The 72,089-nt window shown below is 47.0% G+C and overlaps 1 protein-coding gene and 3 pseudogenes across 2 annotated transcripts; 2 read left to right on the plus strand and 2 right to left on the minus strand.

Moving 5' to 3' along the window:
* Positions 1-11,054: 11,054 nt before the first annotated feature.
* On the plus strand, positions 11,055-30,636 carry LOC147958057 (3-ketoacyl-CoA synthase 6-like; annotated as a pseudogene).
* On the minus strand, positions 26,401-27,373 carry LOC147958058 (uncharacterized; annotated as a pseudogene).
* Positions 30,637-31,650: 1,014 nt separating the features above from the next.
* LOC125531220 (3-ketoacyl-CoA synthase 5 pseudogene) lies at positions 31,651-33,144 on the minus strand (annotated as a pseudogene).
* Positions 33,145-41,831: 8,687 nt separating this feature from the next.
* LOC147958059 (noroxomaritidine synthase 3-like) lies at positions 41,832-44,082 on the plus strand. 2 transcript variants are annotated; one of them, XM_087536447.1, is made up of 2 exons: positions 41,832-42,342; positions 42,481-44,082. In XM_087536447.1, exons 1-2 carry the CDS (start codon positions 41,893-41,895, stop codon positions 43,417-43,419), a joined length of 1,389 nt encoding a protein of 462 aa, XP_087392573.1. In that variant the 5' UTR covers positions 41,832-41,892; the 3' UTR covers positions 43,420-44,082. The 2 variants fall into 2 exon arrangements, with proteins under 2 accessions (XP_087392573.1, XP_087392572.1); XM_087536446.1 differs by having other exon boundaries at positions 41,833-44,076.
* The last annotated feature ends 28,007 nt before the right edge of the window (positions 44,083-72,089 follow it).

The raw sequence follows: 72,089 nt of genomic DNA on the forward strand, positions 1-72,089 counted from the left end.
AATGCCGCCAATTCCTCTTGAATTGCTCGCATGCGAGCTGGTGCTAGGAGTTCATCCCGCTTCCGAAACATCTAATTTGAAGAAGGGGGTCAATACATATATATATGAATGAATGAAACTCAACACAAATGATGGTAATAAAATAAAATTGTGAATGTTGTTATTTACGTACTTCATATTGTTCGTCAGTGTAGCCCCGCTCACAGGTCTGTGGCGGATGGACTCGCAAACGTAGTATCCACAGAAATCATTCCCTTGTTCCTGCCACAACCACTTTACAAAAAATAGAGGTCAATCAAACTGATAAGCAAGAATGCCAAATCAATAGGAGATGCGCAGAACATGCTACTATAGTACTTACTTTCGGGTGTCTAAATTGCAGCTTCTTCGGGAGTCCTGGAGCTTTTTTGGAGAATTTTTTCCAAACCCTGCCAGACAAAGAAAACAATTACTTGATATATCAGGAAATGAACAAAGATGCTGATACGGTGGATAATGATTGATTTAACTTACTTCTCGAGCATTTGAGTCATGTCCGCATAGTCCTGGGGATCTTTTCGTCTTGAGTCTAAGACGGTTACTAGTCCCTGCTCAAGCTTAATCTCTAGGAGAATATAGTGGTAACTGCACATGCATGCATAACTCATCAATTACATTATTATAACCTTGACTAATATATAAGGGAAACCGAATACGCACAAGACAGTAACACTCACTTGAAGTTGTAAGGAAAGAGTATTATATCTTTGTTTTCATTTATTACCAACGATCGTAGCAAGTTGGCCTCGGTAGTTGCGGCATGAAATTTAACCTGAGTTGCATCTATGAGATATGTGTTAATGAACCCAATATCACCGACTTGTCTTTTCTTCAATTCGGCGATCTTCAATCTGCATAATATAGTGAGGATGATTATAAATACATGCAATGAAAGAGCTGAGCTATATAGAGAGACTTAATGACAGAAGTAGTACTACTTACAGACAGTAGCAGGTGACCGTTGTTTTATCGAGGGCCAATTGATTGAAAAACTGAAAGAACTCCTCAAATGGAACAGGCAATATTTCAATTCCAACGAGGTCATGCCCCTTTTTAACTTTCACATACAAAGTACTCCTCCCCCCAGAGTCTCTGCAGATTTTCAAGTACCAATCATGCAATCTTCGCATCATCGTTGATAGAGATCTTTCATCTTTGACGAGAGGCTTCCCGTACTCGTATCTTTGTATCTGCACCTCCATGAAATCATAATGTACATCGTCGGGCAGGTAATTGCCAAGATTGCTATAACCGGGCACCATCCTCGGATCATTAGCTACGTTGTCGCTTGGCACCTTGAGCGGGGGGCACGATTGCTTCGCTTGTTTGCCGAGCTGGGCAATTTGTTTCCCAGCTCATCGTTCTTTCAGCCTTTGATCACTGACAGTACTTCCCGACCGCTCCGCTTCGGCAAATTCCTTTCCAATAATGCGCTCATAGTTTCCTTTCGGCGGAGACTTGGGTGGTTTTGTCAGGGCAGCCAGAGTGCGCTTTGCTTTCACCGGATCTACCTTCTCCTCCGGAGGTGGTTGTTTCTTTGCTTTCACCCCTTCAAAGTAGTTCCTCACTTCTTCTCGTGCGATCTCGGCGTTCGCCTCCGGGGTCCTCTCGTATGGTAACTTCTCTGGAGTCTTCAGAGAAGGACCGAATCTGTATTTCCTCCCGCCTCTGGCTGTACTGCTAGACGCCGGCAGAGCAGACGGAGCGGTTGTCTTCTTTACTTGCTTACGAGGCGGAGGAGGACTACGATGCGCCAGAGCAACCGGAGCGGCGGCAGGTCTCTTCCGCCCTTGCTGGCGAGGCGAAGAAGGAGGAGGCTGGCTGCTTAGGCGTGTCCGCGCAGGCGGAGAAGGAGGCGGAGTGCCGCCACGCGCCGGAGAAGGAGCCGGTCGAGTGCCCTGATCGTCACTCGCTGGAGGAGGAGGCGGTGGAGGAGGCGGGGTGCCCTAACTCACCGGAGGAGGAGGCGGTGGAGGAGGCGGAGTGCCCTGACTTACCGGAGGAGGAGGAGGAGGCGGAGGCGTCCAGTTCGGAAGGTTGATGAGCTCCTTCGGCCATAGGCATGGAGTCTTCAGAGCAGACCCCAGCCTAGTCTCCCCTTCACCGGTAGGGTGGTCAAGCTGGAGGTCCTCAAATCCCTCCGTTATTTCATCCACCATCACCCTAGCATATCCTTCTGGAATCGGCCGTCAGTGAAAAGTTGCGCCGGGTTCAGTAGGATAAACAGAGCCAACAACCGCCTTGACCTTCAAATTCATCCATTGCGTTATAAGGTGGCAATTTTGAGACTCCATGATAGCATCCACGGGATAGCTGGCAAGAGCCGTCAAGGCATGCTCCGGCTGAAGCAGCTCGGTGGAAGCCACGCTGCTTCTCCGCTGAGATGGCGGGGGAAGCTTCGGCTATACGTTTGCTGCGATTTGCTTCTCGTTCCTCTATCGCTTGTACCCTTGCTTGCAGCGCCTGCATTTGGGTCTGCTGCAATTTTTTCCTCCTCTCCTGGGATTTGTAACGGCCTGCGTCCGGAAACCCAACCTTCCACGGAATGGAGCCTGGCGTGCCTCGTGTCCGTCCAGGGTGCTCAGGATTCCCGAGGGCCATTGTGAGCTCGTCGTTCTCTCTATCTGGAAAGAACGTCCCTTGCTGCGCTGCTTCGATATACTGCTTAAGCTTCCTGACTGGTATGTCCATTTGATCGTTCATCCAAATGCACTTCCCTGTTACAGGGTCCAAGTTTCCACCAGCCCCGAAGAACCAAGTCCGGCAACGGTCTGGCCAGTTAATTGTATCTGGTTCGATCCCTTTATCAACCAGATCATTCTCAGTCTTGGCCCACTTAGGCCGGGCTACGAGGTAGCCACCTGACCCCATGCGATGGTGATGCTTCTTCGTCGCAGCATTTTGCTTGTTTGTCACCAACATCTTCTTACTCTTTTCCGATGTCTTGTGGGCCACAAATGCAGGCCAGTGATCTCTGATCTTCTCATATCTGCCCTTGAATTCTGGTGTCTCTTTATTTTCGACAAACTTATTCAGCTCTTTCTTCCACCTCCTGAATAGTTCTGCCATCCTCTTAAGAGCAAAAGACTTGATTAATTGCTCTTTAACTGGCTTCTCTGGATCATCCTCTGGCGTCACCGGAGACGTCATCACGGTCTCCTTCTTGCACCGGCATTGGGTCACCGGAGCCGTCCTCACGGTCTCCTTCTTGCACCGGCATTAGGTCACCGGAGCCATCATAATCATAGCCAGCTGCTTCCAGACCATCGGTGTCGTTGAGAAACAACGAGACGACGACATCACTTCCTCGTGTGATTATGTCCCCCAACAACTCTTCTTGTACTTCGTCTCGGGCGGTGTCCATAGTTTCTACAAATATTGACAACATGGCAATTATTATTCAAACATGACAGATGGATATATTAGTGGCAAACGTAGAACTAATATTAATTAGTGGCCTCGACGCTGCTTCTCTAGGGTTTGGGGTGGCCTCGACGCTGCTTCTCTAGGGTTTGGGGTGGCCTCGACAACGCTTCAAGTATAAAAAAAGAAGAGGAAGAAGAAAAAAAAGAGGAGAAGAAAGAATAGAGGAGTTCTTCTTCTTTCTTCTCCTCTTTTTTTCTTCTTCTTCCTCTTTTTTTTATCGGGAACGAGGGTCGTCGAGGGTCACCGAGCGGTAGAGGAAACCCTAAATAGCAAATATCATGGGTGTGAGATACATGTGGCCGTCGGTGTCGGACACTACATCCACGTCCCACAAGTGGCGTGGGCTTCGACGCCCACGTCACTTGTGGGACGTGGATGTAGTGTCCGACACCGACGGCCACATGTATCTCACACCCACGATACTTGCTATTTAGGGTTTCCTCTACCGTTCGGTGACCCTGACCCTCGACGACCCTCGATGACCCTCTTCTCCTCTCTTTTTTCTTCTTCTTCTTCTTCTTCTCTTCTTCTCTTTTTTTCTTCTTCTTCCTCTTTATTTTATCGGAAACGAGGGTCGTCGAGGGTCAGGGTCGCCGAACGCTAGAGGAAACCCTAAATAGCAAGTGTCGTGGGTGTGAGATACATGTGGCCCTCGGTGTCGGACACTACATCCACGTCCCACAAGTGACGTGGGCGTCGAAGCCCGCGCCACTTGTGGGACGTGGATGTAGTGTCCAACACCGACGGTACATGTATCTCACACCGATGATACTTTCTATTTAGGGTTTCCTCTACCGCTCGGCGACCCTCGACGACCCTCGTTTCCGATAAAATAAAGAGGAAGAAGAAGAAGAAAAAAAGAGGAGAAGAAAGAATAGAGGAGAAACTCCTCTATTCTTTCTTCTCCTCTTTTTTTTCTTCTTCTCCTCTATTCTTTCTTCTCCTTTTTTTTTCTTCTTCCTCTTCTTTTTTATCCTCTTCTTCCTCTCATGTTCGACGAAAGTTTAGTCCCACATCGCTAGTTGAGAGGGGTGCGCAGTGGTTTATAAGCCCCACTGCCGCACCCCTCTCGAGCTTCTCTCCATTGCAGGCTTACGGGCCTAATTGTCACTGCTATGCCTGTGTGCCTACTGGGCCTCATGCGGGCCTGAATCCTAGCCCTTGGATGGGTTTCTAGTCGTATTCAGGCCGTGGGGGCCCAGTAGGTGGCATTTTTTTTGTTTTTTTGTTGCTTTATTTTATTTTCTTTTGTTTTTTGCTTTATTTTTTATTCTTTTTGGTTTTAGTTTTAGAAAAATTATAAACTTTCTGTTAGTGCCATTAGTTTTCAAACTTGAAAACACTTTTTTTGTTTTTTTGTTTTCTTTGTTGCTTTATTTATTTTATTTTGTTTCTAATTACAACAAAATACTTATTGTTGTTATTTTTTTCCAGTTTTTTTGTTTTGTTTTTTGCATTATTTATTTTCTTTTGTTTTTTGCTTTAATTTTTAATTCTATTTGCTTTTAGGTTAGCAAAATTATAAACTTTCTGTTAGTGCCATTAGTTTACAAATTTGAATAGTTAAAATTTGAATTCTTTGAAATTTGTGTGAATCAGAAGTTTGTGATTAACTTACTAAAAAAATGAGAATAGATGCGCTTATAGAGAAAATTCAACATAAATTCATACTAAATTTCTATGAATTTCAGAGAAATTCACTATGAATTTAGGTTAAACTTTTCTCTATTAGGGCATCTATTTTCACTTTGAGAGAAACTCAACAAGGCAGAGAGGGAAGGGCTTATAAACCGGCGTGAGCCCCCTTCGGTTGGCGAGGTGGGACTAAACTCTGTCCGCAACGAGGACCAACCCTTTAGTCCCGGTTTATGGCACAAACCGGGACTAATGGTCATGGGCCAGCAGCGAGGAGCAAAATTATAAACTTTCTGTTAGTACCATTAGTTTTAGAAAAATTATAAACTTTCTGTTAGTGCCATTAATTTTCAAATTTGAATAGTTAAAATTTGAATTCTTTGATATTTGTTTGAATCACAAGTTTGTGATTAACTTTACTTTTTCCAGTTTTTTTTGTTTTTTGCATTATTTATTTTCTTTTGTTTTTTGCATTTTTTAATTCTTTTTGCTTTTAGGTCAGAAAAATTATAAACTTTATGTTAGTGCCATCAGTTTTAGAAAAAATTATAAACTTTCTGTTAGTGCCATTAGTTTTCAAATTTGAATAGTTAAAATTTGAATAATGGTATTACGAGGGCCGAACCATAAGACATGAAAGCATTTCAAATAAACTCTGAAAAAGTTGAAAGTTGGCATGGTATCATAATTTCACCCACATAGCATGTGCATGTACAAAACGGACAATGGTAGCATGTTCGTGTGTTATAAAGTTGGCATGGTATCATCATAATAGTTGCGGGAGAAAGTCTTCACTTTTTCTTCTCTTGTGTCATTTGCTTATTGCGCCGTAACCATGAATAATCTTCATTGTTTATCAGGATGCTTGGGTCAGCCTTGACATTGAAGGGACGAATTTCATTAAACTTTTCATAATCTTCAGACATGTCTGTCTTGCCGTCCACTCCCAGGATGTCCCTTTTTCCTAAAAGAACTATGTGGCGCTTCGGCTCATCGTATGATGTATTCGCTTCCTTATCTTTTCTTTTTCTCGGTTTGGTAGACATGTCCTTCACATAGATAACCTATGCCACATCATTGGCTAGGACGAACGGTTCGTCAGTGTACCCAAGATTTTTTAGATCCACTGTTGTCATTCCGTACTGTGGGTCTACCTGTACCCCGCCGCCTGACAGATTGACCCATTTGCACTTAAACAAAGGGACCTTAAAATCAGGTCCGTAGTCAAGTTCCCATATGTCCACTATGTAACCATAATATGTGTCCTTTCCGCTCTCGGTTGCTGCATCAAAGCGGACACCGCTGTTTTGGTTGGTGCTCTTTTGATCTTGGGCGATCGTGTAAAATGTATTCCCATTTATCTCGTATCCTTTGTAAGTCAATACAGTCAAAGATGGTTCCCTGGACAAAAAGTACAACTCATCACAAACTGTGTTGTTCCCTCTGAGACGTGTTTCCAACCAACTGCTGAAAGTCCTGATGTGTTCACATGTAATCCAGTCGTCGCACTGCTCCGGGTGTTTGGAGCACAGACTATTCTTGTGTTCATCGACATACGGGGTCACCAAGGTAGAGTTCTGTAGAACTGTGTAGTGTGCTTGAGACCAAGAATATCCGTCCCTGCATATTATTGAGTCTCTTCCAAGAGTGCCTTTTCTAGTCAGTCTCCCCTCATACCGCAATTTAGGGAGACCTATCTTCTTAAGGCCAGGAATGAAGTCAACACAAAACCCGATAACATCCTCTGTTTGATGGCCCATGGAGATGCTTCCTTCTAGCCTAGCGCGGTTACGGACATATTTCTTTAGGACTCCCATGAACCTCTCACAGGGGAACATATTGTGTAGAAATACGGGCCCCAGGATGACAATCTCGTCGACTAGATAAACTAGGACGTGCATCATGATATTGAAGAAGGATGGTGGGAACACCAGCTCGAAACTGACAAGACATTGCGCCACATCACTCCTTAGCCTTGGTACGATTTCTGGATCGATCACCTTCTGAGAGATTGCATTGAGGAATGCACATAGCTTCACAATGGCTAATTGGACGTTTTCCGGTAGAAGCCCCCTCAATGCAACCAAAAGCAGTTGCGTCATAATCACGTGGCAGTCATGAGACTTTAGGTTCTGAAACTTTTTCTCTGGCATATTTATTATTCCTTTTATATTCGACGAGAAGCCAGTCGTGACCTTCATACAGAGCAGGCATTCAAAGAAGATTTCTTTCTCTTTTTTCGTAAGAGCGTGGCTGGCAGGACCTTTATACTGCTTCGGAGGCATGCTGTCTTTTTCGTGCAAACGTTGCAGGTCCTCCCGTGCCTCAGGTGTATCTTTTGTCTTCCCATACACGCCCAAGAAGCCTAGCAGGTTCACGCAAAGGTTCTTCGTCACGTGAATCACGTCGATTGAAGAGCGGACCTCTAGGTCTTTCCAGTAGGTTAGGTCCCAAAATATAGATTTCTTCTTCCACATGGGTGCGTGTCCCTCAGCGTCATTCGGAACAGCTAGTCCACCGGGGCCCTTTTCAAAGATTACGTAGTGTAAATCATTGACCATAGCAAGTACGTGATCACCGGTACGCATGGCGGGCTTCTTCCGGTGATCTGCCTCGCCTTTGAAATGCTTGCCTTTCTTTCGACATTGATGGTTGGTCGGAAGAAATCGACGATGGCACAGGTACACATTCTTCCTGCATTTGTCCAGGTATATATTTTCAGTGTCATCTAAACAGTGCGTGCATGCGTGGTATCCTTTGTTTGTCTGTCCTGAAAGGTTACTGAGAGCGGGCCAATCGTTGATGGTCACGAACAGCAACGCCTTAAGGTTAAATTCCTCCTATCTATGCCCATCCCATGTACGTACGTCGTTTCCATTCCACAGCTGTAAAAGTTCTTCAACTAATGGCCTTAGGTACACATCAATGTCGTTGCCGGGTTGCTTAGGGCCTTGGATGAGAACTGGCATCATAATGAACTTCCGCTTCATGCACATCCAAGGAGGAAGGTTATACATACATAGAGTCACGGGCCAGGTGTTGTGATTGCTGCTCTGCTTCCCGGAAGGATTAATTCCATCCGCACTTAAAGCAAACCATACATTTCATGGATCCTTTGCAAACTCATCCCATTACTTTCTCTCGATTTTTCTCCACTGCGACCCGTCAGCGGGTGCTCTCAACTTCCCATCTTTCTTTCGGTTCTCACTGTGCCATCGCATCAACTTGGCATGCTCTTCGTTTCTGAACAGACGTTTCAACCGTGGTATTATAGGAGCATACCACATCACCTTCGCAGGAACCCTCTTCCTGGGGGGCTCACCGTCAACATCACCAGGGTCATCTCGTCTGATCTTATACCGCAATGCACCGCATACTGGGCATGCGTTCAGATCCTTGTATGCACCGCGGTAGAGGATGCAATCATTAGGGCATGCATGTATCTTCCCCACCTCCAATCCTAGAGGGCATACGACCTTCTTTGCTGCGTATGTACTGTCGGGCAATTCGTTATCCTTTGGAAGCTTCTTCTTCAATATTTTCAGTAGCTTCTCAAATCCTTTGTCAGCCACAGCATTCTCTGCCTTCCACTGCAGCCATTCCAGTACGGTACCGAGCTTTGTGTTGCCATCTTCGCAATTGGGGTATAACCCTTCTTGTGATCCTCTAACATGCGATCGAACTTCAGCTTCTCCTTTTGACTTTTGCATTGCGTCCTTGCATGGACAATGACCCGGCGGAGATCATCATCATCGGGCACATCGTCTGGTTCCTCTTGATCTTCAGCAGCTTCACCCGTTGCAGCATCATTGGGCACATCGTCTGGTTCCTCTTGATCTTCACCAGCTCCCCCCGTTGCAGCATCATCGTATTCAGGGGGCACATAGTTGTCATCGTACTCTTCTTCTTCGTCGTCTTCCATCATAACCCCTATTTCTCCGTGCCTCGTCCAAACATTATAGTGTGGCATGAAACCCTTGTAAAGCAGGTGGGAGTGAAGGATTTTCCGGTTAGAGTAAGACCTCGTATTCCCACATTCAGTGCATGGACAACACATAAAACCATTCTGCTTGTTTGCCTCAGCCGCATCGAGAAACTCATGCACGCCCTTAATGTACTCGCTGGTGTGTCTGTCACCGTACATCCATTGCCGGTTCATCTGCGTGCATTATATATAATTAAGTGTCCAAATTAATACAAGTTCATCATCACATTAAAACCAAAGTGCATACATAGTTCTCATCTAACAACATATAGCTCTCCAGAGCATCTAATTAATTAAACCATACATTGAAACTATGTAAAACATTTCAATGCGAAAACAAATGTGATCATAATCGCAACCAAGATAATAATTGATCCAACGGCATAATGATACCATGTCTCGGTATGAATGGCATATTTTCTAATCTTTCTAATCTTCAAGCGCATTGCATCCATCTTGATCTTGTGATCATCGACGACATCCGCAACATGCAAATCCAATATCATCATCTCCTCCTCAATTTTTTTTTATTTTTTCCTTCAACAAATTGTTTTCTTCTTCAACTAAATTTAACCTCTCGACAATAGGGTCGGTTGGCATTTCCGATTCACATACATCCTACATAAATAAAATCTATGCCACGTTGGTCGGCATAATTTTCATAAACAATAAATGAACCAGTAGTTATAAAGATAATATATATACCACATCCGAATCATAGACAGGACGAGGGCCGACGGGGGCGGATACCAAAACCATCGCACTATATAAGATGCAATAATAAAAGTAAGAAAATAATACAAGTATCTATGTAAACATACAAGTAAGAATATTTTTCCTTTCAGAAAGAAGATAAGAACAAGAGGCTCACCACGGTGGTGCCGGCGATGAGCTCGGCGCGGGTGATCGACGGCGGTGAAGACGGGGACGGGGCGTGACGGACCGCTAAACCTAGACAAATATTATGGAAAATGGAGTTTGGAGGTTGAGCTTGGAGAGGAGAAAGTTTAAGTAGTGTGGCTCGGGCATTCCATCGAACACCTTGTGTGCATAGGAGGTGAGCTAGAGCACCACCAAGCCCTCTCCCCCTCGGCCAGAGAAAAACAGAGCACTGGGGTGCTCTGCTCGCGAGCGAGGGGTATATATAGGCACCTCATTGGTCCCGGTTGGTGACATGAACCGGGACTAAAGGGGAGCCTTTGGTCCCGGTTCAAGCCACCAACCGGGACCAATGATGGTGGGCCAGGAGCGAGGCCCATTGGTACCGGTTTATCTCACCAACCAGGACCAAAAGGTCCAGATGAACCGGGACCAATGGCCCACGTGGCCCGGCCGGTCCCCTGGGCTCACGAACCGGGACCAATGCCCCCATTGGTCCCGGTTCTGGACTGAATCGGGACTAATGGGCTGACCCGGCCTGGACCAAAGCCCTGTTTTCTACTAGTGTATGTTACCACATGCTTCTCTTTCTTCATTAATTACATGCCACATCATCTATATTACTTTCACTATGGGTAGTCTTAGGTGCCGAACACACTTGGACAGAGGAAGTGGCTAGTTACTAAAAATAACGGATTTACTAATACCGATCGGTTTGTTGTGGAAAATGCGAAGTCAGTTTAGTACAAACAATGCAACTTGCACGTTTTTCAGAAAACTATAGCTGCATGATAAATTTATATTTTTCATATGGAGGAAAAATCTCAATCAACGGGTGGACCTAACAATAAGTGCATATTGCTGGTATGCCCTTTGTGGTTAAACAGTGCAAGCATTGATGCTAGCCGCTCTGTGTCCACACCCACTTCTCACACAATCCTTTGCTTCTTCGTTATAAATATGTGCTCAGTAATCTAAACACGAAATATAAGCTCTCCACTTTCTCTTTTTGATTCAACTATCGAGTATCACAAGCAGGTCGCAGTGAAGACGTTCACACTCCTTTCATACCCTCCCCGCCACCACCGCCATGGTACTCCTATTTTTCATTTGGCATGATGCTTCCGGAGACATGCGCCTCCTCTTACTTTTTCTGTGCGTAGCTACTGTGACCACCCTCCTATACCTCATTAGCCGTTCGCGCACAGTATACATTGTTGATTATGCGTGTTTCCGGCCTAACTCGAACTACCGCATCAGCAAGGCCGCGTGGATTGAGAACATACACCATTCCCGGTCCTACGACGACAGCGGCCACCTTCGCTTCTTGTCCCGTATTTCTGAACGGTCTGGCCTTGGTGATGAGACCTACCTCCCGCCTTACCATCATCATATCCGGCCGTATTATTGTTTAAGTGAAGCCCGTGCTGAGGCGGAGTTATCCATCTTCACGACCATAGATGATCTGCTCCTGAAGACGTCTATCGAGCTTCATGCAATCGGCATACTCGTCGTGAATTGCAGCCTCTTCAACCCAACTGCATCCCTCACTGACATGATCATGAGAAGATATAATTATGCATCCTCTAACGCCGGGCTGATTGCGGTGGGCCTTGCGAAGGATCTCCTGCAGAACGCTCCCTCTAACGCGCATGAGCTGGTCGTGTCCACGGAGTGTTGGATTAATTATGTATCTATGGGATGCCATTAGTAGGAATTGATTGCAATTAGAACACCCAATTGACATGAACAGAGAAGGATTTAGGGATCCTTTACATGTCATGGGAGTGGACATGATCGCCTGCTCGGTATAGGCGTGATGCAGGGGTGATGTAGTCGAAGCAAAGGTTCTCCATGATGTCCTGTTTCCTTCAGGACACCACCGGCACTGGCCGGGACAGCAGCAGCGGCCGGCTTAGGTCTTCCACGTCGCTGCAGCGCTCCCCCTGATCGGGTGGGGTGAGAATATCGGGAGAAGAGTAAACCTTACGTGAATTGTGATCTCGCAGGTGGCCAGCTCTCTCCCGTATCCTTTTAATATGGCGCAGGCGACACGGGACCCAAAACCTGAGTGGGTTTTTGGGCGCCCCCGATCAGGGCGCGTTAGTTCTGATCGAGGCTCACGTATGTTGGTACGTGGACCCCTTCACTTATCGTTATCCCCTTAATTTTTTTTAGACTAATAGATCTAACTGGCATGTTTAAGCCGTCAGATCAAAACCAATATTCTCCCCCTTGATCGTTAGGCTTAACTTCATTGACCCATTCTACATAGGAATGATGTACCAAAGTGAGGTGTTATAACAGCTTGAAACGCCATAGAACCTCAACACTTATAGCACACCCGCCTATTTCGAAATAAAAAAACATTTTCTAATTGGGGAGTGGTTTATTTTAATGGTCATTTTATTCCAGTATCATAAGGCTTTCAGTAGTCCCATGCCGACAACATGCTCACGAAAAATACTGGGTGGCAAGCCTTTTGTTAGCGGATCCGCAAGCATATGCTTCATTCTTATATGTTTAACATCAATTGTTTGATCCTGGACTCTATCTTTCACAACACGGTACTTTATGTCAATGTGTCTGGCAGCATCACTTGACCTGTTGTTACTCGTATAGAAAACTGTGGGTTCATTACCACAGTACAATAAAATTGGTTTAGATATGCTGTCAACCACTTTAAGTTCGGGAATAAAATTCTTTAGCCATACAGCCTGTCCGGTGGCCTCATAACATGCTACAAATTCTGCTTGCATCGTAGATCCAGCAGTTAACGTTTGTTTGGAGCTTTTCCACGATATAGCTTCTCCCGTGAGTGTGAATATATGACCTGACGTGGATCTCTTACTATCCACACATCCGGCAAAATCAGAGTCTGAATAACCAACAATTTCTAGTTTATCAGTTCTTTTATATGTAAGCATGAAGTCCTTAGTTCCTTGCATATAACGCAAGACTTTATTTATGGCCTTCCAGTAGTCCGGTCCTGAATTTCATTGGTATCTGCCGAGCATCCCGGTTATAAAACATAAATCTGGGTGTGTACACACTTGAGCATACATGATGCTTCCGGCAGTTGAAGCATAAGGAACCGACTTCATCTGATTAGTTTCATATTGGTTCCTCGGACATTGAAATGTCCAAACTTATCGCCCTTAACTATAAGAGCAGGTGAGGGTGAGCACTTATGCATATTGAATTTTTTCAGTACTCTCTCAAAGTATGCCTTTGGAGATAGCCCTAACGTTCCTCTGGACCTATCTCGATGAATCTCGATGCCGAGGACATACGAGGCTTCACCAAGATCTTTCATATCAAAACTGGATGACAGAAAATTCTTGGTCTTATGCAGCGTATCCTTACCTCTACATGCCAACAATATGTCATCAACGTATAGGACTAAAATTGTGAACCTACTGCCTTTAAACTTAACGTATATGCAGTTGTCCACAACATTTTCGTGAAACCAAAAGTTTTGATAATTTTATCAAACTTGAGGTACCATTCTCTTGAAGCTTTCTTCAAGCCATAAATTGATTTCTTTAGACGACATGCCAAATGTTCCTTCCCTTCCACAACAAAGCCTTCTGGCTGTGCCATGTAAACATTTTCTTTTAAGTCACCATTCAGAAATGTCATTTTAACATCCATTTGGTGTAGTTCTAGGTCATAATGAGCTACTAATGCAATAATGATTCTTAAAGAATCCTTGGTTGACACACGAGAGAAGGTTTGCTTATAATCAATGCCTTCTCTCTGTGTATACCCTTTTGCCACTAGCCTTGCCTTGAACCGTTCGACATTCCCTTTGGAATCATACTAGGTTTTGTAGACCCACTTGCAGCCTACTTTCTTAGCTCCATCGGGAACTTCTACTAAGTCCCAAACGTTGTTTGAGCCCATAGATTTCAACTCGTCATCCATGGCAACCAACCACTTGGACGAATTTTTGCTTTTAATGGCTTCCTTATAAGAGGTTGGATCCTCCACCTTTCCCTGATCATTCATATCCTTGTCGGTGTACAAAAAGAGGGGTACACTTTTTGTACCCCTATAACTGTGCACGGGCAGTCTAAGCCACGGGCGCCACCACACTGAGGAAGGAAAGTGAGGTGAGCCAAGGTAAGGCCGAAGCTCAGGAGAAGCAGGACGACGCCAAGACCAAGACCACAAAGAGCAAAGGGGACGAAGCGGACCCCCCGGCAAGATCCTTGTCGGGAAGCGGTTTTAGCAGACCCGGCAAGACCCTTGCCGTGGCAGCTCGCCCCATGCCTACGGAGTGAGTCACCCTTGAGTCCACTGCCCCCTTGGGGCAAAGGATTCGGGAGACATCCCCGCGGTGGAATGAAGATCTTTGTGAAGGCATTCAAGATCAGATACACCCTTTAGAAGATGATGATCCTTGGCGGGATCCCAGCCAAGGAAGACCACAAGGCCCCCGGCAAGAGCCTTGACGGGGATGACAACAGGCGCCACGGAAAGGGCCTTGCCGGGGACGGCCACCATCAGGCCCACGCCAGTCAAACCTCCACCACCGTTCGCATGCAGCTGCCGACCCAACCAGCTGGGAAGGCACCTGCGTGGCGGCATGCAAATCTTCGTGGAGACCTACCACTGCGCCACCTCAGCTGCCTGCCTGCCTACATGGCACCGCGGGCGCCGCTGGCCAGCGCGCATGTCAACACGAGAGGGAGCGGCGACGGACGAGACAGGGCTCTCCCCCGTCCCCGATAAAGCAAGGACACCTGGGCAAGACGCATTAAATGCGCCTTGTCATGTAACACGAGGGATAACCTCACGTCACTGTTCCCTTTCCACCTCCTGTGTGCCACTGTGGCTACCCCTTTCCCTATAAAAGGAGGCCCGAGGCGACCAGGAGAAGGATTGGGCTTTTTGGAGCTCCTCATGCCCCATAGCTAGCTCAAGAACACAGATATACAATCCACCAAAGTAGGAGTAGGGTTTTACGCATCCTCGCGGCCCGAACCTGGATAAACGAACCGTGTGCTATCTGTTGGATCCACTCTTCTCATGACCCCGCGCCCCGCAACCGTAGTAGGGATTCTTGTGATCCCATAGGTGTCGTTCCCACCGACATCTTTGGCGCGCCAGGTAGGGGGCGCAGTTGTGAGAATCGGCTTTAGCAGTTAGTTCGACGCTTCTTCATCATCATGGTGCCCAAGAAGAAGACGACGGTGGCGGTTGGCCCGTCGGAAGCCGGACATCCCGTCCCGACGCGGGCGAGCAGTGGACCGGTCGCAGAAAGGACCCGGGGCACCGTTCGCGAACACCAACACCGTCCCAGCAGCCGGAGTTTGGGAGACGGCGATGTTCGTGCGCCAGGTAACGGGCCGCACGCCGCCAAATCCAAAGACGGAGCCAGGCCCTCCGCGGGTGGCGCGGAGCCTTCCAAGATCGCTACCGCCCCGCCCGAAGGCGATGCGAGGGCCTCCAAGACTCCCACGCCGGCGCCGACGGCACGCTCCTCTCAAATGGCGCGCGGCGAACGGCGCAATCACGCCGAAGACCCCGGGCGTCGCCGCGGGAAGAGCCCCGAGCGCCACTCCCGGGAGGTAAAAGACCTGCCCGCTCGCCGAGGCGCTGGTGAAGATAGCATGTGACCGCGGGGTCGTGATAGAGCTCCTTCTGACATTGTCAGAAGTCGAAGCACGTCGCGATCCATGCAGGTTTCGCTGCCACCAACGCCAGCAGAAGCCCTGGCGCGCGCAGTTGCTCCTCGATTTTCCTCCCACTACGGGGAAACTCGACGAATGGAGAGCCACTATCCGAAGCCTTGTTGCGGTGGCCAACAAAGACGAACCAAGTCCGGTGGAGCCCCCGGGTCGACGCTCCGACGGAGTCCCACGCACCAGTGGCAGGAAAGCCGACGGCACCGCGGCCACGGTGCACTCGCCTCCTCCTTGCCCGGTACCGCGGATGCCAGCCCGTCGCGATGTTGCGGGCGACGAAATCTCCATAGCGTCGTCCGACCCGCGGACCCACCGTGACCAGCGCCAAGTCCTTCGGGAACGAGAACATGAAGACGCTCGAACCACTATCGAGCGCCGGCACGGAGCGCACCACCAGTCAAACAGGCGAGCAGGGCCCACTGTGAACCACCCGGCACCGGAGAGCCCTGGAGGCCTACCTTACGAGGTAGGCTGTCCGGCTTTTACCCGTGAGCTGCGGCAGTTCCAGTGGCCCACTCACCGCACTTTCAAACCTGACGTGGGCGAAAAGTACAGCGGCAAGACCCACCCGTCCGAGTTCCTCGGCATCTACACCATTGCGATGCAAGCTACCGGAGCTCGCGACGATAAGGTGCTTGCGAATTACTTTCCGTTGGCTCTTAAACCCAACGCCATGTCATGGTTGATGCACTTGCCGGTAGACTCTATTTCCTCCTGGTCGGATTTGTGCCATGAGTTTGTGGGCACCTTTACTGGAGGCCACCAAGCCCATGGCCAAGCGAGCGACCTGCACGTCATTCCCCAGAAGGGAGGGGAGAGTCTCCGCAAGTATATACAGAGGTTCAGCCGGATACAGTACAATATCCCTGACGTTCACCCTGCTGCCATCATCAGCGCGTTCCATCAGAACGTGCATAACCGCAAGATGCGCGAAGAGCTGGCAATGAACAAGGTGAAAGATGTAGCGGAACTCTATGTTCTTGCTGACAGATGTGCCCGGGCTGAAGAGGGAAGGAAGTACCCCAGCGAAGACGCCGGCGTGGAAACCGAATCCTCAGATGAAGATACTGCCGCCCCAGCGAAGAAGGGTCGGCGCCGCAACAGGAAGCGCAAAGGTAAAGCTGTGCTTGCCGTCGAGGGATCTGATGACACTGGCTCCACCAAGAAAACCAAGGCAGATGACCCCGGCAAGGAAATTGCCAGATGTGTCGCCTGCCGGGCCTTGGCGGTTGCCGAGAAGCCAGGAAACTCCGACAAGCGATACTGCAAGATCCATCGCACCGAAGGCCACGCTCTCCAAGACTGCCGACAGGTTGAGCTCCTCACTGAGAAGCAGAGGGCTGAATATGAGAGGCGGTACAAGGAGAAGGGCCAAGACGGTGTTGAGGGGTCCGGCAAGAAGTGTGACGGCCAGGCGGGCTGTCACGGCAAGGATAAACAACAGGAGAGGCCCACCCGGGGCCGTGAAAAAAATCCAGAAGACGACGATCATGAAGAGGACGACGAATCCGGCGACCAAGAGTTTCAGAAAGCTACAGAGGCCATGTGCGTCGACGGCGGTGCCTCGCTGCATACTTCTCACCGCCATCTTAAACAGTGGGCGCCAGATATTACAGCGGCAGAGCCGTCGCTTGACGCCCAAAGGCCGCTGAAGTGGTCCAGCACACCTATCATTTTTGACACTGAGGATCACCCTGATCGCACTACTGCGGTCGGGTGCTTGCCATTGTTGGTTTCACCAACAATACGCAACCTCAAGGTGACAAAGATGCTAGTCGATGGCGAGGTCGGTCTGAACTTGATCTCGCCTGCCATGATCGAGAAACTGCAGATTCCTGATGGAGACCTCGAAGAGACGGGCACGTTTCAGGGGGTCAACCCGGGAAGAAGCCAACCTAAGGGAAAGGTCACGCTGCCCGTGACTTTTGGAAGCGACCTGAACTACAGGACGGAGAGGGCCGTGTTTGATGTTGCCAAGATCCCCTTGCCCTACAACGGGATCCTTGGCCGCCCAGCGCTGGCCAAGTTCATGGCGGCGTCACACTACGCCTACAACATCCTGAAGATGCCAGGACCTGTGACGATCATCACCATCCACTTCGATAAGAAAGATGCGCTGATTTGCGCTGACCAATTATACCAGCAAGCAGTTGCAGCAGCTGCCGCCACTAGGGCACTTGCTCCTGCCGCTGGGACCCCGGGAGGGAAGAAGAAGAAGAAGACCGGTGAGACCTCGGACACCCACTCCGGCAAGCGCACCTCTTCGGAGTGTAGCGCTCCCGTCGAGGACATGCCGGAGAGCTCCACCGGCGGAAACAAGAAGCCCATGGCCATACCGCCGGGAACCAAGAAGGTTTCTGTCAATGAGGACGGCACGGGAGGAGCTTTCACCATAAGCTCCACCCTTGACGACAAATAGGAAGACGCGCTCGTCACCTTCCTGCGGGCGAATGTCGATGTGTTTGCATGGCAAGCTTTCGACATCCCCGGCGTTCCCAGGGAGGTGATTGAGCACCACCTTGCTGTCTGTCCTCATGTGCGGCCCGTCAAGCAGAAGGTCAGAAAGCAAGCTTTGGAACGACAAGAGTTCATCACAGAGGAGATCCGGAAACTGGAAGCAGTGGGTTTGGTAAGAGGAGTGCTCCATCCAACGTGGTTGGCCAATCCGGTCGTAGTGCGCAAGGCTAATGGGAAGTGGAGGCTGTGTATTGATTACATAGATATCAATTCCCCTTCCCGTTGCCGCGCATCGACCAGATTGTTGACTCCACAGCTGGGTGTGATCTGTTGTCATTCCTTGATGCCTACTCCGGCTACCACCAGATCTTCATGACAAGAGAAGACGAAGAGAAGACAACATTCATCACCCCATGTGGTACGTATTGTTTCATACGGATGCCTTTCGGGCTGAAGAGTGCTAGTTCGACGTTTGCGAGGGCGGTCCAGATTGGTTTTGAACCCCAGCTCCATAGAAATATGGAAGCTTATATGGATGACATAGTGGTCAAAACCAAGGACAGGGCAACCCTCATACCGGACTTGCAAGAAACATTTGCAAACCTGCGCAAGATCAATCTCAAGCTAAACCCTGAGAAGTGCGTCTTTGGCGTCCCGTCCGGCAAGCTTCTCGGATTCTTTGTGTCACAGCGTGTGATAGAGGCCAATCCGGACAAGATCAAAGCTATAGAGCAGATTGAAGCACCCAAGCGAATCAAGGATGTGCGTCGGCTTGCTGGTTGCATCGCCGCCATGGGCAGATTCATTTCCAAGTCTGCCGAGCGCGCCCTTCCCTTTTTCAAGATCCTGAAAAAGGCGGGCCCGATGGAGTGGACGCCAGAAGCCGAAGCAGCATTGCAAGATTTGAAGAAGTACCTCTCCTCCGCGCCGATACTGGTTGCGCCTAGGCCACAGGAGCCGTTGCTGCTATACCTGGCGGCAACGAACCAGGTGGTCAGCGCCGCACTAGTGGCGCAGAGAGAGGTTGGCGACGAGGTAATGGCAGCGACAGAGCCGGACACCACCAATGCAGAGACGACACAACCAGTTGAAGTGCCGCCGAAGAAGAAAATGATGCAGCACCCGGTGTACTTTGTCAGTTCCCTCCTGCAGGGAGCTAGATCAAGGTACTCCGGCATGCAGAAACTGCTCTTCGGCCTTCTTATGGCCTCGAGGAAGCCGCGTCACTACTTCCAGGCACACGAGATCACTGTCGTCACTCGCCTCCCTCTGCAACGGATATTGCACAATCCAGATGCAACGGGAAGAGTTGTGGAATGGGCACTGGAGCTGTCCAGCTTTGGCCTCAAGTTTGAAAGTACTTCGACGATTCAGAGCCGAGTCCTGGCGGAGTTCATTGCGGAATGGACCGCAACACCTGATGAAGAAGCCCAAGAGACTGCTCTCCCCGGCAAGGAGGCAAGTTGCAGTTGGATCATGTACTTCGATGGAGCTTTCTCCTTACACGGCGTCGGGGCTGGCGTACTGCTTGTCGCGCCCACCGGAGAGCACCTCAAGTACGTGATCCGGATGCACTTCCCCAGGGAGGTGTCAACAAACAATACGGCAGAGTACGAGGGGCTGCTTGCCGGTCTTAGGATCGCGGCGGACCTCGGAATCAAGAGCTCATCGTCAGGGGCGACTCGCAGCTCGTCGTCAAGCAAGTCAACAAGGACTACCAGAGCCCGTTGATGAAGGCCTACGTCGATGAAGTGAGAAAGCTGGAAGAGTGTTTCGACGGTATACAGGCTGAATACGTTCCCCGAGCGGAGAAGAACGATATCGCCGATTACCTGTCAAAATGCGCTGCCCTCAAGCTACCTGTGGAACCAGGTACCTTTATGCTCCAGCTAACTCAGCCATCCGTTGATCCATCAAAAGAGCAGAACAAGAGGAGGAAATCAAGACCCGGCAAGTACTTTCCCGCCGAGCTCCCCAGAGCCGCCGGCAAGGATGTTGCCAGGGACACTGAGCCCTCCACGGGACGGCTAGCTCCGGCGGAGCGTCAAGCTCTTGCCGTCGAGACAGCCGTTCCTATAGCGGAGGAAATGCCTTTAGTCCTCGCCGTTGAGCCCCAGGCTCCAGCGTGGGCACAACATACCGTCCGATTCCTCCAAACAGGGGAACTTCCTGAAGAGCAGGAAGAAGCGGAAAAGGTAGCCCGTCGCTCTACCATGTACCAGTTCATCGATGACGTCCTGTACAGAAAGAGGCCGAACGTTGTGAAATTGAAGTGTATCCCTCGGGAGGAAGGACTGGAGCTGTTGGCGGAGATACACGGAGGCATATGTGGATCCCACATCAGATCAAGGGCCCTTGCCGGCAAGGCTTCTTCTGGCCCACCGCCCTCCAGGATGCGATGACACTAGTCACCAGGTGTGAAGCGTGTCAGTTCCATTCAAAGAAGCTTCATCGGCCAGCTCAAGCCCTTCAAACCATTCCTCTCTCCTGGCCCTTTTCGGTCTGGGGGCTCGACATACTGGGCCCTTTCCCCCGCGCTGTCGGGGGCTTTGAGTACTTGTACGTTGCAATCGACAAGTTCACAAAGTGGCCGGAGGTGGAGGCAGTGAGGAAGGTCACAGCTCAGTCAGCCGTCAAGTTCTTCAAGGGACTAGTGTGCCGTTTTGGTGTACCCAATAGGGTCATCACCGACAAGGTACACAGTTCACAAGCCGCACCTTCATGAAATATATCCAAGACCTCGGCAGCAAAGTCTGTTTCGCTTCCGTTGCTCACCCACGGAGAAATGGTCAAGCTGAGAAGGCAAACGCTGAAGTACTGCGAGGATTAAGGACCAAGACCTTTGACAGGCTGCACAAGAGTGGAAGGCGCTGGATTGATGAGTTGCCGACGGTTCTTTGGTCGATCAGGACGATGCCAAATCGAGCCATCGGCCAGACACCCTTTGCCCTGGTATACGGGGCAGAAGCAGTTCTCCCCACTGAACTCATATACGGGTCACCTCGAGTGCTCGCTTATGATGAGCTTGAGCAAGAGCAACTGCGGCAAGATGACGCAATGCTCCTTGAGGAAGATCGTCTTCGGGCGGCTGTGAGAGCAGCACGCTACCAGCAAGCCTTGTGCCGCTACCATAGCCGCAAGGTTCATGCCTGAAGCCTTGAGAAAGGCGACCTTGTTCTTCGGCGCGTTCAATCGGCCAAGAATTCCAACAAGTTGACGCCAAAGTGGGAAGGCCCTTATCGGGTAATACGAGTCACCAGGCCTGGCGCAGTCCGCCTGGAGACCGAAGATGCCGTTCCGGTGAGTAACTCCTGAAACATTGAGCATCTTCGCAAGTTTTACCCGTGAGGCGCGGCTTGTCGGGCCCCCCGGCAAGCCACATTTTGTACAAGCATTGCCGATGATGCATGTAACCCTTTGTACAAAGCCAGGCGCAGACCCTGAGCACAAATAAATGAAGCGCTGGCGCCCTAAGTTATAGCATGCATGCTAGGTCAAGTCTCGTCCTTGGTTAGGGTTGATAGTGCTTAGCGGCGACTAACCCCTAGCTTAGAGGTCGAGTGTGCGTCTCTTTGTCTTTCTTTTGTCTTCTTTGGTTCACAGGACACACGGATATCCGTGCCGAACCACTTGGGGAGGAAAAGAGAAGAGGGATAGACCAGCATCTAGACCGGCAAGCCAGTATTGCTGGGGGCTGCAAGAGCAAAGTTTCACCCACGGAAAACCAGAGTTGCCGGGGGCTACAGCTTCAGATAAGTTCTTCATCCCTTATCATGCATTCCCTTATGGACTGAGGTATGTGAAACCTCGTTTTTCCTAAAGCTACCGTGCTCCCCTAACTCTAGGCCCCAGGGCTCATTCCTGGGGCCAGGTTTGGTCGTAGTCGCGGCAGCGAGAGGATGAAACAAGGAGCCTGAACCCACCTCATCCCTGCCTCCACCAAAGGTGTGAGAAAGGTCGAGCGAAGTGGGGAGACGGCAAGGCCTGTTGCCGGGCAAGGAAATGTTTGTCTTAAAGATATCAAGGATTTACTCCTTGTCATGGGTTCTACCCACAAACAAATGACCCGGCAAACATTCCTTTTTCATTAAAACATTCCACTCAGGTACACTCCATAGGGAATGAAAAACATGAATAATGGGATTACAAGTTTTAAATTCAGCTATGGCCCGAAGGCTTACAAACTAAAAAGAGATAAGGTGCCCGTAATCCCTTTCTTGTCCCTTTCCTCAGGAGGCAGGTTAAGGAGACGAAAAGGGCAAAAGGGGCGCCTAGGCGAGCTACGGGCGGCAGAAGACACCAAGAGAACATCTCGGTGGCCGTCCGAGGGCTGGATGGTGATGGCGGCACCGAAAGCAGAGCTTGAAGATGAGGCGGCAGGACGTCAGCATGCGTCGAAGGCGTCGGTGCCCGCGTACTCCGACTTGACGGCCTTGCCGCCGGCCCTCTTCCTCTTCCGCGGCCTCCCAATGCCAGCCGCCCAAGGAGACGACCCCGAGAAGTTCAGGGAGCCGGCGACGCGGATGATGGGGTCGCCGGTGCCGCACGGAGCGGCACCCGACACCTAATCGGACCCGTCATCCTGCCGCCTACTATCCTCGTCGTCGCTGCCGCTGTCCTCCTCGTCACTCCCGCCCGAGGAGGAGTCTTCACTATCAGAAGATCTCTCCATGCAGCACCTTGCATGGGTCCCAAAGCACCCGAAGACCTTGACGGAGAGAAGGCCACCCTCCATCAGCTTAAAATGGAGAGTGAGCCCCTCCGCCAAGCGGTGGATATGGGCAAACGTCTTCCATCCCCGACGGAGATACATCACGTGAGGGGCGGGGAAGTCGACGCGGGCTCGCGTGCCACTGATCCCGCAGCCCCTCATGCGCAGCCACAACGACTCCGGCAGATCCAGCTCCATCTCCCGCGTGAATGGAGTCGGGAGACGAAGGCGACGGCGAGGTGGCCAGCGCAGCCTGATGAAGAACTCGCAAGGGTCATCCCCAATGTGGCCCTCCACGGGGGGAGGAACTACCGGCGGAGGCGAGGCCGGCGCGCCGCCCCGTCCTCCTCTTCCCCGAGCGCCTCGGCCTCGCCCACGGCCTCGCCCCCTCCCCCTTCCCCTCGCGGCTGGCTCTGTCGCCGCGGGTGCAGGGGAAGAAGGGACGCATTGTCGAGGGGCGACCCTCGCCGCCACCGTTGAAGGACCAGGATTCCCTCTCTCCATGACGAATGGGAGGTGGGAGCAGAAGCTAAAGGAAGGAGGAGATGAAGGAATGCGGGACGCCATCCCCCCCGTTCTTTATAAAGGAACGGAGTGGGGGCTCGGCCGCCCCGCTCAGCCAATCAAGACGCGGAAGGCGCAGGGAACTGGAACCGACCCGCGGCGGCCCGGTTTCCCGCCTCCACCGTTCGCCACCCCAAGCGCATGAAAGCCACGTGGCGGGCGTGCAGGACCGAGGCGACGGGTGAGGCGACCTCTCCCCACCCCGTGATCGTGGGGAGTGGACGCCTTGAAGACCACGCCCCGGCCCCGTTCAGTAAATGGGCCGCGCCTCCATGCCTCCCTCCGTTTATGGGGAAGGCGCGAACCGCCCCCTTTACTATGACGTGATGCATGCATGCAGAGCTCAGCCCCACGCATGCCGCCCACGTCACACACGCCTCCCCACGTCGCACCACGCGCGGGAAGCATGGGAAGCGCAGCGCACGAAGGGACTTACCGCGGTAAAAACCGCCCCGCCTGCCCGCGCACCGTTTTTGGGCCTAGCCCAACGACGCGATTGTGCTTACGTGTGGTCCAGGCCCCGGGGCTCCTGTCGGTGTACAAAAAGAGGGGTACACCTTTTGTACCCCTATAACTGTGCACGGGTAGTCTGAGCCACGGGCGCCACCACACTGAGCAAGACAAGGGAGGTGAGCCAAGGTAAGGCCGAAGCTCAGGAGAAGCAGGACGACGCCAAGACCAAGACCACAAAGAGCAAAGGGGACGAAGTGGACCCCCCCGGCAAGATCCTTGCTGGGAGGCGGTTTTAGCAGACCCGGCAAGACCCTTGCCGTGGCAGCTCACCCCACGCCTACGGAGTGAGTCACCCTTGAGTCCACTGCCCCCTTGGGGCAAAGGATTCGGGAGACATCCCCGCGGTGGCATGCAGATCTTTGTGAAGGCATTCAAGATCAGATACACCCTTTAGAAGATGATGATCCTTGGCGGGATCCCAGCCAAGGAAGACCACAAGGCCCCCGGCAAGAGCCTTGCCGGGGATGACAGCAGGCGCCATGGCAAGACCCTTGCCGGGGCCCCGGCAAGGCCCTTGCCGAGAACACCCGTAGGGCCACCATCAGGCCCATGCCAGTCAAACCTCCACCACCGTTCGCATGCAGCTGCCGACCCAACCAGCTGGGTAGGCACCTGCGTGGCGGCATGCAGATCTTCGTGGAGACCTACCACTGCGCCACCTCAGCTGCCTGCCTGCCTACATGGCACCGCAGGCGCCGCTGGCCAGGGCGCGTGTCAACACGAGAGGGAGTGGTGACGGACGAGACAGGGCTCTCCCCCGTCCCCGATAAAGCAAGGACACCTGGGCAAGATGCATTAAATGTGCCTTGTCATGTAATGCGAGGGATAACCTCGCGTCACTGTTCCCTTTCCACCTCCTGTGTGCCACTGTGGCTACCCCTTTCCCTATAAAAGGAGGCCCGAGGCGACCAGGAGAAGGATTGGGCTTTTGGAGCTCCTCACGCCCCATAGCTAGCTCAAGAACACAGATATACAATCCACCAAAGCAGGAGTAGGGTTTTACGCATCCTCGCGGCCCGAACCTGGATAAATGAACCGTGTGCTATCTGTTGGATCCGCTCTTCTCACGACCCCGCGCCCCGCAATCGTAGTAGGGATTCTTGTGATCCCATAGGTGTCGTTCCCACCGACAATCCTCGATCATGTATGTGATATAATCATATGATATGGCTTTTTTTCTCTCACAACGTGGCCTGCCCACAGGAGGTGGTGGTGGAGGAGGATCATTATTCTGAGGGTCATCTTCATTACCCGACTGGTGATGCTCTTCACCTTCTGGATTGACATTAGTTTCAGGATCACCATCAGCCTCAGGACCTGAAGTACTAGATTGAGGACTAGCATGAGACGTCACTACACTTTGTAGTGGCAAAACAATCTCTTGGATAGTCGGGGATGGAACACACACCCGTTTCTCCTCAAGATTGATCTCCCTTATTTCGGTGGCTTCGTTATCCTCAAAAAATACTGCTTGTCGAGTCTCCACATACTTGGTGGTGTGACCCGGACAATAGAAATGATATCCCTTTCCCCTATGAGGGTATCCAATGAAGAAACAACTAACCGTCTTTGGATCTAATTTCTTAAGTTGTGAATTGAAAATTCTAGCCTCAGCGGGACAGCCCCATACACGTAAGTAATTAAAACTCGGTTTCTTTCCCGTCCACATCTCGTAAGGTGTGTTCGGTGCTGCTTTAGTAGGAGCGAGATTTAGCACATGTGCGGCCGTCTTTAATGCGTCCATCCATAGGCTGACTGGTAAACTTGCATGACTGAGCATGCTTCGCACCATGTCCATAAGTGTGCGGTTTCGGCGTTCAGCCACGCCATTTTGTTGAGGTTCACCAGACATTGAGTATTGGGCAACAATTCCATTCTCAGATGGAAACTTAGCAAAAGGTCCTGGAATTTGCCCATAAGGAGCATGCCTACCATAATACTCTCCCCGCCGATCTGATCGTACAACTTTTATTTTAGTGTTTAGTTGGTTCTCAACTTCGGCTTTGAACACTTTGAATTTGTCCAAAGCTTCCGATCGATCACATATAGGATAAATATATCTGTATCGAGAAAAGTCGTCTGTGAAGGTAATGAACGAATCAAAACCATCCATACACTTAACATTAAGGGGTCCACATATGTTAGTGTGTGGGAGTTAAAGGACACCAGTGGCTCTTACCGCTCCTTTCTTAATTGTTTTTGTGTATTTACCTTTTATACAGTCAATGCATTTGTCTGCATCAGAGAAGTCTAATGGAAGGAGTACGTCATTTTTAATAAGTCTTTCAATTCTCCCCCTCGAAATGTGGGCTAAACGACGGTGCCACAATTTCGAAGAGGTACTCATACCCTTCCATTCCTTCTTAATATTACATACATCACTCACATGCAGGATAGAATCATTTAATGATAACATATATAATTGGACTTGTCTGACGTCGAGGCCTACGTTCTTATTACAATAATGCAAAACAAATTGTTTGTTCCCAAACTTGCTCTCACATGTTATCATCTAGGCAGGAGATAGAAATCAAATTCCTACTTAAGGTAGGGACATAAAGAACATTATTTAAATGAAGACGGAAGCCAGTGTGGAGTTCTAAGGTGATTGACCCTATGGCTTCAACATGAACTTTGACTCCATTTGCCACCATAAGTCTTCTTGCCCCCTTGCCATGGTTTGGATTATATTTGAGTCTTGCATAGAATTAGCAACATGAGAAGTTGCACCTGAATCAATCCACCAACAGGTAGTAGAGTAATCAACATATAGCATTTCATCAGCGAAAGTAATTTCATCAGTACCTTTCTTCATCAACCATTTGAGGAATTCCGGACAATCTTTCTGATAATGGCCCTCATTCTTGCAGAAGTTGCACTTGTTGTCTTTAGGCTTATCGTCCACCTTCTCCTTTGCTTTATATGAGTTTGATGATTTTTTTTCTTAAAGAACTTCTTTTATGGTTGTTGCTTAGAAGAGCTTGCTCCATTGTGTTTTCTCTTGGAGGAGCCAACCAAAAAGGCTTGGTCCTTTCCTTGCCTCTTAATCCTCTCTTCTTCCTCGACAATTCTTGGAGATATCTCCGCGATTGTCCATTTCTCTTTAAGAGAGTTATAGTTAATCTTAAATTGATCAAACTCTTCAGGGAGGGAGTCCAAGATCATGATGACAAGGAGATTATCATTGAGCTCACATTGTAATGCCTTAAATTTGTTATAAGCATTCACCATCTTTAAAATGTGAGCCCTAACAGTACCATCATTATTATACTTCCCAAGGAGCTTGTGAAAAAGTTCTTGCGCATAAACCTTGTCGGAGCCTTTGAATTGCTCCTCCAGGGCTGCCATGAATTCCTTAGGAGTATCTTTCTTGGGTAGTGCCCTAATTATGTCAGGTGATATGGATGATCTCATCACAAGCATAGCAATGTGATTTAACTTTTCCCATATTTCCATCTTGGAATCATAAGTTTTCTTTAGTTCAGCATACCCCGTGACACCAGCAGCGGGAGCCACGGGTTTATCCTCCCGTAAAGCATAATCAAACTGATGGACGGCTAGGCATAATTCCATCAAATTCTTCCAACGAGGGAAGTTACTACCTGTCAACGGTTCGACAGTAAACACACCGTAAGCTGTAATGAACATGAAAGAGGTTATGAGTAATTGACATGAATATGAAATTTGACGTTGGCAAAATAAAATAGACATGCCATGTATTTAATTTCAACTCCATGTCAAAACACCGTTGGGCAAAAAAAACATGGAATTAAAATATCATAAGTGATGACTCATAATAATAAAACAACATTGGTCCGAATTAAAATCAGAGTCATTTCATTCTCAATTTAGACATCAACATAAGAAAAATATCATTATTTTTTATGTCTAAAAAAATTCATCATGCAAGCACATAATACATCCTGAATAAAATATCTCGTTGGTTCAATTTTACCCAGAATAATAGCATGTTTTAATTTATTATTATCTCAGATATTTTCTAGCTAAAAACAGTGCAAAAAACATAATGTGTATTAACTTAAAGTGCACTGGAAAAGACAGAAAACGGCCAAAAGATATGTGCCCGAAATACCCACAGCTACACGTAAAACAGTCCATCCCAGCAGCAAAACACGTAAAAAATCGCTGGACTGTAAATACCTGGTCCGCAGCCCACGATCAAAATTGGCCCATTGAGCGCCCGAAGGCCCGAGCCGGTGCTCCCCGTTGCTGTGAGCTGCCCGATCGAATCGGACGGTCAGCTTCGCACGTGGTCGGAACAAAACCGCCGCACAGAGCCAACCCTAGGTCATTCTTCCCCTCCTCCCCCGCATTTCTCGCTCCCAAGACCGGCGGCAGCTTTCAGCGGTGGTTCGAAGCGCACCGGCCTTGGCGGCGCGGCGGCTGCGCTCGCTGGAGGAGCGTGCAGCGGAGTCATTCCCACGTGCTTCTCTGTCGAGCGTGGCTCTGGCGTTCGTGCGCATGGCACATCAGGAGGGCAAGATGGGGCGTCGGCCACCGCGTCATGAAGAGGTCGACGGCGGCGTGCGGGGCGACGGCCCATACACGCGCACGTCCGTAAGAGCGGCAGCATGGCGCAGGAGCATTCCGCGCGTCGGCCAGGGCACGACGGCGTCTCCGCCCTCGCACAACGGTGGGCGCTGTGCGGGCCCCGAAGGGAAAAGGCGGCTACGGCGCATTTGGTGAGCATTTCTTCTCATTCTCCCCAAAATCGTATTCATCAGTGCTTAATTGGTGAAAAAAACATGCCTAATTGAAAAAATTAGGGCTCTACCGAAATTGGGGATTTGTCTTCTAGGGTTCTTCAACATGGGGGGTTGCTACTGTATGTGTACTATGTATCCATCTGCCTTCTAATTTGCTAATCCAAACGGAATCAAAATACTTAAAAGATGATCAATTTTAATTAATAGAAACTTAATCATGAGCATCAATTCCTCAGCGGCTTAATTATGACTGATTGAGCATAATGGCAGTAGAGATCCGTGGCAAATTAGAATACAACATGATGATTTACAAAGGACATTAGAAAAAAATAGCAGCATACATATTGGGATAACCAGGGGCTCAGATCCCATCTTAAAACATAAAACCCTAATCATGAGATTGATCTACTGATCAAAGTAGGGTTCTAGTACAATCATGTAGGCCACTGATAACATTGTTGGATTAATTATGCATCTATGGGATGCCATTAGTAGGAATTGATTGCAACTAGAACACCCAATTGACATGAACAGAGAAGGGTTTAGGGATCCTTTACATGTCACGGGAGTGGACATGATCGCCTGCTCGATGCAGGCGTGATGCAGGGGTGATGTAGTCAAAGCAGAGGTTCTCCTTGACGTCTTGTTTCCTTCAGGACACTACCGGCACTGGCCGGGGATAGCAGCGGCGGCTGGCTTAGGTCTTCCCATCACTGTAGTGCTCCCCCTGATTGGGTGGGGTGAGAATATCAGGAGGAGAGTAAACCTTACGTGAATTGTGATCTCGCAGGTGGCCAGCTCTCTCCCGTATCCTTTTAATATGGCGCTGGCGACAGGGGACCCAAAACCTGAGTTGGTTTTTGGGCGCCCCTGATCAGGGCGCGTTTGTTCTGATCGAGGCTCACGTACGTTGGTACGTGGACCCCTTCACTTATCGTTATCCCCTTTTTTTGTTAGACTAATAGATCTAACTGGCTTGTTTAAGCCGTCAGATCGAAACCAACACGGAGATTTTGACTGGTGTCTACTACACCGGGAGGAAACGCGAAATGCAGCTGACCAACAGTTGTTCCGCATTGGCTCGGCAGTGCTCCTCTCAACGTCGAGTACACAAGCTCGTTTTGAGATGGCGCACGTAGTTCGGAATTGCACCAGCTCCCAAGACGGTGCATACAGATGTGTATCTTATGAGGAAGATGACCAGCGAATTCTTGGTCTCAATTTATCCCAGGATCTTGTGGATGTCGCTGGAAAGGCTCTCGGGCTAACATCACCATGGTTGGACCGCTTGTTCTTCCATTCCCAGTCAAGATTGATTTTCTGCTCTCGTTCATCTCACAGAAAGTGCTAAATGGAACCACCAAGCCATACGTGCCTGAGTTCTGCAAAGCTTTCGAGTATTTGTGCATCCATGCAGGTGGACGGGTTGTAATCGATGTTGTGCAGCGTAGCCTCTGCCTGCTTGATGAGCATGTTGAGCCATCAAGGATGACACTTCACAAGTTTGGGAACACATCGAGTAGCTCAGTATGGTATGAGCTGGCATACAGTGAGGCCAAGGGTTGAATGAGGAAGGGGGACCGAGTTTGGATGATTGGATTTGGCTCCGGATACAAGTGTAACAGTGCAGTGTTGAAGTGCATCCAGCCAGCAAAAAGTGCTGATAATGCATGGCAATATTGCATTTATCGCTACCCAATAAGTGTTCCTAAGGAGGTGTAGAAAATGCTATTATTTTGGTCATCTAGGACTATATTTACTCCTGTGGACTTTGTGTTATCTCGTTGGCATACCGCATGGTATATGCAGCGAATAATTTTAGGTTGGGATTTGTCGGTTGGTGATGTGTCAAATGGGAAAAATGATTTACTATGTTTTCTTTTTAATGTTTGGCAGCGCGTCATATCAAACTCAGCTGCTCTTTTGCTGAGTAATGTACACTTGCCTGGTCATGGTAACTTGTGGGTTTTGATGATGCTTTATTGGAGATGATTGCATTATTGCTGACGTGCTTTGCCTGGTCCTACTTGCGTTGTTGCATTCCAGTTGTCTGCGAGCCAACGTTAGATGGTTGATGCTAATAATCGGAGCAAAACACAATCACCAGCCAGCAACCGAACACCTAAAATTTCATTTGCCAACTCGTAAGATGCTCATCTATGCAACCATACTTCTACTACTGAATTTCTGATCCACTCATCTATGGGATACATTGCCCATACAGTTGGGTCTGCTATCCACGTTCTCTCTTGGTTATACCGCGCAATGGGCAATGCCTCCAGCTCTTGATAAGTAGAGAAGGGCCAAAGATGGTTAGGGTTGAAAATTTCCAGAGCTAGTCGTTTTCAAAAAATTCCGGAGCCAGTTGTTTTCATGCAGGGATTATCCCTCGTTGGCATGATGTGGAAAAAATATATCGCACAAGTGAAGTTTGTCGCATTTTGCAAGTTGTTGTATTAAACTGAATCCACATGACAACTTTATGTACTGTCAGTGTAGTTACCTGAAATGATAGATTGGTATAGCCAATTTTACGTACTCCCTCCGTCCAGAAATACTTGTCATAGAAATGGATACAAATGGATGTATCTAGAACTAAAATACATCTAGATACATTCATTCCTCGGACAAGTATTTCCGGACGGAGGGAGTACATGATAAATCATTTTTTTGCATACATGATCTCTTGTGTTCTGTAAGGTTCACAATTGGTCAGGCATTTGTCCTTAAGTTCTCATACTATATCATACTACTCTATGTCATAATATGGTGCATCTTAGTTTTCCCTTGCGTCAAACTTCATAATTTATGGCCAAATCCTTAGATTTTTTTAACTATAATGTCAAATCATTACCCTTAAAGTCATTCTAAAGTATTTAAATGCACTATATTTTGACATGGAGGCGCTTGTATATTTACGAATTTTCATATTTTTGGAAAACTCACAAGATGTATTGGACACGCAATAGTGTTGTCCTATTATTTGATTATCTAGTAGTAGACCAAATTACTCCTATGTATTTAACCATTCTTGGAGACGTCCACCGGGTAATGATGGATGCAGCTAACCCAGGGTCCATCCATACCTGAAGATGGTTGTATACACACCCACCCAACAGTGTTGCACTCGTACCCTGCACCAAATCCGATCATCCACACCCTGTTTCCCTTTTTCATCCAGCCTTTGGCCTCGATGTATGATAACTCATACCACACCGATGAGGTCGACTGGTTTCCAAAACGATGCAGAGTCATCTTTGATGGCTCAACATGCTTGTCTGATAGATTAAGACCATGTTGTACTGAGGTGATAACTGCTGGTCCACCAACATGGATGCAGAAATGCTCAAATGCAACGGAAAAGTTAGAGATGTATGGCCTGATCGTCCTCCAACGGAGCACTTTTTTCGCCACATAGAAGAACAAAATCTTGAGAAGCTCTGATGCCGGTAGGACAAGAGGCCCGGTTGTCATTATATTGGCCTTGAGTGCATCCTTAGCGACATCCATAAGATCTTTAGAGAGAGCAATCCCTAGGTTGCCCTTGTCATCTTCCTCTTGATAAACACACTGGTAAGCAACGTTGTTTGCCGCTGTGATCGTCCGCGTGAAATGCCCAAGCCTAAACCGAGCCATGGATCTAGAAGTCGACAACAACTTTGCAGCACCGCCTATGCGGAACAAGATGTTAACCAACTGCATGGAGCGCTTATTTCCTCCATAGTAAGATGGCCCAATGGTCTCCGTCGACACCACCAACACATGCGACCCCCAAGGCATGACCTGCAACATGTTGCTTGCGAGCCCCACTGAGGTCACCGCTGCAGAGCACGCCATCCCAGAGAGGTTGATGACACGAAGATCACCTCGCAACTTGTATCTGTTCACAATCATGTCAGCCATGGATGGTACCGGGCTAAATGCACCGCAGTTCGTGATAAGAGCACCAATCGCACCGCAGTTGATGTGTGTCTTAGCCATAAGGTCATCGATGATAGAGAAGACGACCAACTCTACTTCGGCGCGTGCTTCATCAAGCCCACAATACGGATGTATATAATGATGCACAGGTGGGGCACATGTATGATCGCTCATGCCCGAGCGCTCAAGAATAGTAGCAATGAAGTTAACTGTAGAATCATCGAACAAAGGTGAGAGACGCGCATGCTCGAGGAATGTTGCCTTTGTTAATCTTAAGTTGGAGCTTGGCCGAAAGCAAGCATAGTCAACAAGGTATACAGCTCTACGATGGAGTGAAAGGTAGACGGTAGCCATGATGATCAGTAGAACAACGACAAAGAGTATATGGATAGGACAAATAACACTAGGTTGGGGCACAATGCCGAGCGCAGCGGTAAGCCATGGTGCAACTTTTTTTAGGGCGCTAGCTCCGAGTGTGGTTGTGGTAACAATTGGAAGGACGAGGTTGTAGGCAGTGCGATTGTACAACAAGTTGAGGCGCTTGAGATGAGACCGCAAACTCATGTTGTTGCTGGTAGCGTAGTTTACCTTCATGAGACCAGGATGCAACCGTAAGGGGGTGAGATATTTATACAAGGCACATGATGTACTCTGTAGTGTTGTACTAGTGCTTCTAAATATTTTCGAAAAGTCTTCAACTGTCCAAGCGTCAACTGCGCCTTGTCCTTCGACCTAATCTCAAAGAACGTTTCTCTGCACACCGAATCTTCCATAACAACATTCATACCATCCGAGGAATATGCAACGTCATAGGCTAACGGGGCATCCGGATAAAAGAATTCTGCAATAGTAGATGTGCGACGATAGTTGTACTACGTATGAGACCTTGCATGCCGACTTCTCAACTACTCCACAGAATATTATTCATGTTGCCCAATAGCGTAGCCCATGTTTTTCATATCACGCTGTAGGAGCACTCTCATCCAGATTATTAAGGGGACATTAGAACAGTAAAGATTGAAGATGGACAAGAGGTTTTGAACGTAATAACAACTAAGACTACCCATGGTGGGAGTAACATAAGTGGTAACATCATATTTATGTAGGCAAAATAGATGATGTGGCATTTAATTAATAAAGAAAAAGAGGCATGTGGTAACATAGGTAGGCACTGTAAACATTACACATATCAAGAAAAGATGAGTCTACAACATAATAAATGAAGTGATGCATGGCACAACACATATGTTACTATCCACTGTGGAAGTGGTAACATAGACTAGTAACATATTCATGTTACAGGTTATTTCCCGCTGTGAGTCTGTGAATAGTCTAACTGTTTTCTTGCGTTCGCTCATGGTGACTTTTCGGGTCGGAATTCAAGTGCAACAGCTGCTTGTGGCATGTGAAGCGCGATTCCAGAAAATCACGTCAATAGCACTAATTGCCTTCTTACTGCTTCCTTCGTGTTTCGAAATCTGCATAGGGAAAATGGTGCATCTGGCAAACCGTGTGCACATCGGATGCATGCTATGGGTCAGTTTTCAAGATAGGAAGTACACAAAGGTCTAGTAACAGTAAGTCATACCATTTCATTTTGCTTCTACTGGCTACCAATTCATATCAACTGGAGATTGTTGAGATTTGTTGAGATTTGATCCAACGTGACAATTTATTTTGCGCCATCCAAGCACAATGCAGGCGCCTTATTCCAACATTACAATTTCTTGCTTCCATCAAACATTTTTTTACCATTGTTATAGACTCTTTAAAACAAAATAAAATGGAAATTCTTCCAAGGAATCTGGTATCTGCATCCGAATAAATAGGAGTTTGCATCCCAAGAAATGAGCATTTGCTTCCATGGAATTTGGAATCCGAATCCAAAGAAATCAGAATGTGCTTTTGTAGATGCCTTGCTTCCATTGATATATAGTTTGCTTCCAAATCATTATGATACTATTTCCACGGACTAGAGGATTGCATCCATAAAAATATAGATTTGTCTCCATGAAAAGAAAAAAAAATTCAAATAACAAGGCGAATGTTTTTACAGTAATGAATATATGTCTCGGCTAAATGAGTAATGCTACATCTATAAAGGTTTACTTAAAAAATTTATGTCCAAACTGATGTGAAGGATTGTGATTGGAAATAGGGGGATGAGGACGCCCACCCCGCGTAAAATCACGGGGGAGAGAGAGTATGAGTTAGGAAGTTTGGGCCCACCTCACTTAAAATCAGGGGGAGAGAGAGTATTAATTTGGAAGGTTAAATAGAATTTTGTATTTCTTTGTAGGTCTAGCACAGTGACACAAATTACAAGATTGTTTTATAAGAGACACTTGAAATGTACATACAAAAAAAAACATACCAGCTTGTGCTAGAAGGATGAAGCTATGTTGCACGATGACACAGGAAGGCGTTAGCCAGCACTCTCTTTCCTCCCCCACAGGAAAATCCCAGGCTTTCCCAGGATGACACATGTTCTCGTTCTTGTTAGGTTAAGCGACTTGGTTGGGGTTGTGTGCCTGCGGCTATATCCCTCAGTAGGAATTATGTCTCCCGTGTTCTATCCTCGTCCTGATGGTGGGTCTACGTTCGTCGGAGGGCGTGTGGAGGTGTGCCTCCGTCGAATCTTGCGGGGTTCGGTCTATGCTGGTCTTTGGTGGATCTTTTTAGACCCGGTCTTCATTTGTCTTAGTTTGGGTGTTTATAGGTTTAATCCTTTCAATCTACGCCTTTTTTCATCGGCGATGGTTGCTGCTCTGGTGCGCTGGTCATATGGAGCCATAGAACGACGACTTTCTGATTTTGTACTACAAAAGGTTTGTCTGGCTTCGGTGAAGAAGGGGTGATGACGGCGGCGTGCATCGACTTGTTTCAATGCTTGTAGTCGTCGTTACTAGATGATCCATGAAAATGGTTGTAATTTTTTGATATTCTTTGTACTGTGATAATTTAGAACGAATAGATTGAAAGCTTCTTGAAAAAAAGATGACACAAGAAGGACACACGCAAAAGTATGAAAGCTCCAGATCATAGTGCCAAGTACCACCAGCCCAATAAGCTGTTAACGTACGTACGGTAGGTGCCGTGGAGAGTCCGTAAGAATACGTATTGTATTGTCACGCTCACAAAAGTACCAGTGCCATAGCTCAAGATTGACGAGCCAACCGCTTTCGAAAACAACGTTACTGAATGTTAGATGTAAAATATCATGCATATATACCACTGTCAATCGCTCGAGATTGCGTAGCCAATTGCTCCACTGGCTCCCCGAAAACTGTTTAGGCATTGAAAGCAATGCTCAACTATTGGCAAACAACCTGCTCAAAAACTCTATCCACCTCTGCCACATCTACCGTCTCCTCCAGTACATTTTTAGACTATCCATAGTGGGAGTAATATAGATGATAACATCACATATCTTCAGACAAAACAAATAATGTGGCAAGTAATTAATGAGGAATGAGGTGCATGTGGTAACATAACATCACACATCTCAAGACAAGACGAGTCTACAACCTAATAAATGAAGTGTTGCATGACACCACATACTCCCTTCGTTTTTTTTAGTCCGCATATAAGGTTTAGTCAAAGTCAAGCTTTGTAGAGTTTGACGAACTTTATATTAAAAAATATAAACATTCACAATATAAAATCAGTATTATCAGATGCACCATGAAACGTATTTTCATACTATATAGTTTTAGTATTGTAGATGTTTATATTTTTTTATATAAATTTGGTCAAACTTTGTATAGTTTGACTTTGACCAAATCTTATATGCGGAGTAAAAAGAAACGGAAGAAGTATATGTTACTCCCCACTATAAAGATAGTAACATAGACTAGTAACATATGCATGTTACTAGTCTAAGTTACAACCCATTGTGACTAGTCTTAGGCTTCAATGTGCAAGCAGTACAAGAAAGCCAACTTTCTTTTAAATTTTCAGGGAACTTTCTTTTAAATTAATGGCATAAGGTCATATCAATCCGCAAGAAAACTAGGCGAAAATATATGGCCTCTTGCTTCAAGCAATAACTCAACACACACTGGTAGAAAAAAGGGCCTGTTGTCCCGGTTTGTAAGGGCCTTTAGTCCCGGTTCCTGAACCGGGACTAAAGGGTCGGTACTAATACCCTGAAATAATTATTTAGTAAAATAATTATTTAATAACACTAATATTCTTGAATAATTATTTAATAAAACACAGTTTGAAAAAATAGTTTGACCATAAAGGTTCGGTACTAAAGGGCCTTTAATAATTATTTAGTAACACTAATACTTCTTGAATAAGTAGTTTGACCATATTTTGACCATATTTAATGAAAATTTAAAAAAGCTGAAATTTGAGCATAACTTTTTTTCTTTTTGGAATTTGAGGATTCTACAAATTTGCAAACAGGCCGTTTTCGAGTAGATGATTTTTCATATAAAAAACTTTTTAATCCGAGTTCGTATGCAAAAGTTATGCCCATTTTACAAATTCCAGAGAGATTTTGTAAATAAAGTCGAAATTAATATTTGTAAAATTTCCCAACAACTAGACCACATATCACATGGGAAACTTATTTTATTTTATTTTTTTGACATTTCCATCATTTTCTTTTGTTTTTTCTAAAACTGAAAAGGCGGTCCGGGGGGGGGGGGGGGGGGGGGAGTTTGAAAATGGGACCTTTAGTACCGGTTCGTGCCATGAACCGGTACTAATGCCTCAAAGCCCATTAGTCCCGGTTGGTGGCACCAACCGGGACTAAAGGTCTAACCTTTAGTACCGGTTGGTGCCACCAACCGGGACTAACGGGCATCGCACCCTTTAGTCCCGGTTGGTGGCACGAACCGGGACTAAAGGGCCCAGGTGAACCGGGACTAATGCCTTAGCCGCATGAACCGGGATAAATGCATCCATTGGTCCCGATTCTAGACTGAACCGGGACTAATGGGCTTACCCGGCCTGGACCAAAGCCCCCTTTTCTACTAGTGACACTTCAACTCGTCGGTTGGAGATTTTTAGTCTGAAGGCCAAATATGAAAAGAAATAAACTCTTACAAGAACAACCTTGTCCCACTTGTCAGTTGCACCTGATGCGGTAGATTTGCAAGGAGATATGTACGAACAAGTGATAGATCCGCTTATATAATCTTTGGATTAATGAAAATACCGCTTCGCTCTCAACTGTTCACATCTGGAACCGCTCTAGAGAGGCGATACAGGAGGCGACGCTCCTGCTTTCCTCAACATCGCTGGCGATGCTGAGTCCTCATCCGTCTCTGTCTGCCGCTCCAGCGGTGGGAGCGGGCGGGGACCTTGGCTGTTTCTGTCCTGTAGGGGTATAGGATAGGCATAGTTTGTTTTTAGAGGTGCTACATCAATGATGTGGACGGCGCCACATCAAAATAATTTGCTTCTGCTTTTTCTTTATCCCGGTGGCGCTCCAATGGACGGCGTAGGGGAGCATGTGGCTTGGTCTTCTTACTGGTCTTCAGATTCGGTAAGATCTGTGTCTGATGGTCGGCGCGCCACACTCTCTCGGGTGTCATTGGTGCGGGCTGTTGCGGTTGCGTTTGGTGTCTTGCAACGGGGCGCGTGGATGGCGGAATGCAGTGGCGATCCTCTTCTTCGATCTCGTTGAATGAAGTTGAAGACGCTGGGATCTACCGGACACGGGGAAGAACACCGGCCGACATGCCATAAAGTCTTGGTCTCATCGCTTGCGGCGGTACGGTTCGTCGGCTCGAAAAGTGTTGTATGCAAAGGTGCTCCTCTAGATCTTGGTATGAAGGCGGTTCTCCTCTTTTTTCAATGTTGCCTCGGCGGTGGAGGAGGACGATGGTGGGCGACATTTGGGCGTGAAAAAGATTTTGTCGAAGTTAAATTCTAGTTTTACTTCTTGTGAAGTCTTTTATGCAATATTGCAAGACAACTATATATGTCTTCTGTGATGACTACATGTGTACTCTTTGTAATACGTTTGTCTAATGAAATATATGTGATTTTTTTCAAAAATAAAACCTTCGGATTAATTAACGGAAAATCATGGTGGTGCCACTATCCTATTCGAATATTTCATGAAGGTCACTAAATTTTCACGGAGCTGTGCTACACTGCTACTAGCGAATGCGAACAAATTAGCCACATGCCTCTGCGCCGTCTCAATGAGTTGTCATCAGGTCAGGCCTTGTTTCCGTCTTCTTGGACTCGTTTGGTTCGTGGGGATACGAAACACAGGAATGAGAGAAAATATAGGAACGGAGAAGCAATGTATGTGTGAAACGCCGGAAGAAACAAACACACGAAAGTTGTCAGAATGGGCGTTCGGTGACCATTGGAAAGCACTTGGTGAACAGTAGTCTACAGGCTTTTTAAAATTAGTTACACGGGCTAAACAAGGCAGCTTTACCTCCAACTCTCTCACCTCACCGTACATGCGTTCTAGTTTTTTAATCCCTCTGGTTCTAACAGCGACTGCCAGAGCGCCTCGCCTCGGTCTTCCGCGAGAAAATGAGCTTTACGCGGATGTTAGGCCAACTCCATCGCGCCATCTTATCATGTCCGTTTTCGTCTATTTGAGATAAAACGAACAAATCAGACGACCCAGCGCGCGGGAGCAAACGAATTTTTGTCTGTTTTGTGTCCGCTTTCGACCCATCCGTGGCACAAATTTGCGTCGTTTTTGGAGTGAAACAGACACCACGCGAACGTGCGGGCCGTCTGCGCGTGTCCTCCCCTGGCACGCCCGTCGATGACACACGGTGGGCCTTTTTCTATCCGCCCCCTCCCTCCCTCAGGCCACCCCCCTGCACTCTTCCCATCGCTGCTGCCGCCGCCGCCGCCATTGCAGCCGTGCAGTTCGGGCGCGCGCTCGCCCAGCCCCTTCCCCTCGACGCCGCCAAGCTACTCAACCACGCCCATCTGGTTTGCGCACCCACCGGCCGGATTTGGGACGGATCCGGTCGGTCTTGAGCTCGCCCGGCTGTGGGAGACCGGGCCGCGTCATGGACTGGCCGGGCACCTCGCCGGAAGGCCATGGCAGGGCCGCAAGGCCACATGCAGGCAGTGGCTCCTCCTCTAGCCGCTCGGATCTGCACCGTTGGTGGTCCGCCGACAGATACACGAATGGCGATCGGCCGGGCTCGGTGCTTACCCAAAAGCTTGTGGGCGCACCGTTGCCACTCATTAAGTGCGACCACTGCCCAAGGATGGTCGTGCGTCGCGTGTCTACAACGCCGGAACATCCCGGATGGGTGTTCATCAAGTGCTTAAACGATGGGGTATGTGCTCTTTTTAGCTTCGGTTTGTGCTCTAGATTTGACTAGTTGTGCTAACTTCAAATTTTATTGTGTAGCATGGATGCAAGTTTTGGTATTGGGAAGAAGAGTACATCGATATATTGATAGAGTGAAATTTAGTACATGTTCGTGCACTTTTAGCTAGCATAGAGGCTGTAAATGAGAGGTGCACTTGTTGCTAGATTAGAGACTAGACACGACACTAGGTGTGAGGAAGCAACATCTACTTCTGGCTTGAAGAAGAAAGGAGGATGCCAGATCGAGCCTCCTTCACAGATCAACAATGAGTGCATCGAGAAGGCCTTAACCCAACTCAAGGGAGCAGTTATGGAAGTTAGGTATCTTCTAAAATGTATTCTTGTGGTTATTGTTTTTTTTGTCTTGCTTTACTAGTCAAAATGTGATGATGTATTTTTCATGTACCAAAAATAAATAATGAAAAAAATTAAGGACTTACAAAGAAAAATGTACGCGGATAGGATGCGGCCGGGATGCGGCCGCGTGCTGGGCGCACGGCCACCGCATCCCAGGACAGGTCCGGACACGACCCCATCACCCTATCCAAACGGACATAATCCGTACAAAACGAACATCCGTTTGGGATCGCGCGGTGGAGTTGGCCTTGGAATTGCTCAGGAATCAGCACCAAAGAAGCTAGTTTCCTCATGATTAATGTGCATGTTTCAAACATTACGAAGGAAAATAAACCTGTGTGAACAATGTTCCTCCAAAATTCCTTTGCAGAACCTACGAAGCGAACGGGGCCTCATTTCTTAGGGCCCGTTCGGAAGCTCTCTAGCTTCCCAAACGAGCCAGCTTCTTGCTGGAGCTGGGCGAGCGTTCGGCTGCCGACTTGGTGGGCTGTAGCGATAGGAAAACTGTTCGCTGACAGAAAACGGTTCGTGTGGGGCTTTAGCGATAGAAAAACGATTCGCTGGATAGGCTGTAGCATTTCGGGATGGCATTCCCACGTAATTTATAGCAACTCCCGCTTCTTGTTTTTGCGAAGCTGTGCGATCGCTGCTCCAGAAATTTGCACTACGGGCTGATTGTTCTCCAGGAGCGGGCTTCTTGAAGCTGGATCACTCGGCTGGCTTCTTGGAGCTATTTCGGGAAGCTGGGAGCAGGAGAGCTTCCGAACGGGCCCTTAGTGGCTAGTGCCTTGTGGATCCATGTTCAAATTCCGGAATCCCTTGGTCCTGGCACAAATGAGAGAGATATACAACTAGCTATACTGCTCTTCCTCTTTGCTGTTTACAAATAAATATCACAAAATTTAGATGTGAAGAAGCAAATTTACAAACTGATGAGAAAAATCATGAACTACATTTATAGTTATAGAGAAAGGCTAAAACTTTGTTGTCAGATTTTTAGACATAGCAAATTGAATGTTTTCCATGGCATTATATAATGGGGTGATGATGAAAATTTTAGTTTGCAAGCACAGTAACTTTCTAACAACAAATAAACTCAGGTGGATTTGTCATGCTCATCAACTAATCTTGCCATCCTCAGCGTACACAAGTTGCCATGGAAAACATTCATTTTGTCATGCCTAAAATTTGACGTTCACTGGATATCTGGGTCATAATTACATTATGGTTATATTCGTTGATTGAAAACTATTGGCGGAATATCTCTGTTGTTTCATTCTCTTCCTACATGCTTTCCGGTTCTTGGAATTTCTCACTACGAATTAAGTTTGCAACATGGCAATTTGAAGTTGAAATCAACTTTTTTTCTCCCGAAACCCTATGAGCCACTCATCCAAAGAGTGTGCTCTGCAATCCACCCACGTGTTCGTGCGTCACCGACTTTTCTTTCTCGCGATAGTCATGCAGTGTGTGGCTGGCTGGGAATAGCATGTCACCAGCATGGGTGCGTGTACGATATCGATTCTGTAAAATTCGAATGCAATTTGTTGAATACACCGCCGAATGTTGGCAGTACGACTTAAGCATGTGATATAAGTACTTGATGAATAGTTGAATACACGAGCAATCCCTTCCCAAGGTGCACTGCATCCAAACTTCTCCACTACACCATGGATTGGTTCGTAGGAGTCCTCTCTCTCCTTTGCTGCTTCGTCTTGTACTACCGTCATCTCCAGTCCAAGAAAACATGCAAGGAGGAGCCGACCGAATGGCCGCTACTGGGCCATCTTTTCGGCATGATCGCTGACCTCAGGCGACCGGATTACCACGACTGGGCCACCGTCGTCCTCGCCGGCACGCGCTACAACTTCCCAGCTCACGCGGGGCTTACCGGCGTCCGGTACTTCGTCACCTGCGACCCGTCCAATGTGCGTCACATCTTCACGTCCAACTTCCTCAACTACCCAAAGGGCGAGGAGTTCGGCCAGATCTTCGACGTCCTGGGCAATGGCATCTTCAACGCCGACGGCGAGTCCTGGCAGCGGCAGCGTGCCAAGTCGCAGCTCCTCATGGCCGGCCCCCGTTTCCGCGTCTTCTCGGCACGGTGCAGCCGCGACAAGGTCGAGAAGAGCCTCCTTCCTTTCCTCTCGCACGCTGCTGACATCGGCGCCCGCTGTGACCTGCACGACGTGTTCCTGAGGCTGACATTCGACATGACCTGCAACCTTGTCTTCGGGGTGGACCCCGGCTGCTTGCAGATCGGCCTCCCCGTTGTGCCCTTCGCGCGCGCCATGGACGACGTCCTGGCGACGGTCATCCTCCGACACATCATCCCACCGGCGTGCTGGAGGCTCATGTACCGGTATGAGCTCGGCCCAGAGAAGAAGATGGCCGTGGCTCGTAGGACCATAGACCAGTTCGCCGCGGACATGATCGCCAAACGCAAATCCGAGCACAACCTCTGCGGCGAGAGCGTCAGCGAATCCTCCGACATGCTGTCGTCCTTTATAAGCAACGGTGACGCGAGCGACGAGTTCTTGCGTGACACCGCAGTGAACCTCCTGCTCGCCGGCCGGGACACCACCGGTACGGCGCTGTCGTGGTTCTTCTACCTCCTATGCAAGAATCCACGCGTGGAGCAGAGGATCCTGGACGAGCTGGCGCCGATCGCGGCCACAAAGATGCTGGCCACCGCCAACGACATGGTGGTGTTCGACGTGGGCGAGCTGAGCAACATAGTGTACCTGCACGCAGCACTGTGCGAGTGCCTGAGGCTTTACCCGCCCGTGCCCTTCCAGCACAAGGCCGCAGCGGCCGGTGACGTGCTCCCGAGCGGCCACGAGATGAAGGCCGGCGACAAGATACTTATCTACTCCTACTCCATGGGGAGGATGGAGGGCGTGTGGGGCATGGACTGCATGGAGTTGAGGCCAGAGAGGTGGCTTGCCGACGACGGAAAACTGAGGTACGAACCGTCATACAAGTTCATGGCCTTCAACGCCGGTCCCAGGACCTGCCTCGGCAAGGAGGTGGCCTTCACGCAGATGAAGGTCGTCGCAGCCGCCGTGCTGTGGAACTTCGCCGTTGAGGCCGTGCCGGGGCATGTCGTGGAGCCGAAGCTGTCCATCATACTCCACATGAAGAACGGGTTCGCCGTTGCGTTGAAGAGGAGGAACTTCCCCAGCGTGCACGGCTAGCTCGCATATAGCAGACATCTACATGTACGTATTATGTATGCGCAAGTGTCATAGGAGCTTACTTAGGTGGCATGTAGGCTTACAAATGGTGTAACATGGTGTAATAATAAAACGGAGCAGCTATTGGCAAGTTGCCTAAATTTGTATTTCCTTGGAGAAGGAACAGGCGGCAGCGAGGCTCCAGATGTGGGCGAGGCTGAGGCAGGAACGAGCCATAACCAGCAGAGACGGGAGGCCAGGGAAAGCATCTCCAACATGCGCACAAAAACTGCTCCGCGGACTAAAATTCAGATTTTTGGGCGCCGGACAGCTTCAGCAGAAGTTGTAAAATAGTTCACGCGCAAAAATGGTTTGGGCATGCGCTAAAAACTGCTACCGGAATGTGCAAATTTGGGGTGCCTGGTTGCGCGCACTTCACAATTTGCACTGTGTGTTTTTTGACACGTGTTTTTGGGCATCTAATAAAAAAATGTTGGGTCCGGCACGCTAAAAATGCTACAGTGACGCGCTAAAATTATTTTAGCGCGCGAAATTTTTGTGCGCCTGTTGGAGATGCTCTGAGTAGTTAGCAGGCGTGTCCTATCAACCAACTTCGACTATAACCCCTAGCCTTCCAAGCTAATGATGCGGGTTCGATTCCCGCTACCCGCTCCATTCTGTATAAAAGAAGTATTCTATTTGTCTAGACATGTTAGAGGCTTGTATTCAAGCCTTTTTTGTCCACCAGTTTCTGGTACTCCAAAGCGGAGTAGAGCAGTTTGATAGCTCACGAGGCTCATAACCTTGAGGTCACGGGTTCGGCGAGTAGTGGGGTCCTGAGCTAAGCCTTGGCTAAACCTGGGAAATCTTAATTCCATAATGCCTTTCAAATCCTCCTAGCCACTATCCTACTGCAATAATTCTCGGATACTGCTTGGAGGAGAACCCACCAAGCCTATATCATTCCCTCACGCGAGGATTATGCTTCACCAACCTGCTAGGAATACTCTTGGCCTCTACATCATCAGGATAATGCATGCAACTATCTTGCCAACAACTGTGCCTACTCCTATCAACTTGATGAAGGAGTTTAGATTATCGTGGCAACATACACTACTAGGAAAAGGCTTATAGGAGATGACAAATTAGTGGCGGGCACGGCAGGGCACCCGCCACAATTATTTTTAAAAGCAAGCATGCCCGCCACAACTAATGGCTTAACTATGGCGGGCGGCGCTCGCGGCTCGCCACGGTTATTACCTGCAGGGTGGGACTTCTTTGCGGAACTCATCCATGACGAGCACCGACAAGTGCCCACCACAGATAGAAGACCAAGCAGTGGCGGGCGGCGTTTAGCTGCTGCCACTAGTTAACCTTGTTGCATTTCCACTTTTTACAGAACACAGCTATGGCAGGTCCTCGACGTTGCTCGCTAGTGTTAGGTTAAAGTACTTGTGGCAGGCAGCCCTCGTCACCCGCCACTGGTACTAAATTTTCAAATTTCAGCGCGGGAGTTGACGAAAACACTAGTAGAAAATGGAGCATTAAACCGGTTCGTAAGGGCCTTTAGTGCCGGTTCTGTAACCGGCATTAAAGTGTGGGCACTAAAGGCCCCCCCCCCTTTAGTACCGGTTCGGCACGAACCGCCACTAAAGGCCCACCACGATGGCGTGAGCCCGTGCCGTGGCATGGGGGACCTTTAGTACCGGTTGGTGTTACCAACCGGTACTAAAGGTTTCTTTTTCGAATTTTTTTTGAAAATTTTGATTTTTTTTATTTTTTTTCGATTTTCAATTTTCTGAATTGAATTATTTGATGATTTAGTCTCTAATTACCCCTCTTAACTGCTCAAGTGTGGATCACTCATTCCAAATCGTCTAACTTTCCGGTCGGTCACCCATCCTCTCACTCCCCCAGCCTGAGCACGCTTAACTTCGGAGTTCTATTCCCCCTACTTTCCAAGTCTGCATTTGTTGTTTTCCTGACAAATGTAAGCTGTCAATCCTATTAACCCTCAGCAGTTTAGCTTGAGCATTAGGTCACCCGTTTCACCATTTGAGTTTGAAACTATTATTCTAAAAAAACAGTAATTATTTAATAACACTAATATTTTTTGAATAAGTTTGACCATAGTTTGACCACAGTTTGACCATAGTTTGACCAGATTTGACTAAAATTCAAAAAATTGAAATAATTATTTAGTAACACTAATATTCTTGAATAATTATGTAGTAACATTAATACTTCTTGAATAAGTAGTTTGACCAAAATTAAAAAAAACTGAAATTTGAGCATATCTTTTTTCCTTTTGAAATTTGAGGATTCTAAAAAATTGCAAACAGGCCGTAGGCCGTCAAAATCGGATGCGGATTTTCATGCTGAATTTTTGATATATTATACGTTTTTTCCGACATCGTATGCAAAAGTTATAGCCGTTTTACATTTTCCCTACACTTTTTGCAAAACATGTTGAAATTTAAGTTTTCAAATTTTCATAACTAGTAGGTGTAGTAATATAACTACCTCCTGAAGGATTTTATTTCCTGAAGTTTTTATCATTTTCTTTTGTTTTTTTCAAAAATGAAATGGCGATAAGGGGGGGGGGTAGAGTTTGGAAATTGCCATATAGTTCCGGTTTGTGTCTCCAACCGGGACTATAGGTCCACTAGTGTAGAACCGGGCAATAGCACCGGTTCGTAAGGCCCTTTAGTGCCAGTTTGGTAACCGGCGCTAAAATATAGGCACTAAAGGCCCTCCCTTTAGTACCTATTCAGCATGAACCGGTGCTAAAGGGCAACCACGTGGCACGAGCCAGCTTCGGGGGCAGGGAGCCCTTTAGTACCAGTTGGTGTCACCAACCGGTATTAAAATGTTGGGGGGGGGGGTTGGGTTTATGATTTCTTTTTCATTTAATTTTGTGTTTTCCATCTAATTCTTTTTCGTTTGCTGGTATTTTACGATACTACATATTGTACACGTTATGCATATATATAAATAGAATTTCTAGTAGAACCGATCATTATATATATATATCATCGAATGTCTCACACACACACACACACACACACACACACACACACACACACACACACACATATATATATATATATATATATATATATATATATATATACAATTTTTCCTAATTGGTGCCTTCGGAGCCAGTGGCATTAGCCTAGCTAATTGGTGCCTTCGGAGCACGATAACAATTGGAAGTGGTTCATGAGGGCGGTAGCGGGTAATAGTATTCTCCTTTGAGATCTATGACCTGGTCGAGCAAAAATCCCGCTATTTCCTCTTGAATTGCTTCTATGCGGTCCTGTGCTAGGAGCTTGTCCCGCACCTCTTTGAACTGTTAAGGAGATCAATATGCATGTGTATTAGTTGTGTGACTAGATATCGATAATGTTGTAAAAATTGTGAATAGTGTTCTGATAATCGATATCGTACCCACTTCTGTCTTTGAGATTTGCTCCTTTCGGACGCCATCATGCGAATGTTCTCGCAAACGTAGTATGCACATCGATCATTCCCTGGCGCCTGCTTCAGGGCCTTTACGAGAATGGAATTTGATCAGATAATAATTAATCAAGCATGATAATTAAAGAGATGACAGCTAGCTAGTACTACTTAATTACTTACCTTTGGTCGATACCATTTCAGATTTTGTTTCCATGCGCCTGGAGTGGCCCTGATGAACTTTGCCCAAGCCCTGCCCGCCGACAAAGAAAATGAATAAATGAGTTATTAAATAGTTGTTATCAGGAAATGACGAACTAATTAAATAGGCCGAGATATAGTTAATAATGATTGAAATTACCTGTTGACTATCCCCTTCACGATGGTGTAGTCACTTGCTTCCTTAAGTAGTGAGTCTAGTACTTCAACTGTTCCTTCATCAACTTTAATGATTAACAAGATCCAGTGAAATCTGCATGCACACGCGTTTGCATGTCTTAATTAAGCGGGCATATGTAAGCAAAAACATGTAGCTATAGCTAGTAGGGAAAAACAGAATTTGTAGTACAAGACAGTGTGACTCACTGGAAGTTGTAAGGAAGTAGTATATCTTCATTGTATTTGAGTTCCTTGAAGAACTGTAGCATGCTTTCCTCTACACATTTTTCGTGATATGGATCTATTTTCCATGTGTATTCATTAATGGTATTTGGGTCAATGAACCCAATGCCATAGCGTCCACCTTTTTTCATTTCATAAATCTTCATCCTGCATAATACCACAGAAAAGAATATAGTGAGGATAATTACAGGTAATGATTGATCAAAATGATCACTACAGCTAGCTTGAGACTTAAATTACAGAAAGAAATCACTTACAGACAATAGCAACTGACGATAGATTTGTCGAGTGCGTCTTGATTATATAGCTGAAATAGTTCTGAATACTCAACGGTCGCAGCTTTCTCATGGTAGTAATGATCCTTCTTGACATTCACCATGAGGGACTCTCGATTGGAAATCTTGGTAATGCACATGTACCATTGATGCAATTCATACATTCTCGTAGGGAGCTTATTGACCTCCTCTGGCTCGACCAAAGGTTGGCCCCGGGCATATTTCCGTTTTATTTCCTCCTCTCTAGTCGGAGACATGGGCTCGATATCAAGGAGCTGTCCAACAGTGATCCCGATCGATTCAGCCTGCGCAATATGCTCCTCGGTTATTACCACATCGCCCACCCCGGGAACGTTAACGGTTTGCCCACAATAATATTGGGCGCGGCTACTCTCATGTGTTGTTGGCACAACAAGCGGGGGGATTGATTGCGCCGCCTGTTCTCCCAGCTGGGGAACGGTTTTACCTCTCCTTTTGCCAGCTGATTTGCTCGAGCTCGAGCTCGCCTCTTTCTGTAGACGTGCTCGATTTAACTTCCTGAGGTGGCGCTCATAGTCTGTGTCAACAGGCTTGGGAGCTGGTGGTCTAGCCATACGAATGAAGTGGTCAATCTTTTCCACAGGCACTTTCTCCCTTGGTGGCGGTGGCGGTTTCGATGCAAAATGGGCTTCCACCTCGGCCTTCGATGTGGCTACGCTTTCCTCCTCGGACTTGTCGTAAGGCCTCTGCGGAAGAGGCGTGAGGCTTGGACCATATTGAAATCGCTTGCCTCCGCCTGTACCTCCAGTACTACCTCGACTTGTACCGCTATGCACCATAGCTGAGGCGGCTCTCTTCCGTGATTGCTGAGGCAGCGAAGACGGCTGACGTGGCTGAGTTGGAGGAGGAGGAGTGGCCTGAAGCTGTGCCGGACTTGGAGGAGGAGTGGCCTGAAGCTGTGCCGGACTTGGAGGAGGAGTGGCCTGACGTGTTGCCGGACTTGGAGGAGGAGTGGCCTGAAGCTGTGCCGGACTTGGAGGAGGAGTGGCCTGACGCGTTGGTGGACTTGGAGGAGCGGGAGTCTGCTGACTCGGTGGCGGACTGCGACGAGGAGTCGGATGACGCGGTGTCGGTGGCCTTCGGAATATGATGCAATCCTTTCTCCATAGGATGATACGATGGTTGGCCTCTCCTAGTATGTGCTCATCGTCACCTCCAGGAATTTCAAGCTCTAGCCCCGAGTATTGGTCCACCACCTCATCAACCAAGACACGAGCATAGCCTGCTGGAATCGGGTTGCAATGGAAGGTTGCCTCGGGGGGATTTGTAAAAGCAAGGGCGTCCGCCACCTTCATGGATATGTTCTTCATTTTGAAGTGTAGCTCGCAGTTAGTGTTCTCCATGATGTCATTCACTGGGTAGCTATCCAGTAATGCGTCGCCCGGGGCGGAACCCACGCTGCTTCTCGGCATGGATGGGACGGTGCTATCCATTGGTGGATCATCCGCTAGCTGCTGAGACCCCCTTTGCTGGCTAAGTGAGTCGATCTGCTCCTGCTGCCGCTGGAATTTGATTGCCAACTCCGCGTGCGCTGATTCTAGGCCTTGAAGGCATTTGTAGTCTAGCTTCCTCTGCTCCTCCTCCATCTTCCTCTTCTTCTCCTCCGCAATCTTCTTTCTCGCACGGGTTCTGTAGTCGGCGTTCTAGTCCGAAAACCCCTCATACCACGGAATAGCGCCCATGCCTCGTGTTCTTCCCGGGTGTTCAGGATTTCCCAGGGCACGCGTAAGCTCGTCGTTCTCTTTGTTGGGCTCGAACAACCCCGATCGAGCCTCTTCTATTGCAACAAGTAGCTTATCTTCGGCTCCGTCCAGACATGCCTTCTTCGAAACTTTGCCTGTCTTCGGGTCCAACTCCCCTCCATGCGCATAGAACCAAGTCCTGCACCTGGGGGGCCAACTCAATGTTTCTGGAGTGACACATGCATCCATCATCTCTTTCTCAGACTTATCCCACTTAGGCATTCCCACCGCATAGCCACCTGACCCCAGCTTATGGAACTTATCCTTTTTGCGGCATTGGCCTTGTTTATTCTGGACCGTTACTTAGATAATTCCGAATCCTTGAATTTCACGAAATCGTCCCAATGAGCACTTTGCTTCTCTAGTGTTCCCTCGAATACTGGAGTCTTCCTTCCTCCCTTGACGTACTTGGCCCATTCACGAATCTTGTGGTTCTTGAATCCAACCGCCATCTTCCTAAGAGCAGTGTCCTTGACTTTCTCCACATCTGCATCTGTGAAATGATCTGGTAGGGTGAAATGTTCCATGAGCGTTTCCCAAAGCAAATGTTTTTGTCTGTCGTCGACAAAAGTAACTCCTGGACGTGGCTTTGCTGGCTCTCTCCATTCTTGAAGGGAGATCGGGAGTTGGTCCTTCACAAGAACTCCGCACCGACGAATGAACTTGTCCGCAATCTTCTTAGGCGCTAATGGTTCGCCATTAGGTCTGATTGCCTCGATATTGTACTTTACGCCCTCCTTCAACTTTTTGTTCGGGCCTCGTTTCGTCCTGTTGCCTGAAGATTTGCTCGATCCGGATGGCTGAAAGAAGAAAGATCGATTCGTCAATATATCTTCAAGTCATTTAAAACATGTGATGATCACCAGATGCCTGTTTATATAAATATATATACCTCGCCGGTCTTTGTTGTTTCAAGATCAACATTTTCTTCATCATGTTCATAGTTCATGACTTCATCAATTCGGTCGTCGCGATCGAATATCATATCACCCTCCCCGGTGTTGTTTAGATATTCGGAGCCGTCATAATCTTCTTCATTCTGATCATCATCTGGCCCGCGAGGATTGCGTATGATATTGAATAGGGCCTCTTCTCCCTCTCTGCCGGTATTGTCCGCCATAGGTTTTGTTTAACTAATCCAAAAGAAATATATTCAAATTACAATGCATGGATGCAATCAATTAATAAGGAAAAACTGAATCAATCATAGTACATAATAAGCATCATCGAATATAATCTCGAATATGTCGTCTCGAATAATAGATATAATCTCGAATACATTGTCTCGAATAATAGATATAATCTCGAATACATCGTCTTGAATAATATATAATCTCGAATACATCGTCGGATCATGCGGCGCGGGCGGTGGACACCCAAAGAGAAGGAACCCTCACAGGATCATAGCTGAAGTGAGATCCCTGAAGAAACTGCCAGGTATTGGAGAACCCGCCGCCCTCTAACGCAACCATGTAGTGATGGACGTGCTCGTCCTCCTCCCTGACACGACGATGTACCACCTCCGGCGGGGCCGGCTCCCTCCGCACCGAAACTGGCCCACGCGAACGCCACCAAACGAGATCAGGGTACGACCGTGGCCGGGTTCCTCATCAAGCGGCGCGCCCCTCCAGGCAGCACCTCCCAGTGCCAGCCCGGCGGAGCCCAGTCCCGGACATGGGTCAGCCGGACGTCGTCGCGGACGGGTCAACGGCGAGGATGCGGACCGGGCATCGTCGAGAACAAATACTAGCTATATGCCCGCAAAAAGTAACATTTTTTTAATGATTGGATTTTGATAACTAAAATTTCTAACATTTCTATATAACTAACATTCCTATAACATTTCTAACAATGCTATATAACTAACATTTCTAATATTTCTATAACTAAAAAATAGAAAAAAATTTATAACATTTCTATATATATAACTAACATTTGTATAACATTTCTAATATTTCTATAACTAAAAAAAGAAAAATTTCTAACTTTTTTATAACTATTTCTATAACTAAAAAACAGAAAAATTCCTAACAATTCTAACTTTTTTATAACTATTTCTATAACTAAAAAACCGAAAAATTTCTAACAATTCTAACATTTCTATAACATTTCTAACAATTCTATATAACTAACTATTTCTATAAATAAAAAATAAAAATTTCTAACATTTTTATAACTATTTCTATAACTAAAAAACTAAAAAAATGTATGTGTGTGTGTGTGCTCACCGGCGAGGCGAGAGGCAACGGGGGGCAGCGACGGGGACGGCGACGGGCGCGACGACGACGGGGATGGCGACGACGGGGACAGGGCCAGGGCGGCGACGACGGGGACGGGGCGGCGACGAGGGATATGGAGACGGGGGCGGCGGGCGACGGGGCAGAGGAGAAAAAGCAGATGAGAAACTGAAATTTTTGAAGTGTTTAGTTATATAGGATGGACCTTTAGTACCGGTTGGAGCCACCAACCGGTAGTAAAGGCCTGTTTTGGCCAGGCCAAGCGGCGGGAACCGCACCCCCTTTAGTACCGGGTGGTGGCTCCAACCGGTACTAAAGGCCCCCCCCCTTTAGTACCGGTTGGTGCCACCACCCGGTACTAAAGGGGGTGCGCTGGCAAGGTGCGGTGCGGCAAGTTTAGTCCCACCTCGCTAGCCGAGGGGCGTCCGCATTGGTTTATAACCCCCCGTGCGGTAGCTCTCTCGAGCTCCTCTCCAAAGCAGGCCTACTGGGCCTACATGTTCTGTGCTGCCCTGTGGGCCTACTGGGCCTTTGCGGGCCTGCATCCTGGCCCAACAACAGGTTGGGTTCTAGTCGTATGCAGGCCGCTCTAGCCCAGTAGGCGGGCTTTTTTTATTTTTTTGCTTTATTTATTTTTGAGTTGTCTTTTTGTGTATTTAGAGTTTCTTTGTGAATATTTTTGCTTTAGGTACAAAAAATTACAAACTTTCTGTTAGTGCCCGTAGTTTTCAAATTTGAATAGTTTAAATTTTGAATTATTTGAAATTAGTGTGAATCACTAGTTTGTGAATAACTTGACTTTAAAAATCAGTAAAGGCATGAAAGAATTTGTTTGCACATAAAATTTCTTCGTGTTTCAAATGCCAAAACACATAACTACCCTAACTATTACAGAGATTCCGTCCTGGGTGTGAAACACAGAAGAAAGTGATGATAGTGAAGCCGATCACATCCCAGATCTTTGGGTGTGAAACTTTTTCTTCGCGTGTGTCCCTTTGCGCCGTAACCATGGAAAATCTTCATCATTTAACGGGATGCTCGGGTCAATATTCACTATGAATGGAGCAATTTCATCAAACTTTTCATAATCTTCTGACATGTCTGTCTTGTCATCCACTCCCACGATGTTTGTCTTCCCAGAAAGAACTATGTGCCGCTTTGGCTCATCGTACGATGCATTCTCTACCTTATCTTTTCTTTTTCTTGGCTTGGTAGACATGTCCTTCACATAGAAAACCTGTGCCACATCATTGGCTAGGACTAATGGTTCGTCTGCATACGCAAGATTGTTGAGATCCACTATTGTCATTCCGTACTGCGGCTCTTCCGTTTCCCCGCCTCGTGTCATATTGACCCATTTTCACCGAAACAAAGGGACCTTCAAACCACGTCGATAGTCAAGTTCCCATATGCCCTGTATATAACCATAATATGTTTCCTTTCCCATCTTGGTTTCTGCATCAAAGCGGACACCACTGTTTTGGTTGGTGCTCTTCTTATCTTGGGCGATCGTGTAAAATGTATTACCATTTATCTCGTACCCTTTGAAAGTCATTATATTCGAAGATGGTAACTGGGACAACAAGTACATGTCATCTTCAATAGAGGTGTCATGCATGGTACGTGTCTGCAACCAGCTGGCGAAACTCCTGGTTTGTTCACGTGTAATCCAGTCATCAGACCGCTCTGGGTGTTTGGAGCGTAGCAAATTCTTGTGTTCATCCATATACGGAGCCACCAAGGCGGAATTCTGTAGAACTGTGTAGTGTGCTTCAGTGAGAGAATGTCCGTCCATACATATTATTTGTTCCCCTCCTAGCGTGCCTTTTCCATCCAGTCTGCCCTTATGCCGCGATTCAGGAACACCAATCGGCTTAAGGTCTGGAGTAAAGTCAATACAAAACTCAATGACCTCCTCATTTTCATGGCCCTTGGAGATGCTTCCTTCTGGCCTAGCACGGTTATGAACATATTTCTTTAAGACTCCCATGAACCTCTCAAAGGGGAACATATTGTGTAGAAATACAGGACCCAAAACGTTAATCTCTTCACATAGGTGAACTAGGACGTGCGTCATGATGTTGAAGAAGGATGGTGGGAACACCAACTCGAAACTGACAAGACATTGCACCAAATCATTCTCTAACCTTGGTATGATTTCTGGATCGATTACCTTCTGAGAGATTGCATTGAGAAATGCACATAGCTTCACAATGGCTAATCGAACATTTTCCGGTAGAAGCCCCCTCAATGCAACCGGAAGCAGTTGCGTCATAATCACGTGGCAGTCATGAGACTTTAGTTCTGGAACTTTTTCTCTGCCATGTTTATTATTCCCTTTATATTCAACGAGAAGCCAGACGGTACCTTAATACTAAGCAGGCATTCAAAGAAGATTTCCTTCTCTTCTTTGGTAAGAGCGTAGCTTGCATGACCCTGATGTATGCCGTCTTTTACGTGCATACGTTGCTGGTCCTCCCGTGCCTCAGGTGTATCTTTTGTCTTCCCATACACGCCAAGCAGGGTCACACAAAGATTCTTCGTCACGTGCATCACGTCGATTGCAGAGCGGACCTCTAGGTCTTTCCAATAGGGAAGGTCCCAAAATATAGATTTCTTCTTCCACATGGGTGCGCGTCCATCAGCGTCATTCGAAACAGGTTGTTCACCAGGACCCTTTCCAAAGACCACCTTCAAATCCTTGACCATATCATGTACATCAGCACCAGTACGGTGGCGAGGCTTCGTCCGGTGATCCGCCTCACCTTTGAAATGCTTGCCTTTCTTTCTTACGGGATGCCTGCTCAGAAGAAATCAACGATGTCCCAGGTACACATTCTTCTTACAATTAGCCAAATATATACTGTCGGCATCGTCCAAACAGTGGTGCATGCGCGGTATCCCTTGTTTGTCTGTCCTGAAAGGTGACTGAGAGCAGGCCAATCATTGATGGTCACGAACAGCAACGCCTTTAGGTCAAATTCTCCCCCCATGTGCTCATCCCACGCACGTACACCTGTTCCATTCCACAGTTGTAAGAGTTCTTCAAGTAATGGCCTTAGGTACACATCAATGTCGTTGCCGGGTTGCTTAGGGCCTTGGATGAGCACTGGCATCATAATGAACTTCCGCTTCATGCACAACCAAGGAGGAAGGTTATACAAACATAGAGTCACAGGCTATGTGCTATGGTTGCTGCTCTGCTCCCCAAAAGGATTAATGCCATCTGCGCTTAGACCAAACCATACGTTCCTTGCGTCATCTGCAAACTCCTTCCCGTACTTTCTTTCGATTTTTCTCCACTGCGACCCGTCAGCGGGTACTCTCAACTTTTCGTCTTTCTTACAGTCTTCTCTGTGCCATCGAATCGCCTTGGCATGCTCTTTGTTTTGGAACAAACGTTTCAACCGTGGTATTATAGGATCATACCACATCACCTTGGCAGGAATCTTCTTCCTGGGGCGCTCGCCCTCGACATCACCAGGGTCATCGCGGCTGATCTTATAGCGCAATGCACCGCATACCGGGCAAGCGTTCAAATCCTCGTACTCACCACGGTAGAGGATGCAATCATTAGGGCATGCATGTATCTTCTGCACCTCTAACCCTAGAGGGTAGACAACCTTCTTTGCTTCATACGTACTCTCGGGCAATTTGTTGTCCTTTGGAAGCATATCCTTTATCATTACCAGCAACTTTCCAAATCCCTTGTCAGATACACCATTCTCTGCCTTCCATTGCAGCAATTCCAGTGTGGTGCCCAGCTTTTTCTTGTCACCTACGCAATTCGGGTACAACAATTTTTTGTGATCCTCTAACATGCGCTGCAACTTCTTCTTCTCCAAATCACTTGCGCAGTTTCTCTTTGCATCGGCAATGGTCCGACCTAGATCATCAACGGGCTCATCCGATGCCTCTTCTTCAGCTTATTCCCGCATTGCCGGCTCAGCTTCTTCCCGCATTACCGGCTCAGCTTCTTCCCTCATTGTTGTATCATCGTATTCAGGGAACCCATGGCCAGGATAGGTGTCGTCGTCCTCTTCTTCTTCATTGTCTTCCATCATAACCCCTCTTTCTCCATGCTTGGTCCAAACATTATAGTGGGGCATGAAACCGGACTCAAACAGGTGGACGTGAATGGTTCTTGACGTAGAGTAATTGCGACCATTCTTACATCCAGCACATGGACAATGCATAAAACCATCCGCTCGCTTGTTTGCCTCAGCCGCAAGCAGAAAAGTACGCACGCCATTAATGAACTCGGGAGAGCATCGGTCATCGTAAATCCATTGCCGGCTCATCTTCAATACACAGCACCGAAAACATCAAATTAATACAATACATAAAGTTCATACATAAAGATCATACAACACTTAAATGCAACAAACAAATAACTCTCTAGCTAAAGAATTTAAATGCAACAACAAATGCGATCAAGATCGCAACTAAGGTAACAATTGATCCAACAGCATAATGATACCAAGCCTCACTATGAATGGCATATTTTCTAATCTTTCTAATCTTCAAGCGCATTTTATCCATCTTAATCTTGTGATCATCGACGACATCGGCAACATGCAACTCCAATGCCATCTTCTCCCCCTCAATTCTTTTCAATTTTTCCTTCAAATCCTCGTTTTCTCTTTCAACTAGATTTAACCTCTCGACAATAGGGTCGGTTGGAATTTCCGGTTCAACTACCTCCTACATAAAAATATCTATGTCAACTTGATGGGCATAATTTGTCATAAACACGAAATGCAATGAATAGTTTTAAAAGAGAATATACCACATTCGAATCATAACCCAGACGAGGGCCGACGGGGACGGATATCAAAACCATGGCACTATGTATAACAAACAACGTATGGGTAAGATAATTATACGAGTAACTATATATCCAAATCACACAAACATCAATTTTTTATATAAAACTTCATGAACAAGAGGCTCACCACAAAGTGGTGCCGGCGACGGGACGTTGCGAGCGATCGACGGTGGTTACGACGGAGATTTAGAAGGTACTAAGTAAACCACACCTACATATGCAAAACTAAGTGTTATTTTTGACCTCAAATTGCATATAAATCAAATACTAGAACATATATATAATTCGTCCCAAATTACTAAACTCAAAAATCAATCACTATATAAAGCATTGCACGAGCTAATCTAGCAATGAGAGATGAAAGGAAAAAGTTGCTAACCTTTGTGATCATTTGAATGGATGGGGGCCTTCAAATCTTGGGCAAAATGTGTGATGAGCTTGAGAGGAAGAGGGAAAAGAACAGAGAGGAGAGGGGAAAGGGGAAGAATAGAGCGAGCTCGGGTGGACGAAGGGTCTATGTAGGACGACCTTTAGTACCGGTTCGTGATAGGACCTGGTACTAAAGGTGCTGGAGGGGCCCCGCACTGACAACATCCTGCCACCACTCACTTTAGTACCGGTTCGTGGCACAAACCGGTGCTAAAGGTTCGCCACGAACCAGTACTAATGAGAGCGGCCCGGCTAGCCATTGGAACCGGCACTAATGTGCTTCACGTTTGACCCTTTTTCTACTAGTGGTCAGACCCCTTTAGTCCCGGTTCATGGCACGAACCGGTACTAAAGGTTAGCCCTTTAGTACCGGTTCGTGCCACGAACCGGTACTAAAGGTGATCATGGGGCCCCGGCCTGACGCCAGCCTGCCACCACCCCTTTAGCACCGGTTCATGGCACGAAGCGGTACTAAAGGTTCAACACGAACCGGCATTAATGCATAGCCGTTCGAACCGGCACTAATGGTGCCATTAGTACCGGGCCAAAATCGAACCGGGACTAATGTGTCTCACATTAGGTCCTTTTTCTACTAGTGAAATTACGTCCGCATGGCCGGCCGGGATAGCTACCCAGCCATGCCCGCCCAAATTCACAGCACACAGAGCTACCCAATCCCCCCTCCCACGAAAGACACAGCGCTCTGCCGGCACCGACAACGCATGCCGCAGATGCGTCCCCCCGCACACTCTGCCACTCCCGGCACGCAGCCCTCTGTCCCCCTCCACCCCATGCCGCGCGCCATCGGCCGCCCCCTGCTGCTCCTCCTCTCGGTCGGTCTCTCCACCACCGCCCTCCGCCAGTGCGCCTCCGCCCGCACCAAAGGACGACAGCGTCGGCCATCTCCACATACTTACCCTTCCGTCGGCGCACGCGCCGCCCGCACCAACAATGGCTCGGCCATTTACACAGTGCTGCTCAGTTGTTGCTTGAATTCATTGCGTTTGCTATATATGTTCGTTGCCTGTGCTATATATATGTTTTTATCGGTTGATTTCAAATGGTTTCTATTCATTTCCTGTGCTATATATGTTCGTGTTCAGGGGTTGTTGTGCTATGATGGATGAATATGATACAATTGATTGTGATATATGTCGATGCTCATGGTTTGATTTACATGGAATAGAAAAATGTGCCAAAGTTTTGATGAAATGTTGATTCACTTCTGTTCGTCGAATTTCTGGCATTCTATACGTCCAATTTTTAGCAAAGGTTATGCCAATGTTTTTGTATAAATGGCGATGGCCGGTGGTGAATTGGATGATGCGGTTTTGTTGTCTTCTTTTACGGGGAATATGAATGAATGCAAAAGTTTTGACAAAATATTGATTCACTTCCATTTCATCAAATTTCTTGCATTCAATTAATACGTCCAATTGTTAGCAACGGTTATACCAATTATGTGTTTTGATAAGTGGCGATGATCTGTTGGTGAATTTCATTACGGTTTAGTTGTCTTCTTTTACAGGGAATAGAAATGAGTGCCAAAGTTTTGACGAAATGTTGATTCACTTCCATTTCATCGATTTTCTGGTACTTGATAGGTCTCGTTTGAGCACTCATCTTGCCATTTTATTATTATTATTATTAATATGTATTTCTTTTTTTACTCATTATGGATGCAATCTTCATTTTGCAGATAAAAGATGGTGAGACATACACAGTATCGGAATGAGGCTTTCACTCCCCAACATGATGAGCGAGGTTATGCTTACGAGTTGCACGAGGAGATCAATCATGATGCAAATGGAGGGGTAGACGGGGAAGAAGATTCAGATGCTGTTGAGGAGGAACTGCGAGACACGAAAGGATATTTCGATGATGTTGCTGAAGAGGAAGTGCAAGATGGCCAACATGTGGGAGAAGAGTTGGATGGTGCTGAAGAGGAAGGAGACCACAATGGTGCAAAAGCTGATTTGGAAAAGCAGCCGCGAAAGCGTAGGTCAAGGAATAAGGTGCCTATAGCAACTTACATAATAAAACGGATTAACAAAGAGGGGAGACCCGTTAGTCCGATCAAGAATGCAACAAAATGGGGTAACGTCATAGGTGCCATCACCCATGAAAACTGTGGCATCAACGTTAGATGCTTAAGGGTCCCTAAAAACAAGCAATGGTCAAACCTCTTGTTAGGAAAGATGAGAGATAATTTCAAGTTCAACGACCGAGACAATGCACTTGCAGAAATCCATGCCATGCGTGTGTTCACTAAGGACTTGAATAGTAATAGGTACCATGCAAACAAGCTACTTGATGACACGTATGATTTAGAGTATATCAAAAATCAATATACTAGCACTACCGATGAGGAATGGAAGCAGTTCCTTGATTACCGAGACTTAGATGCATACAAATAGGACAAATAGAAGTTTGCGCAGCTCCGAGGACAAATGGTAAGGAACCACAATCTAGGCACCCGTGGTTATGAAGGGAAGTAGCCAATTTGGGATAAACATGATGCTATGTTTTCTTCACAAGGTCAACCGACACCCTTCAGTAATATCTTGGATCCGTGTGCCAAGAAATATTTTTGATCCCTAGAGGTGCTTAATAAAGACATGGACTCTACGACTTCGAAGACCCTGCGGTGGCAAAGGCTGCCGAAAGAGTGGTGCGTAATTAGCCTATGCAACCACACTATCCATCTCACTACAAAAAAAATACGTATCCGTGACATTTTGGGCAGAACGAATTTTTCTCCTGTCATGCTTATGACACTTCTATGATGATAACTGTGACAAAACCCGGTATCATCATAGATGTGGTGGGCTCCTACTTCCATGACAAAAAATCATGATAGAAAATGGGATTTTCGTCCTGGGCGGGCCGGAGATGCAGCTGCATGACATTCTTTAGGCCATCCATGATGGAAAAAACCGTGGTAGAAACGAGGGCGAGGAAAATATCGGGGAGTTCCTGGTTACGGTGGGTGGTCAGTGGCCGAGCGATGTGCGTTTCTCCCGTATACTTACGCGCGTGGGTGCGAGGCATTGGGCTCTAACTGAACCTGAGCGAGGCATTCGCCTACTGAACCTGAGCGATTGCACTGCAGGCTACGCGTTACTGAACCCGTGCGATCGATCGATGGCTGTTAACTGAACCCGATCGAGCGATTCCTTCGCTACTGCTGTTAACTGAAGCCGACTGATGCTGCCTCTGGATGAACAGTGAGCGTTGTTTGGGGGGGGGGGTGGATGAACAGTTCCAGTTTGGGGGTTGGATGAACAAGACCCCGTGGTAGTAGAGGCCGTTGCCGCTGGATGAACATGACCCTGATCGAGCCAGTTGGGGGTGGATGAACAGGACCCCGTGGAGGGCTGGATGAACAGGACCCCGTGAAGGGTTGGTTGAACAGTAGTCGGTGGAGGGCTGGATGAACAGTAGCCCATTGAGGGGTGGTTGAACAGAACCCCGTGGAGAGGGCTAGTTGAATAGTAGCTCGTGGATGACCAGTCGCAGGTGGAGACTGGAGGAGGTCGACGATGGATGAACAGTAGCCTGTGGAGGCTGCAGGAGGTCGATGGTGGAGATGAACAATATCCCGTGGAGGCCCGTTTTGCGGTACGCCACACCCCTCCCGATGAACATGACCCCCATTTCGACCGTAGCGCTCCAACACAAGTCCGTTTCCTCCGTTTTGCGGTACGCCACACACCTCCCGATCAATAGGACCCCGTTTCGACCGTAGGAGGTCCTAGAGAAGTCCGTTTCCTCTGTTTTGCGTTACGCCATACCCCTCCCGATGAACAGGATCCCGTTTTGACCGTGGCCGGTCGAACACAAGGCCATTTCCTCCATTCTGCGGTACGGCATGCCTCGTTTCGATCGGCTGTTCCGTCCAAGCCGGTTGGCTCCCGATGAACACGACGTATTCCGTTGCCTCCCGATGAACACGACGCATTCCATTGCCTCGTCATGAACACGACGACACAGTTTCTCTGTTCCGACCCAGCCATGTACATGAGCCCTGGCCGTACGTATGTGCGAGTAGGCATTCAAGACCCCGCCCGTATGTACGTACGTGGCAGTATTTACTTTCTTGCACCCTGACCGATGTACGTATGTGTACACGATATTAACGGGACTGCGTGATGATGTCTACTACACAACCTTATTCTTGTAGACGTTGTTGGGCCTCCAAGTGTAGAGGTTTGTAGGACAGTAGCAAATTTCCCTCAAGTGGATGACCTAAGGTTTTTCAATCCGTGGGAGGTGTAGGATGAAGATGGTCTCTCTCAAACAACCCTGAAACCAAATAACAAAGAGTCTCTTGTGTCACCAACACACCCAATACAATGGTAAATTGTATAGGTGCACTAGTTCGGCGAAGAGATGGTGATACAACTGCAATATGGATGATAGATATAGGTTTTTGTAATCTGAAAATATAAAAACAGAAAGGTAACTAATAATAAAAGTGAGCAAAAACGGTATTGCAATGCGTTGAAACAAGGCCTAGGGTCCATACTTTCACTAGTTCAAGTTCTCTCAACAATAATAACATAATTGGATCATATAACTATCCCTCAACATGCAACAAAGAGTCACTCCAAAGTCACTAATAGAGGAGAACAAACGAAGAGATTATTGTAGGGTACGAAACCACCTCAAAGTTATCCTTTGTAATCGATCTTTTCAAGAGTTTGTAGTAAAATAACACGAAGCTATTCTTTCCATTCAATCTATCCTAGAGTTCGTAACACCTTAAGACACAAATCAACCAAATCCCTAATGTCACCTAAATACTCCAATGTCACCTCAAGTATCCATGGGTATGATTATACGATATGCATCACACAATCTCAGATTCATCTATTCAACCAACACAAAGAAATTCAAAGAGTACCCCAAAGTTTCTACCGGAGAGTCAAGACGAAAACGTGTGCCAACCCCTATGCAAAAGTTCACGAGGTCACGGAACTCACAAGTTGATCACCAAAACATACATCAAGTGGATCACGTGATATCCCATTGTCACCACAGATAAGCACATGCAAGACATACATCAAGTGTTCTCAAATCCTTAAAGACTCAATCTGATAAGATAACTTCAAAGGGAAAACTCAATCCATCACAAAAGAGTAGAGGGGGAGAAACATCATAAGATCCAACTATAATAGCAAAGCTCGCGATACATCAAGATCGTGCTAAATCAAGAACACGAGAGAGAGAGAGAGAAAGAGAGAGAGAGATCAAACACATAGCTACTGGTACATACCCTCAGCCCCGAGGGTGAACTACTCCCTCCTCGTCATGGAGAGCGCCGGGATGATGAAGATGGCCACCGTAGAGGGATTCCCCCCTCCGGCAGGGTGCTAGAACGGGTCTAGATTGGTTTTCGGTGGCTACAGGGGCTTGTGGAGGCGGAACTCCCAATCTGGGTTTCTTTCTGGAAGTTTGGGTATATATAGGAGGTGTTGGAGTCGGGAACAAGCCAGGGGGGTCCGCAAGGCAGCCACGAGATAGCGGCGCATGCCCAGGGGGGTAGGGCGCGCCCCCACCCTCATGGTGGCCTCGGGACTCCTCTGGTCCATCTCCGGTACTTCGTGGGCTTCTTCTAGTCCAAAAAAAATCTCCGTGAAATTTCAGGTCAATTGGACTCCGTTTGGTTTTCCTTTTCTGCGATACGCAAAAACAAGGAAAAACAGAAACCGGCACTGGGCTCTAGGTTCATAGGTTAGTCCCAAAAATCATATAAAATAGCATATAAATGCATATAAAATATCCTAGGTTGATAATATAATAGCATGGAACAATCAAAAATTATAGATACGTTGGAGACGTATCAAGCATCCCCAAACTTAATTCATGCTCGTCCTCGAGTAGGTAAATGATAAAAACAGAATTTTTGATGTGGAATGCTACCTAACATAATTATCCATGTAATTCTCTTTATTGTGGTAAGAATATTCCGACCCGAAAGATTCAAGGCAAAAGTTTAATATTGACATAAATATAATAATAATACTTCAAGCATACTAAAAAAGTAATCATGCCTTCTCAAAATAACATGGCCAAAGAAAGCTATCCCTACAAAATTATATAGTCTGGCTATGCTCTATCTTCATCACACAAAATATTTAAATCATGCACAACCCCTATGACAAGCCAAGCAATTGTTTCATACTTTTGATGTTCTCAAACTTTTTCAGTCTTCACGCAATACATGAGCGTGAGCCATGGACATAGCACTATAGGTGGAGTAGAATGGTGGTTGTGGAGAAGACAAAAAGGAGAAGATAGTCTCACATCAACTAGGCGTATCAACAGGCTATGGAGATGCCCATCAATAGATATCAATGTGAGCGAGTAGGGATTGCCATGCAACGGATGCACTAGAGCTATAAGTGTATGAAAGCTCAAAAAGAAACTAAGTGGGTGTGCATCCAACTTGCTTGCTCACGAAGACCTAGGGCATTTTGAGGAAGCCCATTATTGGAATATACAAGCCAAGTTCTATAATGAAAAATTCCCACTAGTATATGAAAGTGACAACATAGGAGACTCTCTATCATGAAGATCATGGTGCTACTTTGAAGCACAAGTGCGGTAAAAGGATAGTAGCATTGCCCCTTCTCTCTTTTTCTATCTTTTTTGTTGTTTTTTGGGCCTTCTCTTTATTTATGGCCTCTTAATTCTCTCTTTTTTTCGTCCGGAGTCTTATCACAACTTGTGGGGGAATCGTAGTCTCCATCATCCTTTCCTCACATGGGACAATGCTCTAATAATGATGACCATCACACTTTTATTTACTTGCAACTCAAGAATTACAACTCGATACTTAGAACAAAATATGACTCTATGTGAATGCCTCTGGCGGTGTACCGGAATGTGCAATGAATCAAGAGTGACATGTATGAAAGAATTATGAATGGTGGCTTTGCCACAAATACGATGTCAACTACATGATCATGCAAAGCAATATGGCAATGATGGAGTGTGTCATAATGAACGGAACAGTGTAAAGTTGCATGGCAATATATCTCAGAATGGCTATGGAAATGCCATAATAAGTAGGTATGGTGACTGTTTTAAGGAAGGTAAATGGTGGGTTTATGGTACCGGCGAAAGTTGCGCGGTACTAGAGAGGCTAGCAATGGTGGAAGGGTGAGAGTGCATATAATCCATGGACTTAACATTAGTCATAAAGAACTGACATACTTGTTGCAAATATCTATTAGTTATCGAAACAAAGTACTACACACATCCTCCTAGGGGGATAGATTGGTAGGAAAAGACCATCACTCGTCCCCGACCGCCACTCATAAGGAGGACAATCAAAAAATAAATCATGCTCCGACTTCATCACATAACGGTTCACCATACGTGCATGCTGTTGGGGAACATAGTAATTTCAAAAAAATTCCTACGCACACGCAAGATCATGGTGATGCATAGCAACGAGAGGGGAGAGTGTTGTCTATGTACCCTCGTAGACCGGAAGCGGAAGCGTTAGCACAACGCGGTTGATGTAGTCGTACGTCTTCACGCCCCGACTGATCAAGCACCGAAACTACAGCACCTCCGAGTTCTAGCACATGTTCAGCTTGATGACGATCCCCGGACTCCGATCCAGCAGAATGTCAGGGAAGAGTTCCATCAGCACGATGGCATGGTGATGATCTTGATGTTCTACCGTCGCAGGGCCTCGCCTAAGCACCGCTACAATATTATCGAGGATTATGGTGGAGGAGGGCACTGCACACGGCTAATAGATCTCAAGTATCAATTGTTGTGTCTAGAGGTGCCCCTGCCCCCGTATATAAAGGAGCAAGGGGGAGGGGCGGCCGGTCAGGAGGAGGCGCGCCAGGGAGGAGTCCTACTCCTACCGGGAGTAGGACTCCCTCCTTTCCTTGTCCAACTAGGAGAGGGGAAAGGAAGGGAGATAGGAGAGAAAGGAAAGGGGGGCGCCGCCCCTCCCTCCTTGTCCAATTCGGACTAGAGGGGGAGGGGGCGCGCAGCCTGCCCTGGCCGCCCCTCCTCTGCTCCACTTTGGGCCCATGAGGCCCATTAACCCCCCCCCCCCCCGGGGGGGGGGGGGGTTCCGGTAACCCCCAATACTCCGTTTTATATCCGATAACTGCCGGAACCATTCCTATGTCCGAATATAGTCGTCCAATATATCAACCTTTATTTCTCGACTATTTTAAGACTCCTCGTTATGTCCGGGATCACATCCGGAACTCTGAACAACCTTCGGTACATCAAAATATATAAACTCATAGTGAAACTGCCATCGTAACGTTAAGCGTGCGGACCCTACGGGTTCGAGAACAATGTAGACATGACCGAGACACGTCTCCGGTCAATAACCAATAGCGTAACCTGGATGCTCATATTGGTTCCTACATATTCTACGAAGATCTTTTATCGGTTAGACCGCATAACAACATACGTTGTTCCCTTTGTCATCGGTATGTTACTTTCCCGAGATTTGATCGTCGGTATCTCAATACCTAGTTCAATCTCGTTACCGGCAAGTCTCTTTACTCGTTCCGTAATACATCATCCTGCAACTAACTTATTAGTTGCAATGCTTGCAAGGCTTAAGTGATGTGCATTACCGAGAGGGCCCAGAGATACCTCTCCGACAATCGGAGTGACAAATCCTAATCTCAAAATACGCCAACCCAACAAGTACCTTCGGAGACACCTGTAGAGCACCTTTATAATCACCCAGTTACGTTGTGACGTTTGGTAGCACACGAAGTGTTCCTCCGGTAAACGGGAGTTTCATAATCTCATAGTCATAGGAACATGTATAAGTCATGAAGAAAGCAATAGCAACAAACTAAACGATCACGTGCTAAGCTAACGAAATGGGTCAAGTCAATCACATCATTCTCCTAATGATGTGATCCCGTTAATCAAATGAAAACTCATGTGTATGGTTAGGAAACATAACCATGTTTGATCAATGAGCTAGTCAAGTAGAGGCATACTAGTGACATTATGTTTGTCTATGTATTCACACATGTATTATGTTTCCGGTTAATACAATTCTAGCATGAATAATAAACATTTATCATGATATAAGGAAATAAATAATAACTTTATTATTGCCTCTAGGGCATATTTCCTTCAGTCTCCCACTTGCACTAGAGTCAATAATCTAGATTACACAGTAATGATTCTAGCACCCATGGAGCCTTGGTGTTGATCATGTTTTGCTCGTGGAAGAGGCTTAGTCAGCGGGTCTGCAACATTCAGATCCGTATGTATCTCGCAAATTTCTATGTCTCCCACTTGGACTAAATCCCGAATGGAATTGAAGCGTCTCTTGATGTGCTTGGTTCTCTTGTGAAATCTGGATTCCTTTGCCAAGGCAATTGCACCAGTATTGTCACAAAAGATTTTCATTGGACCCGATGCACTAGGTATGACACCTAGATCGGATATGAACTCCTTCATCCAGAGTCCTTCATTTGCTGCTTCCGAAGCAGCTATGTACTCTGCTTCACATGTAGATCCCGCCGCGACGCTTTGTTTAGAACTGCACCAACTAACAGCTCCATCGTTTAGTAAAAACACGTATCCGGTTTGCGATTTAGAATCGTTCGGATCAGTGTCAAAGCTTGCATCGACGTAACCATTTACGATGAGCTCTTTGTCACCTCCATATACGAGAAACATATCCTTAGTCCTTTTTAGGTATTTCAGGATGTTCTTGACCGCTGTCCAGTGATCCACTCCTGGATTACTTTGGTACCTCCCTGCTAGACTTATAGCAAGGCACACATCAGGTCTGGTACACAGCATTGCATACATGATAGAGCCTATGGCTGAAGCATAGGGAACATCTTTCATTTTCTCTCTATCTTCTGCGGTGGTCGGACATTGAGTCTTACTCAACTTCACACCTTGTAACACAGGCAAGAACCCTTTCTTTGCTTGATCCATTTTGAACTTCTTCAAAACCTTGTCAAGGTATGTGCTTTGTGAAAGTCCAATTAAGCGTCTTGATCTATCTCTATAGATCTTAATGCCCAATATGTAAGCAGCTTCACCGAGGTCTTTCATTGAAAAACTCTTATTCAAGTATCCCTTTATGCTATCCAGAAATTCTATATCATTTCCAATCAATAATATGTCATCCACATATAATATCAGAAATGCTACAGAGCTCCCACTCACTTTCTTGTAAATACAGGCTTCTCCAAAAGTCTGTACAAAACCAAATGCTTTGATCACACTATCAAAGCGTTTATTCCAACTCCGAGAGGCTTGCACCAGTCCATAAATGGATCACTGGAGCTTGCACACTTTGTTAGCTCCCTTTGGATCGACAAAACCTTCTGGTTGCATCATATACAACTCTTCTTCCAGAAATCCATTCAGGAATGCAGTTTTGACATCCATTTGCTAAATGTCATAATCATAAAATGCGGCAATTGCTAACATGATTCGGACAGACTTAAGCATCGCTACGAGTGAGAAGGTCTCATCGTAGTCAATCCCTTGAACTTGTCAAAAACCTTTTGCAACAAGTCGATCTTTATAGACAGTAACATTACCGTCAGCGTCAGTCTTCTTCTTGAAGATCCATTTATTCTCAATTGCTTGCCGATCAACGGGCAAGTCAACCAAAGTCCACACTTTGTTCTCATACATGGATCCCATCTCAGATTTCATGGCTTCTAGCCATTTTGGGCTCACCATCACTTCTTCATAGTTCGTAGGTTCATCATGATCTAGTAGCATGACTTCCAGAACAGGATTACCGTACCACTCTGGTGCGGATCTTACTCTGGTTGATCTACGAGGTTCGGTAGCAACTTGATCTGAAGTTTCATGATCATTATCATTAGCTTCCTCACTAATTGGTGTAGGTGTCATAGAAACCGGTTTCTGTGATGTACTACTTTCCAATAAGGGAGTAGGTACAGTTACCTCATCAAGTTCTACTTTTCTCCCGCTCACTTCTTTCGAGAGAAACTCCTTCTCTAGAAAAACTCCGAATTTAGCAACAAAAGTCTTCCCTTCGGATCTGTGATAGAAGGTGTACCCAACAGTCTCCTTTGGGTATCCTATGAAGACACATTTCTCCGATTTGGGTTCGAGCTTATCAGGTTGAAGCTTTTTCACATAAGCATCGCAGCCCCAAACTTTTAGAAACGACAACTTTGGTTTCTTACCAAACCACAGTTCATAAGGCGTCATCTCAACGGATTTCGATGGTGTCCTATTTAACGTGAATGTAGCCGTCTCTAAAGCATAACCCCAAAACGATAACAGTAAATCAGTAAGAGACATCATAGATCACACCATATCTAATAAAATACGATTACGATGTTCGGACACACCATTACGCTGTGGTGTTCCGGGTGGCGTGAGTTGCGAAACTATTCCGCATTGTTTCAAATGTAGACCAAACTCGTAACTCAAATATTCTCCTCCATGATCAGATCATAGAAACTTTATTTTCTTGTTACGATGATTTTCAACTTCACTCTGAAATTCTTTGAACTTTTCAAATGTTTCAGACTTATGTTTCATTAAGTAGATATACCCATATCTGCTTAAATCATCTGTGAAGGTGAGAAAATAACGATATCCGCCACGAGCCTCAACATTCATTGGACCACATACATCTGTATGTATGATTTCCAACAAATCTGTTGCTCTCTCCATAGTACCGGAGAACGGCGTTTTAGTCATCTTACCCATGAGGCACGGTTCGCAAGTACCAAGTGATTCATAATCAAGTGGTTCCAAAAGTCCATCAGTATGGAGTTTCTTCATGCGCTTTACACCGATATGACCTAAACGGCAGTGCCACAAATAAGTTGCACTATCATTATCAACTCTGCATCTTTTGATTTCAACATTATGAATATGTGTATCACTACTATCGAGATTCATCAAAAATAGACCACTCTTCAAGGGTGCATGACCATAAAAGATATTACTCATATAAATAGAATAACCATTATTCTCTGATTTAAATGAATAACCGTCTCGCATCAAACAAAATCCAGATATAATTTTCATGCTCAACGCTGGCACCAAATAACAATTATTTAGGTCTAATACTAATCCCGAAGGTAGATGTAGAGGTAGCGTGCCGACCGCGATCACATCGACTTTGGAACCATTTCCCACACGCATCGTCACCTCGTCCTTAGCCAATCTTCGCTTAATCCGCAGCCCCTGTGTCGAGTTGCAAATGTTAGCAACAGAACCAGTATCAAATACCCAGGTGCTACTGTGAGCATTAGTAAGGTACACATCAATAACATGTATATCACATATACCTTTGTTCACTTTGTCATCCTTCTTATCCGCCAAATACTTGGGGCAGTTCCGCTTCCAGTGACCAGTCTGCTTGCAGTAGAAGCACTCAGTCTCAGGCTTAGGTCCAGACTTGGGTTTCTTCTCCTGAGCAGTAACTTGTTTGCTGTTCTTCTTGAAGTTCCCTTTCTTCTTCCCTTTGCCCTTTTTCTTGAAACTGGTGGTCTTATTGACCATCAACACTTGATGCTCCTTCTTGATTTCTACCTCCGCGGCTTTTAGCATTGCGAAGAGCTCAGGAATAGTCTTATTCATCCCTTGCATATTATAGTTCATCACGAAGCTTTTGTAGCTTGGTGGCAGTGATTGAAGAACTCTGTCAATGACACTATCAACGGGAAGATTAACCTCGAGTTGAGTCAAGTGATTATGATACCCAGACATTTTGAGTATATGTTCACTGACAGAACTATTCTCCTCCATCTTGCAGCTATAGAACTTATTAGAGACTTCATATCTCTCAATCCGGGCATTTGCTTGAAATATTAACTTCAACTCCTGGAACATCTATATGCTCCATGACGTTCAAAACATCGTTGAAGACCCGGTTCTAAAGCGTAAAGCATGGCACACTGAACTATCGAGTAGTCATCAGCTTTGCTCTGCCAGACGTTCATAACATCTGGTGTTGCTCCTGCAGTAGGCTTGGCACTTAGCGGTGCTTCTAGGACATAATTCTTCTGTGTAGCAATGAGGATAATCCTCAAGTTACAGACTCAGTCTGTGTAATTGCTACCATCATCTTTCAACTTTGTTTTCTCAAGGAACGCATTAAAATTCAATAGAACAACAACATGAGCCATCTATCTACAATCAAACATAGACAAGCAAGATACTATCAGGTACTAAGTTCATGATAAATTTAAGTTCAATTAATCATATTACTTAAGAACTCCCACTTAGAAAGATATCCCTCTAATCCTCTAAGTGATCACGTGATCCAAATCAACTAAACCATGTCCGATCCTCACATGAGATGGAGTAGTATCAATGGTGAACATCAATATGTTGATCATATCTACTATATGATTCACGCTCAACCTTTCGGTTTCCGTGTTCCGAGGCCATATCTGTTATATGCTAGGCTCGTCAAGTTAAACCTGAGTATTCCGCGTGTGAAACTGTTTTGCACCCGTCATATTTGAACGTAGAGCCTATCACACCCGATCATCACATGGTGTCTCAGCACGAAGAACTTTCACAACGGTGCATACTCAGGCAGAACACTTATACTTTGATAATTTAGTGAGGGATCATCTTATAATGCTACCGTCAATCAAAGCAAGATAAGATGCATAAAAGATAAACATCACATGCAATCAATATAAGTGATATGATATGGCCATCATCATCTTGTGCTTGTGATCTCCATCTTCGAAGCACCGTCATGATCACCATCATCACCGGCGCGACACCTTGATCACCATCGTAGCATCATTGTCGTCTCGCCAATCTTATGCTTCCACGACTATCGCTACCGCTTAGTGATAAAGTAAAGCATTACAGCACGACTGCATTGCATACAATAAAGTGACAACCATATGGCTCCTGCCAGTTGCCGATAACTCGGTTACAAAACATGATCATCTCATACAATAAAATTTAGCATCATGTCTTGACCATATCACATCACAACATGCCCTGCAAAAACAAGTTAGACGTCCTCTACTTTGTTGTTGCAAGTTTTACGTGGCTGCTACGGGCTTAGCAAGAACCATTCTTACCTACGCATAAAAACCACAATGATAGTTTGTCAGGTTGGTGCTGTTTTAACCTTCGCAAGGACCGGGCGTAGCCACACTCGGTTCAACTAAAGTTGGAGAAACTGACACCCGCCAGCCACCTGTGTGCAAAGCATGTCGGTAGAACCAGTCTCGCGTAAGCGTACACGTAATGTCGGTCCGGGCCGCTTCATCCAACAATACCGCCGAACCAAAGTATGACATGATGGTAAGCAGTATGACTTATATCGCCCACAACTCACTTGTGTTCTACTCGTGCATAACATTAACGCATAAAACCTAGGCTCGGATGCCACTGTTGGGGAACGTAGTAATTTCAAAAAATTTCCTACGCACACGCAAGATCATGGTGATGCATAGCAACGAGAGGGGAGAGTGTTGTCTATGTACCCTTGTAGACCAGAAGCGGAAGTGTTAGCACAATGCGGTTGATGTAGTCGTACGTCTTCACGGCCCGACCGATCAAGCACCGAAACTACGGCACCTCCGAGTTCTAGCACACGTTCAGCTCGATGACGTTCCCCGAACTCCGATCCAGCAGAATGTCGTTGAAGAGTTCTGTCAGCACGACGGCATGGTGACGATCTTGATGTTCTACCATCGCAGGACCGATCAAGCACCGCTACAATATTATCGAGGATTATGGTGGAGGAGGGCACTGCACACGGCTAATAGATCTCAAGTATCAATTGTTGTGTCTAGAGGTGCCCCTGCCCCCGTATATAAAGGAGCAAGGGGGAGGGGCGGCTGACCAGGAGGAGGCGCGCCAGGGAGGAGTCCTACTCCTACCGGGAGTAGGACTCCCTCCTTTCCTTGTCCAACTAGGAGAGGGGAAAGGAAGGGAGAGAGGAGAGAAAGGAAAGGGGGGGCGCCGCCCCTCCCTCCTTGTCCAATTCGGACTAGAGGGGGAGGGGGCGCGCAGCCTGCCCTGGCCGCCCCTCCTCTGCTTCACTTTGGGCCCATGAGGC

The sequence above is a fragment of the Triticum urartu genome, chromosome 7A, assembly GCF_056163025.1.
Source record: "Triticum urartu cultivar PI428250 chromosome 7A, HENAU_Tu73, whole genome shotgun sequence".
Lineage (NCBI taxonomy): Eukaryota > Viridiplantae > Streptophyta > Magnoliopsida > Poales > Poaceae > Triticum > Triticum urartu.

Bases quoted from the DNA above. Each gene is read 5' to 3' on its own strand.
- LOC147958059 (XM_087536446.1), top strand. From the start codon at position 41,893: ATGGATTGGTTCGTAGGAGTCCTCTCTCTCCTTTGCTGCTTCGTCTTG.